The sequence below is a fragment of the Pinus tabuliformis genome, chromosome X (genome assembly GCF_031772625.1).
Source record: "Pinus tabuliformis cultivar Carrire ecotype Pingquan chromosome X, CPIR1, whole genome shotgun sequence".
Classification (NCBI taxonomy): domain Eukaryota; kingdom Viridiplantae; phylum Streptophyta; class Pinopsida; order Pinales; family Pinaceae; genus Pinus; species Pinus tabuliformis.
This window is the reverse complement of record NC_142308.1, coordinates 31,458,589-31,530,677: the sequence shown is the minus strand read 5'-3', so window position 1 is coordinate 31,530,677 and position 72,089 is coordinate 31,458,589. Positions and strand designations below refer to the sequence as shown.

At 36.7% G+C, this 72,089-nt stretch overlaps 2 protein-coding genes across 2 annotated transcripts; both read right to left on the bottom strand.

Moving 5' to 3' along the window:
• Positions 1-25,516: 25,516 nt before the first annotated feature.
• Positions 25,517-26,618, bottom strand: LOC149138172 (uncharacterized). The gene is made up of 4 exons (XM_089450272.1): positions 26,527-26,618; positions 26,196-26,337; positions 26,022-26,082; positions 25,517-25,746 (listed from the first exon to the last, which is right to left on the bottom strand). The coding sequence occupies exons 1-4, from the start codon at positions 26,616-26,618 to the stop codon at positions 25,517-25,519; spliced, it is 525 nt and encodes a 174-aa protein (XP_089306398.1).
• Positions 26,619-44,725: 18,107 nt separating this feature from the next.
• LOC149138171 (endo-1,4-beta-xylanase 5-like) lies at positions 44,726-52,934 on the bottom strand. The gene is made up of 9 exons (XM_089450271.1): positions 52,809-52,934; positions 52,630-52,727; positions 52,190-52,239; positions 51,825-52,047; positions 48,775-48,962; positions 48,553-48,651; positions 47,508-47,654; positions 46,644-47,279; positions 44,726-45,076 (listed from the first exon to the last, which is right to left on the bottom strand). The coding sequence occupies exons 2-9, from the start codon at positions 52,715-52,717 to the stop codon at positions 44,726-44,728; spliced, it is 1,782 nt and encodes a 593-aa protein (XP_089306397.1). The 5' UTR covers positions 52,718-52,727; positions 52,809-52,934.
• Between the last annotated feature and the right edge of the window lie 19,155 nt (positions 52,935-72,089).

Below are 72,089 nucleotides of genomic sequence, written 5' to 3'. Positions count from 1 at the left end.
AATGTTGGAATATGGTTGATCATGGTTGATTTTTATATTAAGCCAATCTTTTTCACAATGTGACATTGAACCATGGTTGACAATTGTCAACAATGATTGATTTTCATATTGAGAAAAGCATATTATAAACCCAAGGTATATAAACCCTAAGATAAATATTATAAATCCTAAAATAAACATGGTTGACCATGAATAATTTTCATATTGACACAATCTTTGTCATAATGCAATGTTGGGAAATGGTTGACCAAGATTGATTTTCATATTGAGAAAGCCTTTGGCACAATGTGACATTGGACAATGGTTGACCATGGTTGATTTTCATATTGAGACAATCTTTGTCACAATGCGATGTTGGACCATGGTTGACCATGGATGACCATGGTTGTCACAATGTGATGTCCTACCAAGAGACAATATTTGTCACAATGTGACCATAAACCCCTATAATAAACATGGTTGACCATGGTTGAGTTTCATATTGAGACAATCTTTCACACAATGCGACATTGGACCATGGTTGACCATGGATGAGCATGATTGTTAGAATGTGATGTTTGACGAAGGGATTGATAAACCCAAGGGATATGAACACTTCGACTGATAAACCCAAGGGATTGATAGTATAAACCCAAGGGATTAATTCTAAAACCCCAAGGTATTATAAACCAAATGGAATAATATTAAACCCAAGGGATTAATATTATAAACCCTATGTAGATAAACCCTAAAATAAATATTATAAAACCAAGGGATTAATATTAAAAATCCAAGGGATTATAAACCCAAGGGATTGATATTAAAAGTCCAAGGGATTATAAATCCAAGGGAATAATATTAAACCCAAGGGATAAACATTATAAACCCAAGGTATATAAACCCTAAGATAAATATCATAAACCCTAAAATAAACATGGTTAACCATGGTTGACCACAAATGATTTTCATATTGACACAATATTTGTCACAATACGATGTTGCAATGTGGTTGAGCATGATTGATTTTCATATTGACACAATCTTTGTCACAATGCAATGTTGCACTATGGTTGACCATGATTGATTTTCATATTGAGACAAGCTTTGGCACAATGCGACATTGGACAATGTTTGGCCATGGTTGACCATGGTTGATTTTCATGTTGAAACAATCCTTGTCATAATGCGACGTTGGACCAAGAGAATAAACCCAAGGGAATAATAAACCCAAGAGATTAATATTAAAAACCTAAGATATTATAAACCCAAGGGAGTAATATTAAACCCAAGGGAATATTATAAATCATATTATAAACATGGTTGATCATTGTTTACCATGGTTGATCTTCATATTGAGACAATGTTTCTCACAATGCAACGTTGGACCATGGTCGACCATGGATGACCATGGTTGTCACAATGTGACATTTGACCAAGGGATTGATAAACCCAACGGATATGAACGCTTCAATTGATAAACCCACGGGATTGATAGGATAAACCCAAGGGATTAATTCTAAACCCCAAGGTATTATAAACCCAAGGGAATAATATTAAACCCAAGGGATTAATATTATAAACCCAAGGCATATAAAACATAAGATAAATATCATAAACCCAAGGGATTAATATTAAAAACCCAAGGGATTATAAACCCAAGGGAATAATAATAAACCCAAAGGATAAATATTATAAACCCAAGGTATATAAACCCCAAGATAAATATTATAAACCCTAAAATAAACATGGTTAACCACATATGATTTTCATATTGGCACAAGCTTTGTCACAATGTAACGTTGGACTATGGTTGACCATGATTGATTTTCATATTGAGACAACCTTTGGCGCAATGTGATGTTGGATTATGGTTGATCATGGTTGATTTTCATATTGAGACAATCTTTGTTACAATGCAACATTGGGCCATGGTTGACCATGGATGACCATGGTTTTCATAATGTGACTTTGGACCAAGATACAATCTTTGTCACAATGTGGCCATAAACCCTATAATAAACATGGTTGACCATAGTTTATTTTCATATTGAGACACTCTTTCTCACAATGCGACGTTGGACCATGGTTGACCATGTATGAGCACGGTTATCACAATGTGACATTGGACCAAGGGATTGATAAACCTGAGGGATATGAACACTTCGATTGATAAAACCAAGGGATTGATAGTATAAACCCTAAGAGATTAATTCTAAAACCCCAAGGTATTATAAACCCAAGGGAATAATATTAAACCCAAGGGATTAATATTATAAACCCTAAGATAAATATTATAAACCAAAGGATTAATATTAAAAACCCAAGGGATTATAAACCTAAGGGAATAATATTAACCCCAATGGATAAATATTATAATCCCAAGGTATATAAACCTTGAGATAAATATTATAAACCCTAAAAATATTATAAATTCTAACACATGGTTGACCATGATTGGTTCACCATGTTTGATTTTGATATTATGACAATCTTTGTAAAAATGTGACATTCGACCATGGTTGACCATGGGTGACTTTCATATTGAGATAATCTTTGTCACAATGCGATGTTAGACCTATGCTTGACCCTGGTTGATTCATATTGAGACAATCTTGGTCATAATTTGATATTGGTCCATGGTTGACCATGGTTGACAACTGTTGGGCATGGTTGATTTTCATATTGAGACAATATTTGTCATCATGCGACGTTAGAAGATGGTTGACCATGATTATAAACCCAACATAATTATTGTAAACCCTGAGATTAATATTATAAACATTATGAATAATATTATATCCTAGGAATATGAACCCTTAGATTAATAAACTCAAGGTATTGATATTATAAACCTAAGGGAAAAATAAACCCAAGGAATTAATACTAAAACCCCAAGAGATTATAAACCAAAGAGAATAATATTAAACCCAAGGTATTAATATTATAAACCCAGGGTATATAAACTCTAAAATAAATATTATAAACTCAAAAATAAACATGATTTACCATGATTAGTCAGAATGCGACATTGGACCGTGGTTGATTTTCATATTGAGACAATCTTTGTTAGAATGCAAAGTTGGACCATGGTTGACCATGATTGATATTACAAACTCAAAAAAACAATAAACCCAAGAAATTAATTAATATAAAAAAACAAATATTAATATTTATATTGATATTATTTATAATAATAATAATAATATTCTTATTCATAGTATACCATATTAATATTATTAATTAATATTATTAACGTAATAATAATAAAAATAGTATTGATTAATTAATATTAATATCCAATAATAATACTATATTAATTTAAACATTTTTGAACAAATATTTATTGTTATTAAATATTTTAAATAAATATTTAAATTAATATATCAATGTATTAATTAATATTTTAATAAATTAAAATATTTTGATTTAAATATTATATATAACATTTTTTAATAATTTTTATAATTCATTATGATACTTATAAAATAATTTAATTAACTAATATAGTTAACAGAAGTTAATATTTTATAAATATGTAAAGAAAACAAACATGTAAAAATATAGATCAAATTAATTAACTAAATACATATGTAAAAAGAAATAAATTAATCAAATTATAAGCTAGGGAAATTATAAAATACAATTAAAATAAAAGTTTAATAATTAAATAATTTCATTATGATTTAAACATTGTTCTAAAAATTATAGTGTAATTCCCTAGTTGTAACAACAATTTGAGTTGGAGTTGCAGTAACCGAATGAACTGGAGTTCCAACAACAAAGATGAGAAACATGGTTATGAGTTGCAACAATAAGAGTTGCAAGATTAGAGTTTGGAGTTGTAGCAAGTGTAACCAAAATATCTCCTATACAAACATTACAATTTCCACGACAATCTAGAGTGCCCCGCATACAGCCACATTAGATCTCAGTTTCACAATCTTTGTTACAATATTAACCTTCTTAGCCTTTTACAATGTCAAAATTATAGTGAGCTGGGGAGGCTTCTCTCCAAGCTTTTTGAGCATAGGAATAAAATCTTAAATCAAAATAAATAATTTGTTTCTTTAGGTCCGATAGACCAATGTTTGGTCTCAGCGGACATTAACCATCATCGTCATCATCATCAAATTCGTATCAAATATTAAAAAAATACAATGAAAAATACTTTGTATAAATACCTTATTTAAATAATATATTCATATCAAATATTAAGAAAATACAATGAAAAATACTTTAGTTCTAAGTACCTTATATAAATAATATAATTGACCAAAGAATTATAGAAGTGAAGATAAATTAATTAAAAAAAAAAAATGTAAAATGATGCTAACCCTAAACCCATTAATAAGAAAAAATGTTTCATACTTCCCATTAAATTTTAAACTTTGCAAAGAAATAATTTTTTATTTTTTATTAAACTTTTTCAATTAATCGAGGCACCTCTATAAAATAGAAACGACCTCCCATTTGTAGCATAATTGCAAATTAGTGATTTTTCATTGAGTATTATGAGTTAATACATTAATTAAAACCTTACCACACAAACACTATAAAAAAAATCCTTTTAAAAGTAAAATAAAAACTTTTATTATTTTTCTTTGTCAACTAATATTTTTATGAAATTTTAAAGGCTGATCACCGGTCATTTATTAAAAAAAATTCACTGCTCTGGGTCTGATTTCATCCCATTTAGAATCAGGGCTATTCAAGGCCTCTTAATTGAAAGGCAAAAAATGGAAATTATGGCTAGGATCCCTGAGAGATGGGTCATATCAGATCATATCATTAGCATCCCTGCGACCAGGTCGAACTATAGATTCAGTCAAACATATCGGACAACATGAGTTAATCATTAATGATTACGACGAGGTCGAACTATAGATTCAGTCAAACATATTGGACAACACGAGTTAATTATTAGTGATTTCAAACCTATAGGGTAGTTCCATTTTCACACTGCGCAACTATTCCTATAACTCTCCCTGTCTCCAGTGAATTCTGCGGCCAACAGCTTCCAGAAACTCAGATAATATATAGTTTTAGCTGGGTCGATAAATTTATTTGGGCTCATCGATCCAGAGTGGTTTCCATCTTTTCGAAAGAAAAAAAAATTGCATTTTATGGTTGAAATTTTTACATACCTAACATTTTCCTCTGTCGCTGAATTGCAAACTGCTTGTTTTACAAACTGGAAAGCACACCTGCCTATCAAATTGGACCTGGGTGAACACTTTTATCAAATTGAATCTATTAAACTCTAATAAAATTAGGCCCTAAGAAAATTTAAGGAAAAAAAAACAGTGAGTGATGAACCTCGGCGAAGCTGTATGTGAAATCGAACCTGTGCAGAAAACCTGCCTGTCAAATGGAAGTTGCACGAAACCATCATGTACAAATGTGTTCGAATTTCGTTTGATAATTGTGTTCATTTGATAATGGAGAGGGGCACATATTGGGCCCTGAATTTATATCCTTGTGGATATAGATTCTGCCTACTTGGCCGGATAGGGCATCACTTCTTTCACTCCAACGGATTGGCAGAATCCATCCATCCATACGCTCAACAATGACATTTTCTTTGGATCTATTAAAATTCTATCGGTATCCTTCTCGACGCCTTTTGTAATGTGATGTCATTCAACCAGATCTCAACCTTTCCAAAATACAATTTTCCTAAGCAATGGTTGGTTCACAAAGCTTCCTCCATCAAAAGAAGGAACGTAACGTTATCTTTGTCAAAAACTCTGAAGACTCTATGAAAGAGCTTATCTATTGCATTACTAAACACTGAAATTTATACAAAACTCAGTATAGGGATTCACCTACTGTCATTTATTATCTATCTAAATATGCCAACTATCGCCAACTCCCCGCCGACTATCGTCATCATACGATCAGGCGTGATTATTATTCTAACACTTCCCTTTAATCATGACCTATACTTTAACTTGCCTGCTGGTCTAAGTCTCAGCTAGTCTTACAACAAAACATTTCATTTTTGCCTTCTTGCTAAAGGGCCCATGCTTGTTCATTTGTTAATGTTGTTTCATCTTCACCTTTATTGCTTTCCTTATGAGCTCCTTCAACTGCGCTTTGCTTACGTACTTAACATCAGCAACCTTTTCCGAATTGGGATGCAAAGCATATCCTGAACAGTGAAAACAAGATAATTCAATCCATGCTCTCCCCACTTTCCATGAGGAGCCACCAAAACGCAGTCATCTTCGAACATGAGTGGCCTCATAACAACATCCATGGTCGTATCCTCCACTATCGTAGCGATCTTAGAAGTAGATCCAATCAAATTTCTAACAACTGGGTTCTGGGAGAAGCAAGTTTTACTCTGAGTAATAGCAGGAACATGTGGAATAGACTCGAGCTCTTGATATTCATGATAATCAATAAAATCATTTTGTTTATCAAATAATTCTTGTGACTCAAAAATACTACTGGAATAAAAAATATTACCCGGCCCAAAATACTTCCAAATGGACTATCTAAAAAAGCATTATAAAAAAGATCACTATCAAACATTATTCACTCACTTCTCAGCTTCCTAATACACGTCCATGGGTTGCAATCTTCCTCAACCAATACACAAACTAAGTTCTTCACATACAGATCGACAACATCTCTCACAGACTTCACTTCACATGAACACACTACTCAAACCCAAAACAAAGACGCATTTCAAAAGATTGACACTCTGCTACCAATGTACCAGTCACAAGTTGTAACTCCATGCTCAACCGATCAGTTCCCACAGTCAGCACGATCTCCATAGTCGGCTGTCAACTTGGCTGGATTCATGCATGTTTCAGAAACTCTCACTTCCTTGCACTTGCTCTAATGCACAACACCTTGCTCTCTCAGTGACTCCTCCATTGAGTTTTAAACAATCACGTGGCAAGAGAATAAAAACTTGTCCCAATTAGTGCCTAATTGTTTTGCACAAGCTTCAATGCACAGGGCAATGAAGAGACTTAAACACTCCTTGACAAGATAAACCACTCCTCTAAGCCACAAATGTTAGTCTTCTTGACCAGCGGTCAACTCCTTTCCACATGCAAATAACTCCACTTGCATAGAATCGAGCTACACATGCTATTGTTTCACGCTTGACGCTCACCTTCAAGAAACCTCGTCCACCATTGGACGTTCACAAAAAACAGCTCCTCTGGTCAATCACTGACAACCTTTGAAGGCCTGATTAGTAGATGCCACAACCATCCCCATTGAACCAGATCGGATTGCTTGATTCAACTACAAGCAACCTTCAATCTCAGATTGCAAGTTATCAATCAAATCTCACCTCTGCACTTTAGATGGATTGGTGTTTGAACAATTGGCTTCTCCTCATTGGTCAACTATGAATCATAGATTTAAATTATAATTTTCCCATGCAAATCTCACCTCAAATAAATTACCTTACACTGATGCGTTGTCGTCATCGTTTCTTGTCTACTTGACACATGCACCTCACAGAATCAACCAATTTCCTCACGAGAAATGGTGACCCTCTCCTCCACATGGTCCACTATTAAATAGATTAGAGCTCCTCTTCCAATCATCGATTAAACACACTGCTCAGATTGCATCGCGTCCTCTTGGATAGGGCTAAAACACATGTACTGTTATATACCTAGGGGGGATAATATGGGGTACCAAGGGAGGTACCCAAGGTAATAATGTAATAATGGGATGGGCCATAGTAATAAATAAGGTGGTTAACCCATATCATGTAAGGGACCACAAGTAGTTAATAATAATGTAATGGGCCCATGGTATTAGTTGATGGTATGAGGAAACCATGGTAATGACCCATGGTATTGTATGTATGAGGCCTATATAGAGGCTAGAGACTCCATGTCAAGATAGTCAAGGATTATTGTATGAACATGCATATGGCTTGTGGAGTGTTCTCCTTCCTTAAGGAGTGAATGTATGGTGTTGCCCTACCTTAAGGGTTTGATCAATAAAGAATCATTTCTATCTATTTCTATATTGTTCTGGGTATATTTGTATTCTCTTATATTTTCATATCAGATCTATAATATTTCTGGGTCAGAGCTACAACAAGCGGTATCAGAGCTATAACAAGTTATATACCTAGGAGGGATAATATGGGGTACCAAGGGAGGTACCCAAGGTAATAATGTAATAATGGGATGGGCCATAATAATAAATAAGGTGGTTAACCCATATCATGTAAGGGACCACAAGTAGTTAATAATAATGTAATGGGCCCATGGTATTAGTTGATGGTATGAGGGAACCATGGTAATGGCCCATGGTATTGTTTGTATGAGGCCTATATAGAGGCTAGAGACTCCACATGGGAGATAGTGAAGGATTATTGTATGAACAAGCATATGGCTTGTGGAGTGTTCTCCTTCCTTAAGGAGTGAATGTATGGTGTTGCCCTACCTTAAGGGTTTGATATTAATAAAGAATCATTTCTATCTATTTCGATCTTGTTATTATTGGGTATAGTTGTTATTTCTCATATATTATGGGTTAGATTTATAACAAGTGGTATCAGAGCACTTTCTTGGGCACAAGGGGAGATTTTTTTTTTAATTTTTTGCAGGATTTCGAGGGCGGCGAGTTTGAAGATCAGATCTGTATGTTTTGGTGCAATTTCTACAAAATCTAATTGTATATCTGTATTCTTTGTGAAAAAATAGCCAATTTTAAAAAACAAATCAGTTGAATCGGAGTCCGGATGAAGGAGATATTGTTGATCTAAAAATCAGTGGTGTTGTAGACAATTTTTCAGGGCAGCGAATTTGTGGCTCAGATCTGGATGTCCTCGTGAAAGATCTGCAAAATCTAATTGTAGATCTGTATTCTTTGTGAAAAAATAGCCTATTTCAAAAAAAAAATCGGTTGAATCGGACTCCGGATAGAGATATCGCTGATTTAAAAATTAGTGGGGTTGCAGACAATTTTCAAGGCAGCGAGTTTTCAGCGCAGATCTGGACATCCTGGTGCAAGATCCGCAAAATATACTTGTAGATATGGATTCTATGTGAAAAAATAGCCGATTTCAAAAAAAAATCAGTTGAATCGGAGTCCGGATGAGGGAGATATCGCTGAATTAAAATCAGCTCTTTTTTTAGAAATTTTGGGTGACGGTGGGAGAGTAGCAGCGCAGATCTGGAATTCTAGTGCCTGGATCAGGATTTCTATCACATGGGCAGATGCAGAATGATTGTTCCATTTATGAAAACAGGTCATAATAAGGATTCTGAGCAATATTGACAAAACTTTGACAATTTCAAATTTTCGCCAAGTCAACGAATTTTTTCTCAAAACCCTCTTCATGACGACTCTATATTTTATAGGAAAAGATGATGGTCCTACTATTTAAGAATTCATACAAAGATACAAGTCCACATATGGGACATATTGGAAGCTTCCAATGCTGTTTAATATGAGAGATAAGGCTCAAAAATGGAATTCATCACTTGACTACTAGCAGTTGATCACACTTTCAGATGCAGAATTTGAAAAAAGCTTTTTGGACAAATGGTCTCGGGCTAGAAAAAAGGAGAATGAGACACATAAGGGGTTAATTGCTACGGGTGTCTCCTTACTGCAGGTTAATGGATTGATTCAGAAAGAGAAGATCATTGTTTCTATCAATCCTAGTGGTAAACATAATTTTATCAATGTTAATTTGGCAAAAAAATTGCAAGTCCCAGCAAAACATATTGAAAATACACAGGTTGATGATAAGGATGTTCAAATTTATAAGGATTTGAAACTTTCTATGGATAAGTATGTGTTTCATGGTGATTTTTATGCTTCAGATATGGATAACATGGATGTTGTTTTGGGATACCCTTGGATGGAATTGGTGGGTACTATAAATATTAATGTGCAGAAGAAATTTCTGAAGCTCTGGTATAAAAAGAAGAAAATTACATTACAGGATATTTCCATTAATAAGCAGGTAGAGTCCAAGGAGGTTGAAGCAGAAGATGTTACAGGGACTGACATATCAGATGATGAGCAGTTGATGGTCAACAATCAAACACAAACAGAGGCTGAAGCCGAAAAGGTAACAGGTGCTGACACATCTGATGAGGTCTCAGTGGTTGAAGTCATATTGGAAAAGAAGACGCCACAACACGCACCACAGCAGGGTGAATTAAAGAAAAAGACACCGTGGGTTAAAACTTCAACATATCATCACCCACATCACCCCGCAAGAAAACAACCAACAAGATGGCAACCAACTAGCCACAAGGACAACAACCCCCGTATGATGGATTGCAAGGAGCCTAGATCCACCTACTACACATCAACACAGAAGAGCTGCCACGGTCAACTTCCATCTCAAGCGAGCGAGGCACCAGCGAGATCGAGGGTTCACCTTTCTCTTGGATGGCTAGATGCACGTGCATGGTACCAATGGACTACTCTTTTGAGTAGATCTTATTATTTGTGTTCTTCCCATGTTTCGGGGACGAAACATGCTTAGGGGGGTGGAATGTTATATACCTAGGGGGGATAATATGGGGTATCAAGGGAGGTACCCAAGGTAATAATGTAATAATGGGATGGGCCATAGTAATAAATAAGGTGGTTAACTCATATCATGTAAGGGACCACAAGTAGTTAATAATAATGTAATGGGCCCATGGTATTAGTTGATGGTATGAGGGAACCATGGTAATGACCCATGGTATTGTATGTATGAGGCCTATATAGAGGCTTGAGACTCCACATGGGAGATAGTGAAGGATTATTGTATGAACAAGCATATGGCTTGTGGAGTGTTCTCCTTCCTTAAGAAGTGAATGTATGGTGTTGCCCTACCTTAAGGGTTTGATATTAATAAAGAATCATTTCTATCTATTTTGATCGTGTTATTATTGGGTATATTTGTTATTTCTCATATATTCTGGGTTAGATCTATAACATGTACTTATCCACACAACTATTCAGACTCCTCTGAATAGTGCAGCAGGCTCTGCTTCTCATTGTGGGCTCGTGCCCCCTCAATGACTGATACAACCTTCTCCACACAGATCCTAAAGAATTTGGCTTTCTTTCCAAGCCACAATTGGTGTGACACCATCACAGGCAGAGGCAGGTCGTCTCTCAAGTCGACTCTTCAGCCATCGTCAATCCCATGAGACCTTCATTTTAAAGAGTGACACAACACAAAACACTTCAAGCTCTACAAGCCTCCCTTCTCCTCTACGTATAGTAGGTTCAACAATGCCTCTAGACAACACTCACACCACACAATCTCAGCGTTGATACCAGTTGATGGAAATGGGAAGACTCACTGAAGTGAGCTTGAACATTTCATTCAACACATGACAATTTATACACTAGACAACTGTAGATTCTATAGTAATCTGCCATTATTTCTTCAACTACTCCTGTCGACTCCGCTGCTTGCCACCAATTGCCATCTACCGTCATTATAAGAATAGGGCTTGTTGGCATCTTGATTAATATTCTAACAAACCTCCCTTTAATGATGATGACCTAAATTTTAAAGTTCCTACTAGTCTCAGTCTCAGCTAAGGCTTACAATAGTACATAAAAAAAAATTGATAAGGGGGCTTTCATATTTTGCTATTGATTTCACACAACACAACTCTCTTTAGTGGACATGGTGTTGCATACATTCCTATTTTCTAACACTCCACTAGATATTCTCTACTATCTATGCCACACTGGCATCACGGTGTTCATCAGCGGACACCAAGTTGCTATAATATACTTAGAGGGGATAGTATAGGGTACAGAGGGAGGTACCCAAGGGAATAATGTAATAATGAGATGAGTCATAGTTATAAGGTAAGCCTGTGGTATTAGATATATGGTATTGAGAGAACCATGGTAATGACCCATGGTATTGTATGTATGAATCATATATAGAGGCTAGAGACTCCCCATTGAGAAATGTGAAGGATTATTGTATTAACAAGCATATAACTTGTGGAGTGTTCATCTTCCTTAAGGAGTTATTGTATGGTGTTTCCCTACCTCAAGCGTTTGATCAATAAATAAGCATTTTCATGTTATATTATTGAGTTGATATTGTTATTTTTGGGTATATTTGTTATTCTCATATATTTGCAAGTCAGATCTATTACAAGTGGTATCGGAGCACTTTCTTGGGCAAATGGAGAGATATTTTTTCATTATTTTTTTTGCAGGATTTTTTTTGGCAGCGAGTTTGCAGATTAGATTTGAAACTTCTGGTGTAAAATTTAAAGAAATAAATTGCAGATATGGATTCTTTACGAAAAAATACTCAATTTCAAAAAAAATCGGTCGAATTGGAGTCCGGAGGAGGAAGATATCGTTGATTTACAAATCAGCTGTGTTGCAGAATTTTTTTGACGAAAATTCGAGGACGGCGGATCTATAGTTAATTTTTGTCATTTTTGTGGTGAACTTTGAGAAATTAATTGCAGATATGAGATCCTTTTGAAAAATTAGCCAATTTCAAAAAAACAATCGGTCGAATTGAAGTCCGGATGAGAGAGATATCGCTGATTTAAAATCATTTTTTTTTTCATAATTTTTTGTGATGGCGAGACTGTTCCAGTGCAAATATGAAATTCCAGTGCCTATATCGGGATTTCTATCACATGGGAAGATGCAGAATGGTTGTTCTATTTCCGAAAATAGGTCATAATAAGGATTCTGAGCAATATTGACCGAACTGTGGCCATTTTAAATTTTCGCCAAGTAAGTGATTTTTTCAAAACCCTCTTCATGGCTTCTAGCAAGGATCTTATTTTTACTGGAAAATATGATCGCCACAATATTGAAGAATTCATAAGCCGTGAAAAGTCCATATATGGGAAAAATTGGAAAGGTTTCGTATGGTTTGGTTTGCAAGATGAGGCTGCCATATGGTGGAGATCACTTGACAGCAAGAAGTTGTACAAACTTTCAGATGAAGAATTTGAAAAATTCCTTTTAGACAAATGGTCTCATGCTGGAAAACAAGATAATGAGAAACATATGGGGTTATTTTCTACTGGTATCTCCTTATTACAGGTTCATGAAAATATTCAGAAGGAGAAGAGCATTGTGTCTATAAATCCTAGTTGCAAGCAAAATCTTATAAATGTTAATTTGGCAAAAAAATTGCAAGTTCCAGCAAAACACATGGAAAACACCTAGGTTGATAATGAGGATGTTCAAGTTTATAAAGATTTGAAGATTTCTATGGATAAGTATGTATTTCATTTTGACTTTTATGCTTCAGATATGGCTAATGTGGATGTTGTTTTGGGATACCCTTGGATGAAATTTGTTGGTACTATCAATATTAATGTGCAGAAGAAATTCCTGAAGCTTTGGTATAAAAAGAAGAAAATTACTTTACAGGATATTTCCATCAATAAACAAGTAGATTCCAAGGAGGCTGAAGCAGAAAATGTTATAGGTACTAATACATCAGATGAGGAATTCATGGTTGAAGTAATATTGGAAGATAAATAACAACAACAGGCACCACAATATGTACCAGATACCAATCAGGCTCCATTAGGTGGGGAATTAAAGAAAGATACACTGTTGGTTAAAACTTCAGCATATCACCACCCACATCAACCCACAAGAAAACAACCAACGTGATGGCAACAAATTATCCATAAGGACAACAACCCCCGCATGACAGATAGAGAGGACCGATGATCTACCCACAACACATGAATACCGAAGAGCAGCCAGGGTCAACTTCCATCTCAAGTGAGCGAGGCACCAGCTAGATCGAGTGTTCACCTTTCTCTTGGATGGCTAGATGCACTTGCATGGTACCTGTTAGCACTCCAGGAAACTCTCCTATGGTTGCAGCTCAGAGATGCCTAGTAACATATAATCTTCAATATTGTTCTCTGAACTATTGGAATGAAAGATGGTTTGGATCAAGCCAGATTAACCATTTCAACTCTGTTTTTACTCAAGACATGCATGAACACCCTCAACTTTACAAGGCTTTAGACCACTAATGCTCAATAGTTTGTAGATTTAATGAATGGATGGAGAATACCTACTATACCAGCAGATGCATATATAAACACATATGAATGGCCAACTACAGGAAGTAAAAGAGGCTTGCAAATCTAATTTATCAACGCATAGATAAGATGACAGTTGTCTGGCATTAGACACAGAAGAAACATGAACAACCTGTTCAAGTGCAAGCTTGGAATAGAAGAGAAAATGGAAATTGAATATATAACAGTAAAATAAGCTTATATTGCTAGAATGAAGATGAGAAGCTTGAGTAGCAAAGTCTCAATAGTCTCCAGAAGTTGAACCCCTATTACATCTTGTTTTCAGCTATTTATAGCTTGTTTACAATGGTCTTGAGCCTTTTGAGGCTTCAGGTGTCTTAATCTATCCCTCTATCTTGTTTAACTGATTGATTCCCTCAATAGGCAGGCATGGCTCGATGGTTTTCCTCTTCTGACAAAGGAATAACTGCATTCAGATATTTTGGGTAGTTGCTGCGCTATCTGGGAGCTCTACCGTGCTAGAGATACCCCACAATCATTCTGTTTGTTTGTTGAGCTATGCTGTCGATGCCCATGATTGCTTCTCGGCCTCTGTCTCCCGGAATTTATTTCTCGACCTTTGTTTATGTGATAGAATGGGTCTTCGGGCCTCTGTTATCTTCTAAATGCAAACAGGGACTGCTTTCTGTTATAACAGAGAAATGATGCAACTGTGAGAAATCCTGCCAAACCTTCAACGTTTCAGACTTCAAAAGTCCTTAAACATGGCATATATATCTATCAGGTCTGCCCTTTGGGTCGTTGTCGCCTATCGCAGATGGCATGGTCCCTTTGTTCCCTTTGTTCCTTGAAATACTTGAAAAAACACGAGAAATACATGAAAAGGCCTCCCTCTGGACTTCAAATATTATAGATTGCATTCCCAAACCCTTTCGGGTCCGGGCCTTCATCGCTATCAGCGCTGCTGAGTTCCCCTTTGTATTTCATTATATAACGAAATACATTGAAAATGCATTGAAAATGGGCTTTGGCGAACGTGAAAGGTTATACATTTTTCTTCTGAAACCCATCGGGTCCGGGTCTTATCGCATCGCGCACATATACATGTAAGGGTTGTGCCCCTTGGTTTTCTCGATTGCGATCCGTCGATGCGATGTGGGCCATCGATCTGCGCGTGTAATCGACGGTCCACGTTGAATTGCTGATCGCGATCGCTCATTGCATATTGTCTGCGTCGATAACCTCTGACTCACCTCCCCAACTGCGATCTACCGATGCGATATTCGTCGATGCGATGTGGGCTGTCGATCTAATCGCGCAATTGAAAGTTCTCGTTTAATCGCTGATCATTGCTGCCCTCGCCCCTTGGTTTCCGCCGATGCGATGTGCCGACCTGATCATCGATGATCCCTGATCGGCGATGTCTTGCACCTATAGCCGCTACTTGACTGTGCCAATTGTGATTTGCCGCTTAGATCTGGGCCGTTGATCGGCTAGATCTAATGGCTACTGTGATTTGGACTATTTTTCATGGTTTTGGAGTGTTTTTGCCTCCCGCTAGTGTATTTCCGCCCTTCCAAGGGCTCTTGGCATGCGATGGTTTTGACTTTGAATGGTCCTTAAGAGGCTTTTGAAGATTTTAAGAGCATATATGGGTCCATTGGCATGCTTTTAAGCAAATTTGGAGACTTTGGGGCATATTTGGATCCATTTTTTGGGCCATTTGCCAACAAGGCTAACACTGGCTCCTTGTGGGGATGAAAGCCTCCCTGTGAGGTTCCAAGAACTGCAGAGCAATGCCTTTCCTATAAAACAAAATTAAATTCTTCCCCCAGTGTTCCATTGGGCATGGAGTCTTTTTAGCATAACATAAAAACTGAAAGAAAAAAAAAACATATGTACAAAATAAGGTTTTTGAGCCTTAAATGAAATAGAGTTTCAGGAACTGCCCGTTTACTGAGCTACCAAAAGGGTCTTCTCCTTCCAGATTGTGTAGGATGAATGTATTGTTGTGCTAAACTTGAATGATGACAAAAGGACCAGTCCATAAGGAGTCAAACTTGCCATGATTACCTCTCTTTTCCTTCAATGCATCCCATTTGAGCACCCAATCACCAACTTGGAAATTGTCCACTTTTGCCTTCCTGTCAAAGGTTCCTTTGATTTTCTTCTGATAGACCTGTGACTTCTTAACCAGGTGCTCTCTGATCTGCTGTAATTTGACTAGGTTATTCATTCTTCTTACTAAGTCATTCTCTTCATCTTGTTCTTCTTGCAAGAAATTAGCCACAGGGAGGATCCGCTAGATAGGGAAAACAACATCAGCGCCATAAACCAGTTTAAATGGAGAGTTCGCTATGGAATTTTTGATGGAAACTTTGTCAGCCCATAGTGCAAACTTCAACTTGGAATCCCAGCTCTTTTTGTTGTCTTCTAATAGTTTTTTGATTATCCTTACCAAACTGTTGTTAGATGATTTTGCCAGGCCATTGCCTTGAGGATAATATGAGGTAGAATGCACCACTTTAATGCCCATGGATTCAGCCATGTCCATCAATTCTTTTGCCTTAAAAGCTACTGCATTATCAGTGACTAGTTTGGTTGGGCAACCAAATCTAGTGAAAATATTCTCATTCAAGAACTTTATGACAGCTTGATGATTGGCATTCTTAGTGGTTATAGCCTCAATCCACTTGGTGAAATAATATGTGGCTACTAATATCCGTTTGTGTTGGCCACTGGAATGTAGGTTAATCTCACCTATAAAGTCCAAGCCCCACTGCTGGAAGGGACCACTGAAATGTATTGGCTTTAAACGCAGAGATTTTAGCTGCTGTCTTCCTGCAAATCTCTGGCATTTGTCACAAGCTTTTAAAAAAGAAAACACATCAGAGAACAGTGTAGGCCAATAATACCCAGCCCTCAAGATCTTGTGAGCCGTGGTTTTCCAATAATGATGCCCACCACAGATGCTAGAATGAAACTGGTGTATGACCTCTACAGATTGTTCTTTATCTAGACACCTCAAGAGGATTCCTGATGGGTCTTTCCAGTAAAGCAGATTTTTGTCAATGTAGAATTTGGCTGATCTGAGTCTAGTGGTACGAGCTTGACTTGAACTAAGCCTTGGAGGAACTTCCAACTTCTGCAAGAAATGAACTATGCTGGCATACCATTCGCATGTGGCTAGATTTTCAGCCACAGACTGATTCTGCTTTTGCTCTTCTGATGCTCCCCTTGTTTGCTCATCATCTGAAGTTAAACCCATGAAATTTATGTCTAACAAGCTACAATTTTCCTTGGCCATGAGCTTAGCCAAGCCCCGGCCTTTGACAAGCTTAGTGGGCTTCACCTCTATGTCAAATTCTATGAATTTTGCAATCCATTTTGCCCTCTTTCCATCAATATCTGGCTAAGTCAAGACATCTTTCACTGAGGTTGAGAGCACATATGAAATTACTTTGGAATTTAGAATATAAATCCTCAATGCTTTCAAGGATTTTATGAGAGCATAAGCTTGCTTCTCAATAAGGTCATACCTTAGTTCAACATCCCTTAGAGTTTTGCTGAAAAAGGCCATGGGGTGCTCTATGCCTTCATCATTTTTATGCAAAAAGACTGTTTCTAGTGTATCATAAGAGGCAAAAGAGAATATACAAAACCCCTTAGTGTAATCTGGGCTGATTAGAGTGGGAGCCTCCATGATAGCTTGCTTGATGGCTTCAAAAGAGCTTCTTGAAGTGGTTGTCCATTTTATCTCCGATCCTTTCTTTAGCATGGAATTGATGTGCTTTAATAACTCTGCAAAGTTTGGAATGAACCTCCTTACAAAGTTGATCTTACCTAGGAAGGATTAGATGTCCCTTTTCGACCTTGGGATGGATAATGTCTGAATGGCTTGAACCTTGGCTAGATCAATCTTCACACCTTCAGCAGAAACAATATGTCCCAGAAGTTTGCCTTCTTCTAGAGCAAACTGTGACTTCTTTGGGTTGACTGAAATTCCAAACCGTCTGCACTTCAGAAAGACTTTCTTCAAATGTTGTAAATGATCTTTGTGGCTACTGGAGAAGACTGTTATGTCATCAAGATAAATAAGGACAAACTTGTCCTTCTCTCCCATGAAGGCTATGTCCATGGCCCTTTGAAAGGTAGCCCCAACATTCATCAGTCCGAAAGGCATCTTGGAGTACATGAAAGTGCCCCAAGGAGTAGTGAAGGCGGTCTTTTCCTGATCTTTAGGATGTACAGAAATCTGATTGTAGCCTGAAAATCCATCTAGGAAAGACATGACTCTAGCCCTTGAAACTCTTTGTAGCAAGTGTTCCATCTTGGGCAGGGGATAATTATCTTTTTCAGAGCACTTTTTCAGATTTCTGAAGTCGACGCAAAGCCTGATTTCTCCATTTTTCTTCCTTACCACCACCAGGTTGGCTATCCACTTTGAATATCTTAGGGGAATTATGATTTTGGCATCCAACAACTTCTTGATTTCTTTCTCAATCAAAGGCAGTAAGAGAGGGCTGACAGGTCTTAATTTCTACTTAAAAGGGGTGGTGTTCTTTTCCAGTGGGATCCTATGCTGAATAATGTCTGGGTCATAGGTTTTAAGATTGCTATATTTCCAGGAAAAAATATCAGTGAATTGCTTCTTGAGGGAGCAATACTCGGAATTCTGGGCAGGAGACAAATGAATTGACAGATTGATGAATTTCGGATGGGTTGGGCTCCCTATATTATGTTTACAAATGGTGGACTCATTCTCTATTTTGGTCGGCTTGTAGGGCACGTCATTATCATCGAAAAGATTCTCTAGAGGCACCAATCCCTTTGGTATGTGATTACTGGGCAACCGGACAATGCTTTCTTGGACGATTTCACTTTTTAGCTTGGACTGGACGACTTCTTCCACGTTTTGATTTTCTTGGTCGATGTACATTTCAGCAAATTCCTCAACAACTTGTAAAAACCTGTTAATTTCCTCATCATCTTCAAAAACTCTCCAATACTTTACATTACCTGGCAGGGACGGTCTGTATTTTACCTGAACTTCATATGTCAATTTAGGAGGCAAAGGGGGAACAAACGTGCTAGCAGAGACAACAAGGGAGTCAGCAAGTTGGTTCTTCATTCTTGGAATATAAGAAATGTTGAAAACTTTGAAAGAATCTTTAAGCCTCTATACCTCATCCCTGTATTCTTTCAGCCTTGGATGCTTTGCTTGGAATGTTTTATTTACCTGCTGAATGATGAGGTCTACATCCCCAAACACTTGCAGGCCTTTGATACCCATTTCCTTAGCAGCGCTTAAGCCCAGAATCAAAGCTTCATACTCTGCTATGTTGTTTGTGAACTAAAAGGCTAATTTGAATGACAAATGAATGTATTCCTGTGTTGGGGACACGAGGACTACACCTGCCCCTGCAGTTTCTTTGGAGCAAGCCCCATCAAAGAACATACCCCAAATCTGCGGGTTTCCATCCTGCGTGATCTGGAAAACTGGCTTTTTAAGTTGTGTGGAGGCCAACTGAGACTCTTCAATATGAAGAATACATGCTCCAAAATCAGTATCAACAGCGTAGATGGGATGATTAGTGGGATTCTTCTCATTGCTGATGATGTAAGCCAACTGTGCCTCTTTGTATAATCTATTTCTCTCACCTCTGAAAACTGGGACAGTAGCATAGGTCAGATCATTTTGTAATGATCCACCTAGTCTCTTGATCCAACCTCTGGAAACTAACATGCCAAATTTGGGAGGTACATCTGCTACCACACTATCCATCATCATGATTTTCATAGGCAGCTGAGATAAAGTGATGGCTAGGTCCTTGATTAATCCTAGACATTTCATTTTTCTAGAGTCAAAAGAAAACAAATCATGATAAGGCTTAGTGATGTCGAGACCCAACTCGTCCATGATAGCTTTTAGCATTAAGTTATGGCTAGCTCCGGTGTCCAAAAGGTAGTTGTGGAGGATTTTATCATGAATGTTCAGAGAGACATAGAATGATGGGGAGTTGTCCTCACCATTTTCAATCATTGGGCTGAGGATGATCGCTGGCTTGTCATCTTGTACATTTATACAGTCGATGGAGGCTTGGATGGCTTTAGGCTCAAGGGCTTCGAGAATGGATATTTTGAAGGACTCACTTTTCACTAGTTCAATCAGAGGCATAGGTATTCTTAGCTTTTGAATTTCTGATTGAAAACTGAAAGGAGAAGGGGACTTTTCAAGGCCTCTTACCTCATCAGCTGGAGCTTTGAGGATGATAGGGTCAACTGCCGGTTGTTTTTGCTTATTAGCTTGTTGTACTGCAGGGTCAGCAGCTCTTTGAACTGGAGCTTCCTTAGCACTATTTATCTTTGACCGCAGATTATATATGCACTGATCTTCAGCTTGTGGAACAGCTTCCCCACCCCATTCTTGGTTAGTCTGGTCATTGCATAATGACTTTTCATAGGCGACTACGGTCAAAAAGGAAGCATTGCCTTTGTAGTCAAGGTAATGGATCTCATCATCTTCTTCAAATTGCTCTTCCTCCATGACTACATTCCGGAAAGGGGTCTTGACCCTCTGGTCTTCATTGGCATCTTTGCTTCTTTGCAATATCTGCAACTATTCATTAGCTCTTCTATATGGATTTGGATTTCTAGGAGCAAAGGTATTGGGAACTCTCCCTTTCCCAGGGCGCTGATCAACCTTTAATTTAGAAATTTCAGAGGCTAATGACTTGATCATTTTCGTCATTTTATCTATCTTAGGATCAGAGGAGGATGAAGACTTTCCCCTTTGTCTTCTTCTATCAGCATTTCCCTTGATTTTTTCTGCAGCTATGATGTTTGATTCTACTTCCAAGGCTGCATCCTGCATGTCAGCCAAAGTAGCACACTGCCTCTCTCTCAATAGTAGGCAGAAGTCAGAATCAAAAGCATTAGCATAGGTGAGTTTAGCAGAGGTAGTAGTGGGCTTCACTTCAGCTAGTATCTTGCTGTACATGCGGTTAAATCTCTTATTAAAATTGGACAGCAGTTCACTATTTTCTCTCTTTAAGTTCCCAAACTCAGTGTGGTAATAGAGGAGATCCTTCTTATCCCCCCAATGTTTTAGGAATGTATCATCTAAAGCTTCGATATCCACTATAGATCTTGGGGCTTGTTCTCTGAACCATTTTCTAGCCTCCCCATCCAGGCTTTGGACAAAGACTCTCATCCACACATCACCTTCACCAATATCCAGATTATCAGCATAGCTATAAAATGACTCAAGTTGTTCTTCAGCAGTGACACCTTCAGTCCCAGTGAACTTAGGCATATACTTCTGATACTCTCCAGTGGGCATAGCATTCAAAGGAGTGGGCAGTATTAGAGGTCCATACCTAGCGGCTATGATTCTTTCCATTTTGGTGGGTGCTTGCGGACCTGCCATAACTGTGGTGACTAAAAGAGTACTAGAAGTCTGAATCACAGAAGGTGGAGGAATGATTGACGAGACCAAAGGAGTATGGTGAATAGGAGGTGAGGTTCCCTTTGGGCTAACAACAAAAGGAGAAACTAAAGAATAAGGAGCTTTATGAATTTCTGAGAGCTTTTCTTCACTGCTAGTATTAGAATCTGTACTCTCAACATGTATTTGTTCTATTGCAAGATCTTCTTGAAGAGATATAGAATATTGTTTAGGTTTACCTGAACCCGATGCTCCTTTCTGCAATACTTTCTTCTCCTTGATGGTCTTTTCCGGGTCAGGTACTGGGTCAGCTTGTGATTTCTGAGGATTTCTCCGAGTATGCCTCACAAACTGAGCTAGAATTATGAAGTGGAGTTGCCAAGAGGTTCGGCCTCCGGTAGAGTCGCCAGATAGATGATTACAACCAAAAATGTGCCCAGACTTTGTCTATCATCAAAGTTGGGTTTGTGTCATTTCCCAGGGAAGCTGAGCTTCAGTTTCCTCTCCCCAGCAACGGCACCAATTAATGTTAGCACTCAAGGAAGCTCTCCTATGGTTGCAGCTCGGAGATGCCTGGTAACATATAATCTTCAATATTGTTCTCTGAACTATTGGAATTAAAGATGGTTTGGATCAAGCTAGATTAACCATTTCAACTCTATTTGTACTCAAGACATGCATGAACACCCTCAGCTTTACAAGGCTTTACACCACTAATGCTCAATAGTTTGTAGATTTAATGAATGGATGGAGAATACCTACTATACCAGTAGACGCATATATAAACACATATGAATGGCCAACTACAGGAAGTAAAGAAGCTTGCAAATCTAATTTATCAATGCAAAGATAAGATGATAGTTGTCTGGCATTAGACACAGAAGAAACATGAACAACCTATTCAAGTGCAAGCTTGGAACAGAAGAGAAAATGGAAATTGAACATATAACAATAAAAGAAGCTTATATTGCTAGAATGAAGATGAGAAGCTTGATTAGCAAAGTCTCAATAGTCTCCAGAAGTTGAACCCCTATTACATCTTGTTTTCAACTATTTATATCTTGTTTACAATGGTCCTAAGCCTTAGAGGCTTCAGGTGTCTTAATCTATCCCTTTGTCTTGTTTAACTAATTGATTCCCTCAATAGGCAGGCATGGCCCAGTGGTTTTCCTCTTCTGACAAAGGAATAACCGCATTTAGATATTTTGGGTAGTTCCTGCGCCGTTTGGGAGCTCTACCATGCCATATATGCCCCACAATCATTCTGTGTGTTTGTTGAGTTGTGTTGTTGATGCCCATGATTGCTTCTCAGCCTCTGTCTCCAGGAATTTATTTCCCGGCCTTTGTTTATGTGATAGAATGGGTCTTCGGGCCACTGTTATCTTCTAAGTGCAAACGGGGACTGCTTTCTGTTATAATGGAGAAATGATGCAACTGTGAGAAATCCTGCAAAACCTTCAACGTTTCAGACTTCAAAAGTCCTTAAACATGGCATATATATCTATCGTGTCTGCCCTTTGGGTCGTTGTCGCCTATCGCAGATGGCATGGTGCCTTTGTTCCCTTTGATCCTTGAAATACTTGAAAAAACACGGGAAATACATGAAAAAGGCCTCCCTACGGACTTCAAATATTATAGATTTCATTCTCAAACCCTTTTGGGTCCAGGCTTCATCGCTATTGGCGCTACCGAGTTCCACTTTGTATTTCATTATATAAGGAAATACATTGAAAATGCATTGAAAATGGGCTTTGGCGGACATGAAATATTATATATTTTGCTTCTGAAACCCATCGGGTCCAGGTCGTATCGCATCGCACACATATACATGTAAAGGTTGTGCCCCTTGGTTTTCCCGATTACGATCCGCCGATGCGATGTGGGTCGTCAATCTGCATGCGCAATCGACGGTCCACGTTGAATCGCCGATCGCGATCGCTAATTGCATACTGTCTGCGCTGATAACCTCTGACTCGCCTCCCCGACTATGATCTGCCGATGCAATGTGGGCCGTCGATTTGATCGCGCGATCGACTGTCCTCGTTTAATCGCCGATCACTGTTGCCCTCACCCCTTGGTTTCCGCCGATTGCGATCCGCCGATGCGATGTGCCAACCTGATCATCGGTGATCGCTGATCGGCGATGTCTTGCACCTATTGCCGCTACCTGCCTGTGCCAATTGTGATTTGCTGCTTAGATCTGGGTCGTTGATCGGCCAGATCTAACGGCTGCTGTGATTTGGACTATTTTTCATGGTTTTTCATGGTTTTGGAGTGTTTTCGCCTCCCGATAGTGTATTTCCACCCTTCCAAGGGCTCTTGGCATGCGATGGTTTTGACTTTGAATGGTCCTTAAGAGGCTTTTGAAGACTTCAAGAGCGTATATGGGTCCATTGGCATGCTTTTAAGCAAATTTGGAGACTTTGGGGCATATTTGGATCCATTTTTTGGGCCATTTGCCAACAAGGCTAACAGTACCAATGGACTACTCTTTTGAGTACATCCTATTATTTGTGTTCTTCTTATGTTTCGAAGACAAAACATGTTTAAGGGGGGTGGAATGTAATATACCTAGGGGATAGTATGGGGTACAAAGGGAGGTACCCAAGGGAATCATGTAATAATGGGATAGACCATAGTTATAAGGTAAACCCATGGTATTAGATATATGGTATTGAGAGAACCATGCTAATGACCCATGGTATTGTATGTATGAATCATATATAGAGACTAGAGACTCCCCATTGAGAGATATCAAGGATTATTGTATTGACAAGCATATGGCTTGTCGAGTGTTCTTCTTCCTTAAGGATTGATTGTATGGTGTTGTCCTACCTTAAGGGTTTGATCAATAAAGAAGAATATTCATGTTATATTATTGGGTTGATCTTGTTATTTTTGGGTATATTTGTTATTATCATATATTTGCAAGTCAGGTCCATTACATTTGTAGACACTCCTATATGCGAACACTCCACTGGATACTCTCTGTGCCACACAGTGGTCACGCTCGACATCAACGGACACCTGGCTGCAGACACTCCTATCTGCAAACATTCCATTGGATACTCTCTATGCCACACAGGCGTCATGATCAACACAACCTTATTCAACAGACACTTGGTTGCTGACACTCCTATCTGCCAACACTCCACTGGATCTATGCCACACATGTGTCATGGTCGACATAATCTTCATCAATGGACACTCGGTTGGAGACACTCTCATATGCCAACAATCCACTGGGTCACTCTCTGTGCCACATAGGCATCACGGGCAGCAAAACCCTCTTCAGTGGACACTCCACTGGAAACAACGCTCTCCAATAGTGTCAACGACAGGGCATACTCCACTTGCCCTTCACAACCACCGAGCCCTCCTCTAGCTCTTCACACCACAGAGCTCACCACTATGCACACCTTCGAGCTTACAGCTCTGGCTTCAAGCTCACATGCTCCTAGGATCAGTAAGTGGCTCCAGCTCCACACTCGCATAGAGATTCACTAGCCATACACACTGGCCGCACACAGATTCCCTGCTGTCTTCTTCGAGCAAAGGTAGCCATGTTTTCTCCCAAATCACAGCCATTCAAGATCTAGATCACATTGGCGCGGAGAGCACGGGGCTCTCTCATCTTATAATAATGGGGGGCCTTTGTCTTGTTTCTAGAACCAATAGGTCTTCCCCTCGGTCTCCTTGGGTCAATTTCATCTCATATTCCAGATCCTCATGGTCTGTGGATCTCCTTCTTTTGCAGCGGTCCAACACTATAAATCTAAACTTCAGCTCCATCTTCCAAGCTCCACAATGCCAAGCAACTTGGGCTTTACACAATTTTGCAGCAACTCACATGGCCTGAGAAATCAATGATCAAAATCCATTCTCTCTATGCTTCACACATACTTGGCTTGCTTATTGGCTCCATATTGGCACATAGATTCACTAGCCCAGGTCTCCACAACCACAATAGCATGCTCATCACAACAACCAATAGTGATAACAATACAACCCTTCACCAATGTGTGTGCCTCGCAACAACATCTAAAGCCACGATTGTCTCCTCTCTTCATGCTACTCCATGACCTTACGACTTTCCTTCACTGGATGTTACACCAAAAAATCTGGCTTTCTCACTGGGTTGGCTGCAAATCCTAGCCACGACAAAAAATGAACGCTCAAAAGGCGATTGATCATGATGTGTGAAAGCATCCCGCCTGCACTTAGATGCGCAGCCACCTTCGGTAAAGTCTAACTCGGCCCTCCTGCGGACCACTCCTCTCATTGTTTGTTGCTCTTCTGCTGATAGGGGGGAAACTACAAATGCAATTGTAGTTATCATACACAATTTTCTAGTTGCAATTTTTGTCACAAATATGAGTGCTTCTAATTAATTTGCACTGGTAAATGTTTAATATCACATTTACGAGCAATGACACCTTCCTGCTTGTTTAGGAGGCTCGACTAATACACAACAGTTGTTATCTCTTCATTCATCACCAAGGCCTTACCACATATCTCCATGCTTAGGGCTGCCTTGGCTTCTTTACAAATGCCAAGCCCTCTTCATTCCCATTTAACTAATTGGTGACCTTCACGTCTCTTAGCTCCACATATGGTGCTCAACGACACCACCACAAAGCGACGAGCTATCTACTCCTCGAATTCACACAGACGAACTACACAATCCAAATCATCTGCGAAATTTTGAGATTTATAGAGAAACATGGGCAGAGTCTCTAATATTGCATAATAAGCACACAAACCTCATGACTCCTCAATGCTTCTTCCACTGTATCTTTGCAGCACACCTGCCCACAATTCTCGCTCTTTGTCAAATGGAAGCCACAGCCGAAACCGTCGGCTCTCATACCAGCCAGAAACTTGAAACTGACTACATGAGCTTGTCTATTGAATTACCAAACACATAAATTATACAAAAACCAGCCCGAGAATCTACAAGGATTCCACAGACTACCATTTACTTCATATTTAAATCCGTTTACTCTCCATCGCCTCCCCGCCAACTATCGCCATCATACGATCAGGTGTGAATATTATTCTAACAATTTTCCACTATTTTCTATAGCTTCTCACCTTGGCCAGTGAAAACTCCTCGCAGACATGGAAAGAGATGAGGGCAATCGAGGAGGGGCCTGGATATTGTGATGTTGGTGTGGTCCTTTCATTGCCCGAGGACTCCCAAACAAAGGTGGTGGATAATGAAACATGGAGACCGTCCTTTTGTAACGCACAATCCGGCAAGTGAAACCACATTAAGGACTCGTCACTCCAGGTTCCCTCATGACAGAGCCATAGATTGAGAACTAAGACGAAAGATATTCTTGGCATATTCACCCTAGAGATAATCTCAACCCTCAAATAATATTTAAAAAGAAAGAGTCAACCCCCTTACCTCCACCTAAAGTTGAAATAAGAAACCTTTAACTAAATATTGTAAATTTATAAATTGTTATCCAATCGAAATTTGAATCTTATGAGACTCAAAAGGCATTGCAAAAGTTTTGGGAAAATTGGCATATAGGCATTCGGAAATTTTTTGGGAAAATCGTATGAGACTGAAATTTTGAGGGAAAATTGAAAAAAGGACTCAGAAGACATTGCATGATTTTAATTTTCCAAGAATTTTTGCAACAACAAATCAAAGGAGGCATGGGATGTGCTACAACAAGCATATCAAGAAAGAAATAACCTCAAAGTTGTAAAATTGCAATCTCTCATAAGAGAATTTGAAATTCTTTACATGAAAAATTATGAGTCTATGCAATATTTTTTCACTTTAGTTATGGGAATAGCGAATCAAATTAGATCATATGGAGAAGAATTAAGAGATCAAAATAATTTTGAAGTTTTTCTAAGAAGTCTTCCTACAAAATTTGATCCCATTGTTTTTATTATTGAAGAGTCTAAATATTTAACTCAATTTCCTATGAATGAGCTTATGGGATCTCTTCTATATCATGAAAAAATTATGAGTAGATACCTTGAAAAATATTTTGAGTAGGATTTTCAAGCAAAAGGCAATTTTTGGAGATAAACATCATGAATTTGAGAAATTTCCCATGAGAAAAATCTGACCACTCATGGAAGAGGAAAAGGACAAGTGTATGGTGGAGGTAGAGATTTAAGAATAAGTTTTCCTACAAACAACAAAGTAATAGGTAACAAAAGTAATGATTGAGTTAAAATATCTAGAAAATTCTAACTTCAATGTTTTTATCGTAAAATATTTGGCCATTATGAAAGTAATTGCTCGAAAAAACAACAAGCCAACTTTTCTAAAGTAAAAGAAGATGTGGGAACTTTATTTTTAGCTTGTGATTCAGCAAATAAGGTTTCCAAGAAGGTATGGCTTTTGGATAGTGGCTGTAGAAATCACGTGACAGGAAACAAAGATAACTTTGTAAAGATAGATGAATCTACTAAATTTGAATATTTTATAGGAGATCATGAGCTAGTGTAAGTTAAAGGTAAAGAAGTAATTGCAGAAAGACAACAAGGAAAAATAAAACATATTAATGGTGTTTTATGTGTTCTTGGTTTAACACATAATTTTTTGAGTGTGGGGCAAGTTATTTAAAAGGGATATTCTTTTGTTTTAAAAAATGGTGAATGCATAATCTATTATAATGAAAATCATAATCAAATTATAGCCAAAAATAAGATCCTACAATATAGAATTTCTCCATAATCAAAATATAGAAAAAAATAATCCTCTTGGATAGGGCTAAAACACATGCACTTCTCCATACAACTATTTAGACTCCTCTGAATAGTACAGTGGGCTCTGCTTCTCGTTGTGGGCTCATGCGACTGACACAACCTTCTCCACACAGATCTTAAAGAATTCGGCTTTCTTTCCAAGCTATAACTGGTGTGACACCATTACACGCACACCATTACGGAGAGAGCCATGTCGTCTCTCAAGTCAAATCTTCAGCCATCGTCAATCCAATGAGACATTCATTTTAAAGAGTGACATAACACAAAACACTTCAAGCTCTGCAAGCTTCCCTTCTTCTCTACATACAGTAGGTTCAAAAATGCCTTTAGACAATGCTCACACCACACAATCTCAGCTCTGATACCAATTGATGGAAGTGGGAAGACTCACCAAAGTGAGCTTGAACATTTCATTCAACACATGACAATTTATACACCAGACAACCATAGATTCTACAGTAATCTGCCATTATTTCTTCAACTGCTCCTGCTGACTTTGCCGCTTGCCACCAACTTCCATCTACCACCGTTATAAGAACAGGGTTTGTTAGTGTCTTGATTAATATTCTAACAAACCTCTATTTAATCATGATGACCTAAATTTTAAAGTGCATGTTGGTCTCAGTCTTAGTTAAGGCTTACAATAATACATAATAAAAAAATTGATAAGGGGGATTTCATATTTTGCTGTTGATTTCACACAACACAACAATCTTCAGTGGACACAGTGTTGCATACATTCCAATTTGTTGACACTCCACTAGATATTCTCTGCAATCTATGCCACACTGGCATCACGGTCTTAATCAGTGACACTTGGTTGCTATAGTATACCTAGGGGGGATAGTATGGGGTACAAAGGGAGGTACCCAAGGGAATAATGTAATAATGGGATGGGTCATTGTTATAAAGTAAGCCCATGGTATTAGATATATGGTATTGAGAGAACCATGGTAATGACCCATGGTATTGTATGTATGAATCATATATAGAGGCTAGAGACTCCCCATTGGGAAATGTCAAGGATTATTGTATTGACAAGCATATGGCTTGTGGCGTGTTCTCCTTCCTTAAGGAGTGATTGTATGGTGTTGCCCTACCTCAAGGGTTTGAGCAATAAAGAAGCATTTTCATGCTATATTCTTGGGTTGATCTTGTTATTTCTGGGTATATTTGTTATTCTCATATATTTGCAAGTTAGATCTATTACAAGGTGTATTAGAGCACTTTCTTGGGCAAGCAGAGAGATATTTTTTATTTTTATTTTTATTTTTGCAGGAATTTTTTGGGGCAGCCAGTTTGCAGATCAGATCTGAAACTTCTGGTGTAAAATTTGAAAAAAACAATTGCAGATATGGATTATTTGCGAAAAAATACCCAATTTCAAAAAAACAATCGGCTGAATTGGAGTCCGGATGAGGAAAATATCATTGATTTACAAATCAGCTGTGTTGTAGAAAATTTTTGATGAAAATTTGTGGACGGTAGAACTCCAATTAATTTTTGTTATTTTTGTAGTGAAATTTCAGAAACTAATTGCAAATATGAGATCCTCTTGAAAAATTACCCAATTTCCAAAAACCAAATCGGTCGAATCGGAGTCTGGATGAGGGAGATATCGCTGATTTAAAATCAGCTCTTTTTTCAGAAAATTTTGTGATGGCGGGACTGTTGCAGCGCAAATATTAAATTCCAGTGCCTAGATCGGGATTTCTATCACATGGGAAGATGCAGAATGGTCATTCCATTTTCGAAAACAGGTCATAATAAGGATTCTAAGCAATATTTACCGAACTGTGGCCCTTTTAAATTTTCACCAAGTAAGTGATTTTTTCAAAACCCTCTTCATGGCTTCTAGAAAGGATGTTGTTTTTACTGGAAAAGATGATGGCCCCGCTATTGAAGAATTCATAAGCTGTGAAAAGTCCATCTATGGGAAATATTGGAAAGGTATTGTATGGTTTGGTTTGTAAGGTGAGGCTGCCATATGGTGGAGATCACTTGATATCAAGAAGTTGTACAAACTTTCAGATGAAGAATTTGAAAATTTCCTTTTAGACAAATGGTCTCATGCTAGAAAACAAGTTAATGAGAAACATATGGGGTTATTTTCTACTGGTATCTCCTTATTACAGGTTCTGGATATATTCAGAAAGAGAAGATCATTGTGTCTATAAATCCCAGTTGCAAGCAAAATCTTATAAATGTTAATTTGACAAAAAACTGCAAGTTCCAACAAAACACATGGAAAACACCCAGGTTGATAATAAGGATGTTCAAGTTTATAAAGATTTGAAGATTTCTATAGATAAATATGTATTGCATTTTGATTTTTATGCTTCAGATATGGCTAATCTGGATGTTGTTTTGGGATACCCTTGGATGGAATCTGTTGGTACTATCAATATTAATGTGCAGAAGAAATTCCTGAAGCTTTGGTATAAAAGGAAGAAAATTACTTTACAGGATATTTCCATCAATAAACAAGTAGAGTCCAAGGAGGTTGAAGCCAAAAATGTTACAGGTACTGATACATCAAATGAGGAATTTGTGGTTGAAGTAATATTGGAAGATAAGCAACAACAATAGGTGCCACAATATGTACCAGATACCAATCAGGCTCCATTAGGTGGGGAATTAAAGAAACATATACTGTTGGTTAAAACTTTAGCGTATCACCACCCACATCACCCCGCAAGAAAACAACCAACACGATGGCAACAAATTAACCATAAGGACAACAACCCCCGCATGACAGATAGAGAGGAGCGACGATCCACCCACAACATATCAACACCGAAGAGCCGCCAAGGTCAACTTCCATCTCAAGCGAGCAAGGCACCAACTAAATCGAGTGTTCACCTTTCTCTTGGATGGCTAGATGCACGTGCATGGTACCCGTGGACTACTCTTTTGAGTAGATCTTATTATTTCCATTCTTCTTATGTTTCAGAGACGAAACACGTTTAAGGGGGGTGGAATGTAATATACCTAGGGGGGATAGTATGGGGTACAGAGGGAGGTACCCAAGGGAATAATGTAATAATGGGATGGGCCCTAGTTATAAAGTAAGCCCATGGTATTAGTTATATGGTATTGAGAGAACAATGCTAATGACCCATGGCATTTTATGTATGAATCATATATAGAGACTAGAGACTCTCCATTGAGAGATGTCAAGGATTATTGTATTGACAAGCATATGGCTTGTGGAGTGTTCTCCTTCCTTAAGGAGTGATTGTATGTTGTTGCCCTACCTCAATGGTTTGATCAATAAAGAAGAATATTCATGTTATATTATTGGGTTGATCTTGTTATTTTTGGGTATATTTGTTATTATCATATATTTGCAAGTCAGATCTATTACAGTTGCAGACACTCCTATATGTGAACACTCCACTGGATACTCTCTGTGCCACACAGGTGCCACACTAGACATCAAAGGACACTCGGTTGCAGACATTCCTATCTGCAAACATGGATACTCTCTGCGCCACACAGGCATCACGATCAACACAACCTTATTCAACGAACACTCGGTTGCTGACACTCCTATCTGCCAACACTCCACTGGATCTACGCCACACATGTGTCACGGTCAACACGATCTTCATCAATGAACACTTGGTTGGAGACACTCTCATATGCCAACACTCCACTGGATCACTCTCTGCGCCACACAGGCGTCACGAGCAGCACAACCCTCTTCAGTGGACACTCCACTGGAAACAACGCTCTCCAACAACGTCAACAACAGGGCATACTCCACTTTCCCTTCACAACCACCGAGCCCTCCTTTGGATCTTAACACACAGAGCTCACCGCTATGCACACCATCGAGCTTACAGCTTTGGCTCCGAGCTCACATGCTCCTAGGCTCAGTCAGTGGCTCTGGCTCCACACTAGCACAAAGATTCACTAGCCATACACACTGGCTACACAAAGATTCCCTGTTGTCTTCTTCAGGCAAAGGTAGCAACATTTTCTCCCAAATCATAGCTATTCGAGATCTAAATCATATTGGCGCGGAGAGCATGAGGCTCTCTCAGCTTATAATAATGTGGGGGCTTTGTCTTGTTTCTAGAACCAACAGGTCTTCCCCTTGGTCTCCTTAAGCCATTTTCATCTCCTATTCTAGATCTTCATGGTCTCTGGATCTCCTTTTTTGCAGCGATCCAACACTCTAAATCTAAACTTCAGCTCCATCTTCAAAGCTCCACGATGCCAAGCAACTTGGGCTTTACACAATTTTGCAGCAACTCACACGGCCTGAGAAATCAATGATCAAAATCCATTCTCTCTACGCTTCACACGTCCTCGGCTTGCTTACTGGCACCATACTGGCACATAGATTCACTAGCCCAGGTCTCCACGGCCACAATAACATGCTCATCACCAATGCGTGTGCCTCACAACAACTTCTAAAGCCATGATTGTCTCCTCTCTTCACGCTACTCCACAACCTTATGACTTTCCTACACTAGATGTTACACCAAAAAATCTTGCTTTCTCACTGGGTTGGCTGCAAATCCTAGCCACGACACAAAATGAACGCTCAAAAGGCAATTAATCATGTTGCGTGAAAGCATCCCGCCTGTACTTAGATGCGCATCCACCTTCGGTAAAGTCTAACTCGACCCTCCTATGGACCACTCCTCTCACTGTTTGTTGCTCTGCTATCGATAGGGAGAAAACTACAAATACAACTGTAGTTATCATACACAATTTTCTAGTTGCAATTTTTGTCAAAAATATGAGTGCTTCCGATTAATTTGTATTGGTAAATGTTCAATATCACATTTACGAGTGATGACATCTTCCTGCTTGTTCAGTAGGCTCGTCTAATACACAACATTTGTTGGCTCTTCATTCATCACCGAGGCTTTACCACATATCTCCATGCTTAGGGCTGCCTTGGCTTCTTTACAAATGCCAAGCCCTCTTCGTCCCCATTTAACTGATCGGTGACCTTCACGTCCCTCAGCTCCACATACGGTGCTCAACGAAACCACCACAAAGTTACAAGCTATTTACTCCTCGAATTGACACAGACAAACTACGCAATCCAAATCATCTGTGAAATTCTAAGATTTATAGAGAAACACGGGTAGAGTATCTAATATTGCATAAAAAACACACAACCCTCACAACTCCTCAAAGCTTCTTCCACTATATCTTTGTAGCACGCCTGCCCACAACTCTCGCTCTTCGTCAAATGGCAGCCACAACCAAAATCGTCGGCTCTCATACCAGCCAGAAACTTGAAACTGACTACATGAGCTTGTCTATTGAATTACCAAGCACATAAATTTATACAAAAACCAGCCGGAGAATCTAAAGGGATTCCACAAACTACCATTTACTTCGTATTTAAATCCGTTGACTATCGCTGACTCTCTGCCACCTCCCCGCCGACTATCGCCATCATACAATCATGTGCGATTATTATTCTAACAATCTTCCACTACTTTCTATAGTTTCTCACCTTGGTCAGTGAAAACTCCTTGCAAACATGGAAATAGATGAGGGAAATCGAGGAGGGACCTAGATATTGTGATGTTGGTTTGGTCCTTTCCCTGCCCGAGGAATCCCAAACGACGATGGTGGATAATGAAACGTGGAGACCGTCCTTTTGTAACACACAATACAGCAAGTGAAATCACATTAAGGACTCGTCGCTCCAGGTTCCCTCACGACATAGCCATAGATTGGGAACTAAGACGAAAGATATTCTAGGCATATTCACCCTAGAGATAATCTCAACCCTCAAATAATATTTTAAAAAAAAGAGTCAACCCCCCTACCTCCACCTATAGTTGAAATAAGAAAGCTTTAACTAAATATTGCAAATTTATAAATTGCGATCCAATCAAAATTTAAATCTTATGAGACTCAAAAGGCATTGCAAAATTTTTGGGAACACTGCAAAATTTTTGGAAAATTGGCATACATGCATTAGGAATTTTTTTGGGAAAATCTTATGAGACTGAAATTTTGAGGGAAAACTGAAAAAGGGACTCATAAGACATTGCATGATTTTATTTTTCCAAGAATTTTTGCCAAATCAAAGGAGGCATGGGATGTGCTACAACAAGCATATCAAGAAAGAAATAACCTCAAAGTTGTAAAATTGCAATCTCTCATAAGAGAATTTGAAATTCTTTACATGAAAAATTATGAGTCTATGCAATATTTTTTCACTTGAGTGATGGGAATAGCGAATCAAATTAGAACATATGTTAGAAGAATTAAGAGATCAAAATAATTTTGAAGTTTTTTAAAGAAGTCTTCCTACAAAATTTGATCCCATTAATTGTTTTTATTATTGAAGAGTCTAAAGATTTAACTCAATTTCCTATGAATGAGCTTATGGGATCTCTTCTATATCATGAAAAATGATTTGTAGATACCTTGAAAATATTTTGAGTAGGCTTTTCAAGCAAAAGGCAATTTATGGAGATAAACATCATGAATTTGAGAAATTTCCCATGAGAAAATTCTGACCACTCATGGAAGAGGAAAAGGAGAAGTGTATGGAGGAGGTAGAGATTGAAGAATAAGTTTTCCTACAAACAACAACGTAATAGGTAACAAAAGTAGTGATTGAGTTAAAAGATTTGGAAAATTCTAAGTTCAATGTTTTTATTGTAAAATATTTGGCCATTATGAAAGTAATTGCTCGAAAAAACAAGAAGCCAACTTTTCTAAAGAAAAATAAGACGTGGGAATTTTATTTTTATCTTGTGATTCAACTAATAAGGTTTCCAAGAAGTTGTGGCTTTTGGATAGTAGTTGTAGAAATCATGTGACAAGAAACAAAGATAACTTTGTAAATATAGATGAATCTACTAAATTTGAAATTTTTCTAGGAGATCATGAGCTAGTGTAAGTTAAAGGTAAAGAAGTAATTGCAGAAACACAAAACAATGAAAAATAAAACATATTAATGATGCTTTATGTGTTCTTGGTTTAACACATAATTTTTTGAGTGTGGGGCAACTTATTGAAAAGGGATGCTCTTTTGTTTTAAAAAACGGTGAATGCATAATCTATTATAATGAAAATCATAATTAGATTATAGCCAAAAATAAGATCCTACAAAATAGAATTTTTGCTCTCAATCTTTCAAGTGAAGAAAATAGAGCATCAAAAGTTGGCTATGATAATAATATTTCGCAATGGAATATGAGACATGAACATCATAATATAAGAGATTTAAAATTATTACATAACAAGCAAGTGGTTAAATGTTTGTCTCTTGATTATGCTGATCAAGTAAGTATGTGATGGATATTTTCTTGATAAAAAGCAAAAACACTTATTTCTCATACGAAAATCTCAGAGAGTGAAAAAAAAAAACCAATGGAGCTAGTACATGCAGGTATATGTGGTCATATGAAAATTTTGCCTCTCAACAAAAATAAATATTTTATTTGATCTAGGTGGTTACAAAAACACCTAGAGATCAAAGAGGGCTCAAGAAAAGCTCAAAACTAAAATTCCCTAGATTTTCATGCAACTAAGATTATATCTAAAATCTTGTCATAAGATTACCAATGGTGCAAACGACACCTCAATCTAACATCGTATGTGAAAGTTATGGTCAGTCAAAGTTTTGGGCAACTTGGCCTATTAGCTAAAGTTAGCAGAGCACCAACTAAATTTGGAGTCCATCTAAATTTTGCAGAGAAGGTAAATTTGACGGCCACTAACGAGAAAAAAATTTGACACTTTGCAGCGACAATTTTCAGCGGCCGGAATTGGCAAAATTGTCACCTACTTAATTTTGCTGTTGACCCCTAAAAATCTGACTAGGAATTTTGAAAAATGTGTTAAAATTTAATATATATATATATATATATATATATATATATATATATATATATATATATATATATATATATATATATATGTGGATATAACAGGTAGGGGTTGCAGATGACCCAAACCCTTCCCGACTGTTATGCAACGGTAACACTCTATGTAGAGCGCGTGGGCCGATCCGCCACCAGTGACCCCATAAAGACTCATCTCATTTCAACATAAAACCAAAAAAACACACAACCGATTTCAATGTGGGGTAGAATGACCACGGGACCTCTACCTCCCAACCACCTACCAACTACGGGCCAATCAAGTTGCCAACCCATCGAGCCTTGAAAATAACGTTGACGCTTATTTACTTAAACACAATTGATTCATTCGCCAACCAATGAAGGAGAGAGGAGTGCGCACAGAACCCAGAGTTGCAGTGGAACACTGAGTGGGCATGAAAACCAAGGAGAGAAACCCTAATGAAGGGAATATGTGCAGAATCTAAAAGATTCCTTTAGAGCCAATTTTTCACAATGTCGAAAATATGCAAAGTTTATACTCAAATGAATCAGAATTTCGCCAAGAGTCTAATGGTGCAAACAATTTTCTAATATGAGCACTGGATTTTCTAGAGGCATACTATTGAGGGTGGAACCATGAATGTGGAACCTTGACGCATGTCTCTGCATGCAAGCTGAAAGATTCCCCGGGGCGCCTAAATTGTCAGTTTCAGAACCAGGATGACTTTATACTCATTTTTCTCAGTTTTTTGCCAGGAATACGACGATGTGATCAGATTCTTCATCTCAGTAGCCAAATTCTAGTGAATCCACGAGAAGGAATCTTTGAGATTTCCGGGGTTTTGAATTTTGACCAAAGCAGAAAGGGGTCAAGTTTGTAGTCATTTTTCACGATTTTTTGCCAGGAATTCAATGGTGTAGTCCTTTTCTTCAACATAGGTGTGAATTTTGAGGCCATCTCTGGAATTGGAGGTATAAGGTGTCTTTTGTACATGCATGTAATTTGATTTCGCTGAAGATTAATAAAAGAGACCTCCCCACATTGAGCAAGGTCTGGAGACGTAGCCCACACTGGGTGAACTCTATTACCAACTTGTTTGTGTCCTTTCTTTTCATGATGTCGTTTATTTCTGATTTTTTTATGTGTATGCATCTTATGGTTACATACCCTTTTAAATGCAATTCTGTATGCATCTTTGAAGTGAAAAGATGCAGATCATTATTATTTTTGTTAATGGTTTTAGCTAAAAAACATGGGTATATTTCATTAAAGAAAAAATGAATGCATTTTTAATCTTTCAACAATAATTTAAATATGTTGTTGAGAAGTAAAGTGGTTATGTCATGAAGATATTATGCATAGAAAGAGTGGGAGAATTCACTTCTAATGGGTTTGATTTATTATTACAAAATGAATAATATCGAAAGGCAATTAATAATGAGTTATGATCCCCAACAAAATAGTGTGGTTGAGCGAAAGAATAGGACAATCGTTGATATGTCTAGGAGCATGTTGAAAGGGAAAAGTCTTCCAAATGCCTTTTGTCCTGAAGCTTATGTTGTTGTATCTATTTATTTTCTTAATAGATGTGAACGACCAGTGTGAAAAATATGGGTCCATATCAAATACAAAGTGGAAGAAAATCTAATGCTGCTCATTTGAATGTCTTTGGTTGTATTGCTTATGCTCATTTTCTTACTGAAAAAGGGTGAAAAGTGGATGATAAAAGTGTATATTTTCTTGTAGATTCAATAGCTCATGTAGTTTTCTAAAACACAAGACAAGAATCTACTCTACTTTCAACAACAGAAACCAATAGATCGATGAAAACAATAATCAACAAGAGGAAGAATATCAATCACACATAACACAATATTTCTCTGGGGAAAGAAACTTCTCAAAACCCTGACTATCTATATTGCATTAATCAGAAATCCAAGATGAAAATACAATGTTTGTTCTCACTAGAAAAATCCATGCACAAGTATAATCAACTCTCTGCTTCACAAACCCACTCTATCCAATAGTTAGCCAATTCTGTTGCCTGCCAAGCCCCTATTTCCTTGCGCAATTCCTAAGAGGATCAACCCATATTTAATTGGGAAATCCTTCTTCCAAAACTGCGCAATCCAAACTTAGGTCCATAACTGATTGCATGCATGATTTGTACAACTCAGAAAATCATACAACTGATAGTACATTGTCCCTGCACTCTAGTCTCAACTGGATGTTTCTATGAACTCGCATGCATGAGTTTCTATTGAGTGAATCTCCAGTTAGTTGGAGTAGCACTGAGGATGCACCAACTCACTACTAAACCTCTACTAGTTCCTCCAACAGTTAGAACTTAACTGACCATAACTCAATCAAACTAAGTTATCTAATTACAACTCAAATAAACTCATCTTGTACCCATAAAATATAGGAATCACACATACATGACTACAAAAAGAATTCCAACTTGAAATTCCTAAGTTAATAAATTGATTTAAACTTAATTAACTATTTACAAGTTGCTATGAGAATACAATTCGATTTTAATTCACAATTTAATTCAAGGACAAATTATGGAATTTTTTGTTGCCATTTCTCAACAAAAATTGTGAAATGAATTTTTATCGGCTATTATGAGGAGAAAAAGGTTTATAGATTGTATAATCAACAAACTGGAAAACTATTGGTTCATCATGGTGCGTTTTTGGATAAAAAATAAAAATGGAAGTGGAATCAATGTATGCAACAAGAACATCTAAGAGTTATTGTATAAGAACATGAATCTTCTGTTTCTACAAATCTACTAGTACTCCAAATGCTTCTTGATGCATGAGAATTGGAGATTCCAAGCCATTAAGTCCTTGATGTAAAAGGGATTTAAGAAGGGGTCTTGACTTTTGAGAATAATTTGTATTCTTCTATGTAAATAAATTATATTTTCCAAGTTGATATATTTTATGAGTTTAGAACTAGATGATTCATAGGTTTAGAATTATGGGTGTGTGTTATATTCTTTCCACGACTAGTCGCACACGTGGGGGAGCGATAACCCCCCTTGTTCGTTGTGTTAGGCGCAGCCCCCCCTGTCAGGGGGTTTCAGGGGAGCGATAGCCCCCTTGCATGGGATCTGTGGCAGTGCCCCGGTAATTTTTTTTTTGGACCCTATATTAGGTGAACGGACCTACCTATGGTTTGCACATGGTTTTGTGCATAATGGTTTTTTGCCCATGGTATTTTGTAGATCCGGTCAAGGGAACTAATTATGTTCTAATCCAGGGTTAATGGATTAGAGTTTATGAATGCTTCGACATGTATATATATATATATATATATATATATATATATATATATATATATATATATATATATATATATATATATATATATATATATATATATATATATATATATATATATATATATATATATATATATATATATATATATATATATTATAATGTTGAAAAGAATATAATGAAAAATCAATCTGGTAGTCCCAGTTTTGGGATCCACAGGAAATCTCTGTGTATTTGTTTTATATCCTTGTCATTGTTTATTTTCTGTTTTAAAAATTTTTCTGCAGGTAATTTCTATATAGGGTTAAAACCTACATAGAAAAGGTATGGATAGGTAAGACTTTTTCCATAAGGAAAAAACAAATCTACCTTGAAAAGCATGAGAGATAAGTGAATAAATCATGAGATATTTGAGGAATAAATCATGAGAGATTTAGGGAATAAATAATTGAGTGATTGGTTTGTAAACTATGGTACGTATTCCACTAGATAGTTTGTCAGAATAAATCTAATAATATTATATTAAAAATCTGAAATTCTACACTATTACAATTTTATTAGATTTTTGTATCTATAGATTTACTGTTAATAGTGCATGCATGTGAATGAAAATTATACAGAAAATAAAGAATGAAAAAATAAAAGATCACACACACATAAGGCACAATACATAGTCTGGGAAACTCTTTAGGGAGAAGACCTATCTAGAAGGTGAGGCCTCTCCACTCTCTTTCTCTGTCTAGAAATATGGATGTAAGTGAAAAGAAGTATGGCTTGTGGCACATGGGCTGCTATAATGCACAAATACTCTATGTATGCTCTACCTCCTATCCATCTTAGATATTTTTTCTTAGACACGAAACAAATGCACCCAAAAGAATGGAATACCTCTTCCTCCTAGTGATCGGGTTATAACACATCTCGATAGCCTACTAGTGGTTAAGTTTGGCTACCTCAACTCTTAACCAGAGTTACCATATAGAACCTTCTAGAGTCTTTTGCATCATAATCAAGTGGATAGTCGCTTTTCCATGAATAATGGGGGTTGATGTGGCATCCTCTCGAATTATGGGTGTGAAAACAAGAATGGCAACTTTTGAGTGGCACAACTTTCGCGTACAAACTTTGATTAACTTACGTCTTGTGCTATTGGAAATATATTTGTGTGTAGAATAGAATAAAAATGTGGACTTTTGTGACAAATTTTTACCCCCAAAATACGTCGTTTGGTGTCTCAAAATGCTCCCGGAAGGTTTCAAACCCTGTTTTGCCAAACTGGGTCCCGTAGGTAAAACAATCCCGTGAGTTGATTCCTCCATTTTTTCCACTCTGAATGCATTGAGATGGATAAAAAACAATATAATGATCAAATCTGAATCAAACCTCCCCTTTTTTGGAGGCTTTTGGTCCCCAAAAGCTTCTACTAAATGAGGTGAGGAAATTTTTCCAATAGTAGAAAGCAAAAAATTCAGTTTCCAGTAGCAGTCATCAAAAAACACTCTTGAATTGTGTGATGATTATTCAAGTTAGTTCAGAATAACTATTTTTATGTTCTATTTTGTAATATCCAAATCATTTTTGGATAATATTCCATTTTGTAATAAATTTTATTTTAGATCTAGATATTCTTGAATTACACTCTATAAGTATTTTGTAGTTCAGATAAGGAAGGGTTGAACCCTTGTGATGATCCAGTGACACCATTGTAATACTCTGAAATATTTTTGAAGATAATCAAAGGATTTTGGCTTCATTCTTAACAACTTTTGTGTCCATCTGATTTTTTTCTGTTTATTCATTTATGTTTTCCATAATTAAATTTTGCATATGTTCAAGGTAACATAGGAGTTGGGGTAAGGCTAGATTGAGTATGAATCTCCATGACATCCCACTACAAAATTATAATAATTAAAGAGATTAATTAACTAAACAGTCTGTTTAAGTTAATTCATCTATATCTTTTAATGGTTGCCTTATGTCATCTCTTGAACATATATTGTTTGGTTGTAGAATTTTTCTCCACACATCAACTGTATTTGATTAATTAAATATTCAATATGGATGTTTGATTATGATATATTTTCTTAATTTCTGCTTTCAAACTCAACTTAAAGATTTATCCTGTTATGAATGAAAATCAACCTTTTGAGTTTCTCAGAAATATTTAGATTTTACAAGTGTTAAAGGTTCAATACATTGGTCATCCAATTCAATTAAACCCTTACTTAGATGTTTTGGCACAATTTCCCAACCTAGAACTATGTTCAAAGATACAACATCCCCTATTTCACATAAAGAACCTCTAGATCAACAGTTGTAGGTAAAGATGTGGGAGTCAAACATTTACAAGTATTATATCCATTGCTGTTAAAATATCTTGTCCCACCCTACCCTCTTCACCCAATTGCCAAAAAAAAATCTCTAAATAATGTTTATCATAAGGGTAGTAAAAGAGGGTTGAAACACTTATGTGTGGGAAACACAAGTAAACCCATCGAGGCACTGAACAGGCTTGCTGGTAGCAGGAGTATGCTTATGTGGTACTAAGACACTTCGTTGGGGCTATAGACACTCGCTGGAAGCGAAGCGATGTCAGGTAAAAGAGGTCATTTATATCAATGGATGTATCATTTCTTTAAACTTCCTATCTGTACCTCTTTTGTCACTCGCATGGGGTAAATTTAATATTAAACAATTCCCAAAATCTTGGATTCATGGTTTTAGACCTTGTTTACTTCAAGTACTTATCTTTTTAAAACTTATATTGCTTGATCTATTAATGTGGGACCCATGGGAAGCATTTTAATGTTTGAAGGCTTGATATGATTCACCATTTCAACCTTTTGGTAAATTTGAGCTCATTACCTTTTAACTAGAGATAACTTCTTCTTCTTTTTATGTAGCCATTGTTGTGGCAAAATACCAACCCCCCATTTTTACTTTATTTTCTTCATAATAATTATGGGGACCCTCTATGTAAATTTTGGTCGTTACACTTCCTGTATGCTTTTATTTTTTTTTATTTTTGTGGTTTTACATTTTTCTCTATTTTTCGCTTCAATTGCTTCATCGAGTGTGGTTTCTCGAAAGCTTCCCAACGACTCTAATTTTGCTAAATTTGAACTTATAGTTTGAAAATAATGCTTACCCAAAATTTGAGTGATTTTTACTGCCTAAACCCAAATATGTACGAAATGTATATTACTTTATTTTTTGTAAATTTATTTAATATCAAATATACAAATAAAATTATTTAATTAACTTATTTGATTAATTTTAGTTAATTAATTTTATTCGATATCTATTACTCAAAATTGTCTCAAATAAAAATATTATAAAATTTCGGAATAAAAAAATAACAAAATAAAAATTCTATCAATTAACCCTACCTTATCTCATCTTGAATATAATTTTAAAAAAAAGGATTCTTATGAATTTATACCCTACCTTATCTCATCTTGAATATAATTTAAAAAAAAATGGCTTCTTATAAATTTATACCCTACTTTATCCCATCTTGAATATAATTTGAAAGAAAAGGCTTCTTATAAATTTATACGTTCATATTTACATCAAATTAAATGAAAAGGTAGACCAGATGTAAAGGGAGCTTAATCTTTATAGGAGAGCACATTCTTAAAAAAAAAAAGGAAATAATCTAGCAGAAACCCTTACATTTACATTAAAGTTTCAAAAGTTTTGTTGATGCTGAAAATTTACAGTGTGAGCGTGTGAATATAGGTTTATCTTATCTCATCTTGAATATAATTTTAAAAAAAAAGAAGCTTCTTATAAATTTATACGTTCATATTTACAACAAATTAAATGAAAGATAGACCAGATGTAAAGGGGCTTAATCTTTATAGGAAAGCACATTCTTAAAAAGGGAAATAATCTAGCAGAAAACATTACATTAAAGTTTCAAAAGTTTTGTTGATTCTGAAAATTTACATTGTGAGCGTGTGAATTATAAGTTTTTAAAGTTATTGAGTTATGTTCTTAGGCTATGTATTTTGAAATAGCTAACATTAAAAGATTATGTTATATGTTATATGGTGATTGTGATTTTTGGAAATAAATAATTATTTATTTTTTAATTAAAAATTATAAATATGTATATATAAAATTATTATTTATATATATTATGATTTCACTTTTTGCCAAGTCACATTTCCACAAATCCTAAATTGTAAAATGTTTATGGAATGAATTTGGCTATAATCCAATGAATATCAATTTAGTTCAATGAATGCCATATATGCATATCTTACAAAATTAAGATTGTGAATAAAATATAATTTAATGAATATGAATTTAGTTTAATGAATGCTATATGTATGTGTAAGAAAATTAGGTATTGTATATGACATGGGGTTTTATTCAATGAACTTATGACATATTACCTTCGTTTATGGTATACTAAACATACCTTTAATTTGACTATATATTAGAAAATACCTCTAAAAGGCACATTATTTAACTCCCTACCGATAATAACTTAATGCACTTTCCCAATTTAAAAACCCCTACTTTCATTAGATATCATTGTACGTATCTATTTTTCCGTTAACATATTTTATACCCATTATATTTTTCATTAATTTTGAGCTTCACTTTTTATGCTTGTCAATATAAAAACCCTTTGCCTCATAATATATGCTCAATATATTATGTCATTTTTAGTTTACGATATGAACCTACTTCATATGGTATTGCTGCCTAAATAATGTGCCATGGCATATGGAAATATAATTTATAAGTATCGAATTTAAATTTCATTTAACATTTTATGAGTTAAAATGATTATAAAGCCCCGAATTTGAGTTAAAAACAGAGGCATCAAATTTTAGATGAACAGTTCTCTGCATTATTATAAGCCAGCACTATATTATTATTATTATTTTTTTTTTCCTCGAAGAAGTTAGCACCGATAAAAAAAGTGGTAGTCCTTCAAAATCTCTCGTGCATGGTTGATATTGTCTCATGAGGAGGGATCATAAAATATTCATAATAAATATATTTTGAAAATATATTTATAGCAGTTATTAAAAAACTATAGGAAATGGTTGAGTTGCAATAGCATAATTGGATGAGAAAGAATTTTGTTAATAATGTTGTTTGTGTTCAAATTTTATCAGGCTGCTAAGTAAATGGGTTGGGAAGAAACCTGTAACTTCAAAAAAAACAAACAAACCAGAAACCATAGGAAATGGTTGAGTTGCAATAGCATAATTGGATGAGAAAGAATTTTGTTAATAATGTTGTTTGTGTTCAAATTTTATCAGGCTGCTAAGTAAATGGGTTGGGAAGAAACCTGTGACTTCAAAAAAAAAACAAACCAGAAACCATAGCGAACAAGATAGTCAGATTTTAGCTCAGGAGAAATTAGGAAAAGACTGATCTGAACTTGAGATTCACTAAAATAGTTAGACAAGAAGATCAATGTGTTGTGGTTGGTCTGCAGCAGCTACATCCTTGGAGACCTTGAAAGAAGTGGTAGTACTAGGAATGCTGGGATGCGTTACAGTGACCGTATACTCCCCAAAATATCCTGAGAAATTGAAGGTCCCGCTCTCATCAGTGAACCCACTGATATCCATGGTACTCCATTCTGCCATCAATTTGTCCACCACATCTCCTGTGGGAAGGTTGGTGAAATTATTGTCTGTGAGACACATCCTGTAACATCCGTAGGGATGCAATGCCGACCACATAACGATACCATCCACAGCTGGGTGAGAAAATGCTTCGCGCAATACCTGTTCCAAGTACTCTCCCTGTTACATTAAACTTTATGATCAGTTCAGGGTGGTTTTGAGTTTTAATCCATATAAATTATAGAAATTAGAAATCTCACCTGTATTGGAATAATTTCTATTTGGGATATTAGAAACAAAGAAAGTTAGCAACTAGGTTTATTTGGTTGAAATTGGTCAATTAAGGGATTGTAAATTTGGGAATATTTGGGAATCTGATCATTAAGAGATAAGGAGATAAGTTAATGGTTTGATTTCTCTATAATTTCTTGAAATTTGCAATCCAAATAAAAATGCCAAATTACAACTATTAAGTCAAACAATTGACTTTGCTATAGTTACTGTCCATCCAAGTCAAGGAATATGTGGGCATCTGACCATTATGAAATAATGTGATAAGTCAATTTTTTAATCCCCTCTTGACAATTTCCGGAAATTTGCAATCCATATAAAAATGCCAGATGGGAAACAAACAATTATTAAGTCAAACCATTGACCTAGCTACTGTCTATCCAAGTCAGGGAATATCTGGGAATCTGACCATTAGGAGTTAAAGAAATAAGTCAATTGTTTGATCACTCTCTTGACAATTTCAGGAAATTTGCAATTCAAATAAAAATGCCAGATAGGAACCAAACAACTATTAAGTCAGACACTTGACCTAGCTACTGTCCATCCAAATAAATGTCAGACTGGAAACAAACAACTATTAAGTCAAACAATTGACCTAGCTACTGTCTATCCAAGTCAGGGAATATCTGGGAATCTGACCATTAGGAGATAAAGAGATAAGTCAATTGTTTGATCACTCTTTTGACAATTTCAGGAAATTTGCAATCCAAATAACAATGCCAGATAGGAACCAAACAACTATTAAGTCAGACAATTGACCTAGCTACTGTCCATCCAAATAAATGCTACATAGAACCAAACAACTATTAAGTCACACAATTGACCTAGCTACTATCTATCCAAGTCAGGTAATATCTAAGAATCTGACCATTAGGAGATAAGGAGATAAGTCAATTGTTTGATCACTCTCTTGACAATTTCAGGAAATTTGCAATCCAAATAACAATGCGAGATAGGAACCAAACAACTATTAAGTCAGACAATTGACCTAGCTACTGTCCATCCAAATAAATGCCAGATGGAACCAAACAACTATTAAGTCACACAATTGACCTAGCTACTATCCAAGTCGGGGAATATCTGGGAATGATAAGTCAATTGTTTGAGCACTCTGTTGACAATTTCAGGAAATTTGCAATCCAAATAAAAATGCCAGATCCGAACCAAACAACTATTAAGTCAGACAATTGACCTAGCTACTATCCATCCAATCATTTGCAATAGAAATAAGAATACCAAGCTACTATCCATCCAATCATTTGCAATAGAAATAAGAATACCAGATCCAAACCAAATAACTATTAAATCCAACAATTGACCTAGCTACTGTCCATCTATCCAAATCATTGACATTCATGGACTCTGCAATCAGGATCAGCAAACCGACAGAAACAACAGGACATTGACATTCATGGACTCTGCAATCAGGATCAGCAAACCGACAGAAACAACTTACCTGTTTGGTTTGGTTTCCTGTATTTGTAATATCGACTTCTGTAAGCCAGATTGGTAAACCCTTAGAGCCCAATTTGTCCAATACGGAGCGCATGAATGGTATATTGGGCTTTGAAAAATGGGATTCCAACCCTATTCCTTCCATGAGCAATGGCTGGTTTATGTCACTGAGTTTCTTCAGATATGCATCAGGTATGGTCTTCAAGTCGTTGCAGGCCTCGATTGTATTGTAGTCGTTCATGAACATGGGGGTGGATGGATCCAATTGCTGAGCGAGTTGGAAGAAATTAGTGGAGGCATTGGGTCCTAACATGTCTTCAAAGAATGAAAAATGAAGCATCTCGTTGCTTACATCCCAACTGAGAAATTGACCCTGGTATCTTCCCACCAGTGAACGAATCCGAGTGTCCACCGCCTCTTGGAGTTGCTGGGCATCGAGGCTTTTTACCCATTGTGGAGTATACATCGGATCTTCCCAGAATATGTTATGACCACGGATGGATATGTTGTTTGTTTTGCAGAAGCTCACCATATTATCAGCGTCTGTATAATTCTCTCTTCCTTGCTGGGACTCTGTGCTGTACCACTTCAGCTCGTTCTCGAACGTTGCTACGTTGAAACGTTCCACGAACCATTTCTACCATTGAAAAAATCCCCAGCAAAGTTAGACCGTGAGGAAGGTTAGATTTTTGTTCAGATGAGTAATACAGGAGTATTTTAAAATCAAGAATATATTAAATAATTACTCTGTTACCCTCGGTTTTATTCAGAGATATTTTCCAAATCTACAATTGAGAAAAAAAAAAATACTGTCCCAAAAAACCAAATCCATTATAATTTACTAAATTAGAGGTAAGAAATCCACCTGATAAGCATCATTGCCCAATATGGTCTTGGCTATGGCGGATCCTATGGGGAAGTCTCTCCTGGTTTGATTGATGAATAGCTTGGCTTCTTTCAGGCTCTGCCCCGTACTGTTGATAGGATGAATGATAAAATTTCCCTTGCGATTCTGTTTATTTTGCAGGACCATAGATTGTAAAATTGCAATTGGTTTGTTAGTTGCATATAGATTGGTTTGCTATGAAAATTAAGTAGCATCATATCAAATTTCTGAACTCAGAAGTATAAAAAGTGAGGACTAATATTCTAGGTAATCTCTAGAGTGTTGATACCTCTAGATTCTGGATTCTATAGTGAGTTTTTATAAGAATAATTTGATATTTGCATTCAGAGTAAATTGGATTTGATGCATAATTATATTACTTATTAATAAATATAGTTGATATAGTTTATTTGGGTTATTGAAAATGATGTGTAAAGATAATTTGATTGTAGATTTTAAAAATATTTAAGAATCTGATTGGATTTGAAACAAATAGTAGAGAAATGCTTTTCCGATTAATGATATCATTAGGATTGAAATGCTTTTTGGATTAATCATATCATTAGGATTTGGTGGAAGTTTTGAACCAACTAATGTGGTTCAACCCCGGGACAAGGTGGGAAAAAACCATACAATCTTCATGAATAAATAGCAGGGATGCATCATTGCTCAAAGTTCACTGTTAAAGAGCAATGGTGCATCCCTGCTATTTATTCATGAAGATTGTATGGTGATGAACCATATTAGTTGGTTTGAAACACTGACCAAATCCTAATAATGTGATTAATCCAAAAGACATTTTTCTAATCTATTTTGACTAAAGTAAATTGATACAATTTCTAAAAATATTTAAAAATCTGATCCGAATAAAGTGAATGGTTTGAATTCATTTAATTCATCAGAATTTGCATTCTAACTCACTCATATGTATCAGATTCTACAATATTTTCAAACTTACCATACAAGATAATAATAATTCATGCCTTCTCATTAGCCCAGTTGGACTAGCCTATTAAATAGTTACCTTTTCAATACTGGTTTCCTGTTGCCATTGCCACTGGTCTACACTGAATGGCTGAAATGATACGCTATCCAGCCAGATTTCAACTCTCGTATCTGGGCTCTGCCAGAGATAAATACTTCTCCATTATCATGACAGTTAATGCCAGAAAATTGGAATAGGGCATGTATAAAATTCATCCATCCAGGAAATGCTGTAGTAAAATCCCTTGTTTAGATAATTTACCTCAAAGTATAATGTGGCCGATTCTGGAGAGATATCTAGATTAAGGCCTCCTTTGAGCAGAGACCAGCAACCAGTGCGTGCAACTACAGTCCCGGCGCAGTTATACCTCGTGACCCCTCCACTCCTTGTAGCTACGGTGGCTTTAACAACTGCACTCGAAGTATTTTCTCCTCCGATCTGCAGCCACGCTGATCAAATATCCAACATTGCTAGTTAATTCGCTCATCCAGCAAGCATACACTCATGCAGAGTGCAAGGGAAAAGTAATTATTATTATTACACTCATGCAGAGTGCAGGGGAAAAGTAATTATTATTATCATTATTATCTTTTATGTTTATTTTAAAATGTGAAAGTAATTATTATTATCAGTTTAATTTTAAGGTCATTCTAAAATTTAAAGTAAAAAATTTTCTAGTTTTAAACTCGTAATTTTCTTTTAAAAAATACATATTTTTAACTATTAAATTCATTCAAATTATATATAAAACTACAATATTAACAAGTAAAGTCCCATTCAATATGTAACATTACTTTTTAATTAAAAATATAAAACTGTTAATTAAAAATGATATCTATATATATAGAGCTGTTAATTAAAATTAATTATATATATATATATATATATATAAAAGTTAGATATTAGTGTGTGGAATAATTTACAATGCATGTATACATTGAAATTTTTTTTTTTAATAATAATAAAAAATAATATTTGTTATGCTTTTTCTAATTATCTAAATTAATGCATCCAAAAATTTATTAATATATAGATAATTAATATTATTATTATAATTATTATATAATTTCTAAAAGAAATTATCTTCTCTCATTCTCAAGGTCATATTAACAAGTGAGTTCCCATTCAATATGTAACATTACTTTTTAATTAAAAAAATGAAACTGTTAATTAAAAATGATATCTATATATAGCGTTGTTAATTAAAATAAAAATTATATATATATATATATATATATATATATATATATATATTACTGTGTGGAATAATTTACAATGCATGCATACATAGAACTTTTCTTTTCTTAAAAATAATAATAATAATAATAAATAATATTTGTTATGATTGAGTAAAGTTGATAATAATGTTTTTTCTAATTATCTAAATTAATGCATCGAAAATTTATTAATATATAAATATTTAAAATTATTATTATTATTTAATTTTTAAGGGAAATTATCTTCTTTTATTCTCAAGGTCATAGTGAGAGTGAATAAAAAAATCTTTATAAACACGTAGAACTGCTATAAATAATCCCAATTGACATTATTATTATTTTTATTAATATATATAATAAGTAAATTTTAAAATAAAATTTGATAAATATAATAAATTTTAAAAAAATCATGAAAAAAAAACTATTTTTTCAAAATATATATATATATTCCAAAAATTATTATTATTTAAAAATAAAAATAAAAATTAAATTTATATAATTTTATATTAAAATATTAAATCTAAATTATACAAATGAATGAATAGTAAAGGTATAAATTTTTAATTCAATATAAAGTTTAAATAATTTAATAAAAAATATAAATCTAAACTATAAATATAAAATTTTAAAATTTTATATTGATTAATAGATTAATTTATCAGAATTATTTTAAACAAAATTTTCCGATACAATTGGATAATCAATATCAACAAAAGGAAAATTATAATAATTATAGTTAATTATATATATATGAATTTTACAATCATGGAGATATAGCATTAAAAAAAGGTTGGAGCTACATCATTAAGAAAAAGGTAAATGAAAGATATAATGTTTATTATGGATTTGGAAATAATTGTGAATAAGTGAATTTTTAAATTAGAGTAAGAAAAACTTTTTCATTAATTTAATAGTTTTATATAAATATGAGATTTGGACATACAATGTTTTTAAAATTTTAAGAATATTTAAAACATATAACCTCAAAATTAAAAGAAATTCATTTTATACTATCTTTTTTATATAAGCAAATCTATCTCCATAAAAACATAGTTATGTCTAAATATTTTATTTATAGAAATTAGTTAAAGAAAATGGAAAAATAAGAGCTTTTTAAAGCACTTTAAATTCAAATCAAAACTAACTTCAACTTAAGTGAGAATGCTCAGGGATATTTAGTGTTAACTAAACCATTGGATTATAAAAGAAAAGACTATTTTACAAAATAAAAATAATATTAAATCAAAATTTAAAGATAAAATGTGATATAATAAAAACTAAAATTGCTTCTTAAAATTGTTTTTAACTTTAGTCGCATGGGTGGCATAAGGATCCTAGCCTTGGCTCAACTATTAGGGGACAAATGAGGAGATCATCTTAGGAAGCAAGGATAGTGTCAAATATACTATCACCTCCAAATTTAAGGATAAGCTACGGTTTGATGATGAGCTGGAGGGTAAAAGGAAGCTAAGATATTATAAGGAGATGATCAACCCCACCCTTCAGAACCAGAATTATCTCTCTTTTGACCAACTCGAAGAAAAAGATGAACATATCTAAGATTAAAACTAATTCTCATGAGCTTCTAAGTGAAAATGGGTCGTGGTCTACCCCCAAGGTCTACTCCTAAGACTCCGTGGGACTACAGAATTTGTCAGCTTTGCTATACTAACATGGTGGAGGAAGAAAAACATTTTTTTGAATTGTAAGGCTGTTATTCACATCAGTGCTCATTTCCATAATATCTATCACACTTCCAATCTTCTTAACTTGTTAAGTCAACCCAACTATAGTGACCAAACTAAAATACTAAAGAATTACAATTAAATTCTTATTCTTCTTAAAATTTCATAGACAACATTACTTTTAGTGAATGTTATCATCATCATAACTTTTATATATATATAATTTTATAAAATATATTTTATATATAATTTTTATATGCTTATGTTTATCTTTATATAATATAATTAAAACTAATTAATATATTATCATCATTATATAATTTTGAAAAAATCATAAAGTTAGTCCAATACTTCAGCCATTGGCTGATTGTACCATGTAAGCCAATGTCCGGGCTTGAAATGATGTTACCTGAAAGCGAATACATCAGTCCTTGTGTTACATTGAGATGCTGGGAGGGTGAATCATAGCTGTTTTGTCTTCCACGGGCCACCAAATACTCGTTCCCATCCTCGTCCGATCGAATTTCCAGCATACTGCCTCCAAAAGGGCTCCAGCCATCCAGTCCACTGTTGAATTCCGGATTCGCAACAATCCCTCCGCCGTATGAAGATGGCGGTGGCTGTTTCTGGCACTGAAAAATATACAGCCACACCCAACATATATCAAACTATAATACCAATACCCCTCACCACATGCATAAATTTAAATATGATCGAATATCTTGTTGTTCTAAGAGTTTCTGTTCTTCATTCATTATAAACTGCTGCTCTCACCTCTGTTGTAGCGAAAGAATTGTACAGGGTTCCAGTACTGTTGTCTGAAACTATAAGAAAAACAACAGCCAAAAAAATTTGATGTTATGAGTAAATTTTTATTGTTTTTTGTTTGAATAATAAATATTAAGTTTTATGGAATTGTCGTGTTATAAAGTATTATGTAAATTATAAGATTCAAGATTTTAAGTGTATTAAACTCATTAAAATAATGGTGTTGAAAAACATATGTAAACCATTTTGTTATGAAATATTATGTAAATCTTAAGATTCAAAATTCAAAAACAAAACCAGATTAAAAAAACATCATGTAAACCATAAAATTCAAAGCTAAATACCTTAAGTACACTTAAATCCCGCCTAAAAATTACAAAACCATTAATATATATATATATATATATATATATATATATATATATATATATATATATATTCCATACCGTCGGCAGAAGCTGATCTCAGCTGTCCCAAGAACACCAGAACTATATTGAAACACACCAGCAGAGCATTTAGATAGTGGGTATCCATAGCAATATACCTGAGACAAAGCTGGCAATTCAATAAACGAATATTATACATGTAGAGTGATAGGTATATATGAATTGATAACACTACTCACCTTCTGCAAGAAAAACAGAACAAGCTTGGCTACAGTTCTATAGCCTTCACTGGAATTTTAGTTTGGTTGGCATTGATCACAACCCACATAGCTTTATATATACATCTGCACACGGATAAAGGGAACATAATTAAAAAAACTAAGTGGCAGTGAGTGTAGCCCAGGGTTTGCAAAAACCAGAAAAAGGCATTGAGCACATTCCAGATGACTTTACATACATAAAATGAGTGGCAGTACGTGTAATCCAGGGTTTGTAAAAAACTAGAAAAAAACAAGCACTGGTTTGTAGCGGAGCAGCACTAAGCAATAATATTACGAGGGGTCCAATAATAATACGAGGCGCCACTGGAGAGATGGATGAATGCAAGCATGCGTCCGGAATGGAGGAGAATATTGTTTTGATCATCATCATGCTTGTCTGCCTCACATTAAAATGCTATTCTATATTTCTGCCACTTTCTCGTCCACTCTTACATGTTTGTTTTGTGTGTTGGGAATACGTGATGTAGCTTCCCATTTGCAGGAATTGGGTATCAGTTAGAAGAGGAGGCCCCTCTACCTTGTTCTTGCCCAATGGATGTATTTTGAGAATTTTGTAGCTTAATTATTTATTTAAGTTGGAAGTTTACTAATATAATGACAAATCTTAACCATAAATTTATATATTTTTACAACTAATTCAGTTAAATACATGATATAGCTTTCCATTTCTACTAAAATTTAATGAGGAAAAGTTCTTTATATCTTATATTTTATATTTTTAAATTGTTTGAATTAATTATTTATTTAAATAGATTTTTTCTCTTTTTGTCAAGGTGAGAAAACTTATCATAACTCAGTTGCCAAACCAGCAGTGAGGACAACCATCTCTGCTAATGCAGGCTGACTCATTACCCTTATTCAAGGAAAAACCATGCAAACCACGCCACGTGGAAGTAAGGGGGTAGGCTTTCACTGTTGCCAGATGTTGTTAACTTGTTTCTGCAGGCTGACTCATTACCCTTACTCAAGGAAAAACCACACAAACCAAACCACCTAGAAGGGGGTAGGCTTTCACTGTTACCAGATGTTGTTAACATGTTTCTTTACCTGCAAGAAAAACTAACTCTTAGCCGAACAAAAACAATTTTAAGACATACTTAAAACCCAAACCATCTCTATCTTATTTTTTTATTTAATTTTATTCTTTATATATTTTTAAATAATTTAAATTAATTATCTTCAAAATAATGTTATTGGTTTAAAAATTTACTTATATCTACACAATTTTAATGTAATTGCAAGCCTTCATACATTTTTACATCTGATTTTGTCGATATAAAACTAACAATCTCAACCAATAGGCCATATCCCTGAAGAATATAAGACAATAATTGTGTTATGGAATCTCAACAAATAAACAATAAACATGAAGAATAGAAAACAATAAATGTGTCATGGGATAATGACAAGTCCACATTTACATTCATTTGATATCATGACTGGGAGAATACTTAATATTATCAACATTCATATGATATCATTCTTCCTTTGACCAACCTTCACACTTTATTTTTTTAAATTATTTTTCTTCAGTGAGTTCTTCATACTGAATTTGAATAAACTTCGTTAATATATGGTTCATGATTTTATATTCATAAGGATGTAGAGTTTCATTAATAATATGGCAATGCTCTCTCAGATAGAAAGTAGAAAATTAAACTTTGCGCTCTCTTTCTGTTCGAAAAAACTATCATTCATTGGTTCAATGTCATTTCCTTGAGGAATTCTGAAAGGAAGAAAATTACAAGAAACCAATGTAAATTGAAGGAGATTTAATAAAACTGTGTAAATTAGTTTAGAAATAATCATAAATTTTAAATTGTATTTAGTGAAAAGTATTTTTTTTTAAATTTGATAGTATTCTATATTTATTATGTTTAATATCATTTTGATCGAATAAAGAAATTAATTTTAATATTATTTTGATGGAATAAAAAATTGAATCAATGATTTCATATCAAGAAATATATTAATAAAATATTCTACAATTTCTTCAAAATTATCTTAATTTTAAATTTTAAAAATATTTTAAAATTTAACGGACGAGGAATTGACTTCACTCTTATATGTTAGAGTTGGAAATTCCAAAATGAAACACATTTCTTCACAAAGTTCCATCCCACTTTCATTTAGCATAGCAAAGTCATTGAGAATTTGTACGTAAATATGTGTCATCTTGAGAGGAAATAATTTCTCCTATATTTCTAAGTTGCACACATACCATAGCTATATGGATTAAGGCAAATGCTCATTATTCTTTAAAAACTATTTTCTACATGTTTCAAGAAATACTCTATTGCCTTCCAAAATTTATAGCTTGGAAAGTATGATGATCACGAAATAAAATAGTCTTCAGTAACACAAACACTCTTCGTTACTTCGGAGGCATGAAAGCTAGCTCCCTGTGTACTAAAGTTCAAAGTTACATAAGAATTTTTCTAAAAAAATTAGACAAATTGGAAAAGGATTGGCTCAGGAAGCTTTCAATCATGGACCAGCCTTCCTGACTTTCAAAGATGTCGGTTGTTTAAATTTTCCTTTTACCGGATGCCCCCATTCTAACTTCAAAATCATTTAAATTTGAGGCTTATATTGGTGAAGAAATGCATCAATGGTTGATATTTTTAGTCGGTTTCCACATTCTTATTTCACATTTTTTGGTTTGTTGTTGGATCTGCTTGAACAATATCGTCCATTCTACCTAACTATTTCCAATAAAACAAATATGTTATATTATATAATTAAGTTAAAATGTTAGTAAATATATTTTGTAATATATTCTAGATGTTTGGAATTTTTTTTTGTAATAAAAAGAAATTTTAATTTTTATAATTTAAAATAAGTTTTTAAATATATATGGATTTAAAATTTTGAAAATTCTAAAAATGTCTATTAAATATAGAATAAATTATATTAAAAATATACCAAATAATTTTTTGACCAATAAAAAAAAATTATTTCTATATAACTTATGATTAATTTTTTTAAAATATGGATAGGATTCTGAATATTAAATTAAATGTATCATAAATTTGATACGACTAATATGCGTTATCATATTATAAGATGCATATTGTGATGACCCCAAGAGACTGTAAATATTTAGTTTTTACTACGGTAAAAGACTGAATTTAGAAATGACATTGCAAAATTATCTCATTGATTGTTAAAGGAAGATTTCAGAGTATTTCTTTTATTTTATTTTTATGCACTTAAATGTTTAAAAGGAAAAGAATACTCATGATATTGTTCGCAACTCTTGGGAGGGAGTTGGCAAGAAAAGTCAGTTATTGGAACTGACTTTAACCACCCTCTCTAACTGAAAATTCCCAAAGGAAAAGGGGAAAAATGACAAAAGGTCTGTGCTGTAGAGACAGACAGACAGAGAGAGAAAAGAGAGAGGAAAAAGAAAAGTGAGCTGAAGACTAAGTCTGGTAAGGACCAGATAGTCGAGCACACTGTGCACCCTTGCTGAGGATAGGGATCCGGCAAGAGGAAGCTAGGGGGGAGGCTCTAGTCTCAAAAGACGTGTCTCGTGGTTGGGCGGCTAAAAGATTATGCTTAAAAGATTATGCAAGAGCTTGCAGATGACTTATTGAGAACTTAAGGACTGGCAGCAATCAGGTAAGTGAGACTGACCCTTATTTCTCTGTAAGTGTCACAAGTCATTTAAGTTAGACTGTAGATACCTATGAGATAAATAAATAGGTTCTTGGAAAGAATACTACCATTGCCATATTGGTGACATCGCAGTTGTATAGAACAAGCTGCATAGTACAGGTCATTATATATATATACTTTGGAACTCTGTGTTCTAAAATGACAGACAGAGACCGAGCCACAAGGCCAGCGACTCGTTCCAGAGCCTAGTGGGACGCGGACAGACCAAGCAAGTTCCGCCGTTCAGATGGAAGCGCAAGACAAGTCAAGCAAACAGCAAGGTTGAAGGCAGTTCTGCCTACTCAAGGCAAAAGAAACGAAATAGAACCGGGTCAGAGCCGAGAGAAGACGGGTTGTTCTCGAAGCCACAGAGAAACCCCAATAATAAAATAATAATAACTATTCAATTAAACTCGGTAACCTTGCATTCACAACTAAAATATACATTTATATACAGCGCACAGAAAGATAAAAGGATATATAATCTTGCGGTGCTGAACACCCTTTATGCGCCTTATCTCATGAAAACGAGATATATGGGCAGCTGGGTATCTCGGCACAGGCGTTCCTATAGGGAAACGCTGTTACCCGAGACCCCTCTTAAACGAACATGCATGAACCCTCTTAGGGAAGTGCCGGGTCATGAGAACCCTTAATAAAATTAAAATGCGATGAACCAGCAGCGTTCATAGAATGAGAAGCGGCTGTATACATGTTAAAATTTAGAAAACAAACCAAGCGATACCGAGCACTGCCATTAAATTGGTATACAGAACACCGGTTATGAAATCCCGTTGTAGCTCTTGGTACGAGCGGCATGTTAGACATGTTCCTTGCACAACGCAAACATATGATCGGCTAACCGAGTCGTCTGCACTGTCCATGGACCGTCATATAAGCCAGATAAACAGACAATGAGATATACAAATCGAAATACCAAATAAACATATGCATAAAAACCCTCATGAGATAATATACTGCGGCAAAAATCAACAAAGGTTGCATGGTCGGAGTTCGAGGCATCCGGGTGGATAGGATTCTCCCCGACCTCAAAAAAAAAATACAAGGAAACCAGTATTTCCACCAACAGAGACAGTAGCATATACTTAACACTGGAATTCATTATAAATACTAAAAGATTACACTGTTAATTGTAGCTGCACACAAGTCGCATGACAGAACGGAGAAAGCCGCAAGGCTGTATTAAACATTAAACAAGAAATTACATAGGGTCGATGCCCAAACAGTATCCAATGGTGCCGTGGCCGAAACGCCCTCCGGCGTATATCTATATTAACAGTTCAAATACCAAATCACAGTTATACGAATGCAACATTGCATGCATATAGAAACTTTCCAGACTCAACGCTGGTAGCGTTAGGGTTGATAAACCCATAACCGGCCCAAAGCAGTCATAAAAGCGAGACAGAGGAAGCCTTTCGTAGCCACCTGCGATCAAAACGGTGAGGTTAAAGGTGGGCTACGGATAGGCGTAAAGAAAACCCTCTGTCAGCAGTCTCAGCAAAACAAAGAACAAATATCCTCACTCAACCGCGCAACTATGGTAGAGCCGCAAGCACCGGATTTCCATGGGCGGACCTCCTCATCCGCCGCAAACCAGAGATGGATACCACTACATGCAACCATCGAATAATCGTTAGTCGGTTTGAAAAGCAAGGAAAACCCGAATAAATCAACATGCAGTAAGGTAATGAACAGAGGAAATAACCAGTGGAAACGCTGAAGCTTACCTCACACTTGCAGCGGAGCTGGATGAAGCAGCATCTCGGCTCCTTCATGCTATCGGCGCATAAGGTTACAGCAGCCCGAATGAGACGGAATGGCGCGGCAGCGGAATAACAATAACCCGGCAAGTAGAAAATAGAACCTTATACATTCACCATCGGGCGGGACATTTGGATGCGTTTCCGCCGTTAGATCTCCCACGGAGAATCTCAGCCTTTGATCGAGCTGTGAGGTTGGCAGAGAATTTATGGCAGCCATCTGCCCTCCACGTGATCGGACCGGCGGAGGGAACGCCGCGTACACTCGTCACATGGCAACGCCGTCGGCAGTCTCGGGTGGCGCACTCGGACAGTACCAAGGAAACAGCCGAAGCAACCCAAATAATTAACCATAATATGCATCGTTTGCCAAAGTGCTATACATATATATAATAATTCAACATAACATGAGTCAACGGTTAACAGCATCATAGTTGCCATGATAAAGATATATGTGCGGCCTTATTATTACAGCATTATAGTTGCCGTGGTGAAGATATATGTGCGCCTTATTATTATTCGTTATTGTGATGTCTCAGCATGCGTAGAATAGTCCACGGTTAGCATACCATATGCATAATATAAGTCTGCGGTAAATCTATGTTGGTAAATGATAAGCATACGATGTTTAATTATTTGCAAAACATAATATAACTGTGCATAGAGATGGTGAGTTATTTACCAAGGACTTGTGTTGTTTATAAAAAAAAAAAAAAAAAAAATTGCTGAGGGTACGGGTATGTGACAAATTGGTATCAGAGCAGAGGTTCCCATACTGTGACCTCTGGGAACGAGCCTAACCTGCTAAATGGGAGGTGATCATAGTGTTGTATTTTTTGTAGCTAAACTGTGTAAGTAACTTACAGTGCTAATATTTCCTTAATTTTATACCAGGAAAGAAGAAAGAAGAATCACAGAAGACATTAGAGATTAACAGTAAAAATGCAGAAAGCTGGCAGCACTCCGCACAGGCCCACAGCAGAACAGGGACCTGCAACCAACCCCAGAGACAACCCAGAGCTGTGGGTACAGCTTGGGGAGGAAACGCGGAGCACGAACCTGGCTATATTGGAGACAGTCCAGGACTTGAAAAATGAGATGGCCCGGTTGCGGGAGGATAATGCACGATTAACGATGGAGCAGGAGAGAATTTTGAGGAGTCTGTCAGGGAGGCAGAACCCTCCGTTAGTCAATCCTAGTGCGGAACAGCAGAGAGTGACGGAGGAACAGCACGATCAAGTGGAACCTGAAAGTTCGGCAGAAGGTGAGGATCAATCTGGCAATGCATCCGAGCTGCAGACCTCAAAACGTCAAAGGGTAGAACTGCAAGGAGAATTTCGGAAAATCAAACCCCCACACTTCGATGGAGAACAAGAGGAGGCGGCTGAAGCATGGTTAATTAATATGAACAAATATTTCCAGCTATATGAGTACGACCATAATTTGAAGGCACGATTGGCTATCTTCCAGCTGCAAGGGAAGGCAACCCTGTGGTGGGAGGAAGTCAAAATTGTTAAAGGGGTAAGTGAACGAACCATAACGTGGGAAAAGTTTCAGAAGTATTTTAAAGAGAGATACTTGACGGAGCGCTTTTATGATGAAAAGGCGAAGGAGTTCCATGATCTGCGATTAGGACAGCAGACCATGGATGAGTTTATTAATCGTTTTACTTCCCTGCTTCGTTATGTGCCTTACCTGAAGGAAGAAAAGGCCAAAGTGCAAAGATTTGTTAGCAGTTTACCCATGTATATGAGGGAAAGGATTGAATTTGACAATCCTAGAACAATGGATGAAGCTATTCGCAAGGCCAGAATCTGTTATCAGCAGAACAAACAGAAAGGAGACATTTCCAACAGGAAATGGAGTGAGAAAAAGAATAGTAAAACTGCTGGAAACAGTAAAGGAGGTCGAGGAAGCGGAGTTAAAGGAAGCAGTAAAGGGCAGAACAATAGAGCAGCACCCAGAGGTTCGTTCAGAACTAAGACAATCGGCGAAACCAGAATGGGTGAGCAATCTGCCAAGCTGGACAATGAAGGAATAACCAGACCTCCAGTGCAGTGCTGGGGTTGTGGCGGACCGCATTACATCAAGAACTGCCCGCAACGGAAGGGAACTGATCAGATATCCCAGATTCATGAGGCGTCAACTGTCGGCGATGTGGGACGAAGTGTGCCAAGGATAAATGCAGCCCTGGACGATCGCCAGGCGGAATACCAGCCCACCATGGTCGAATTTGAAGGTAAAATCTCAGACCTTTCAATCACTGTTCTAATAGATCCAGGAGCTACTTTAAGTTATATTAGCCCAAAGATAGTTGAACAGTGTAAATTACAACCTGAAAAATTCAGGAACCCTTGGCTGGTACAACTAGCTACGGGGGCTAAAAGGCGAGTAATGGCAAAGATTAATAACTGTCCCCTAACAATAGCAGGACAGCCAGTGGTAGCAGATCTGAATATGCTTCCACTTGGCTCATATGATGTCCTAATCGGAATGGACTGGCTGGAAAAGCATTGGGCAATAGTGAACTGCAAGACGAAAATCATTCGATACAAGGATGATTTTGGAAAAGAACAAGAGATGCAAGGGATTAAGCGACCAGTTCAGGTCCGACCAATCACCGCATCCCAGCTAGCAAAGTGCATCAGAAAACGGTGCCAGATATATGCCATTCAGGTGGGATATGCAGAAACCAAGGATAAAACGGCCACACTGGACAATATTCCGGTGATAAAATAATTCGCAGATGTGTTCCCGGAAGAGATCCCGGGGTTACCTCCTAAAAGAGATATTGACTTCACCATTGAATTGCTACCGGGGGCTGCCCCAGTTTCGCGGGCACCTTATAGAATGAGTGTACCTGAGTTAACCGAATTGAAAATGCAATTACAGGAATTGCTAGACAAAAATTACATCCGTCCTAGTGTGTCTCCATGGGGAGCTCCGGTGCTATTCGTCCGGAAGAAAGACGGAACCCTCCGTATGTGTATTGATTACCGACAGCTAAACAAACTCACAATCAAAAACAAGTACCCCTTACCCCGGATCGATGAGCTTTTTGATCAAGTCAAAGGGGCAACGGTATTTTCTAAGATTGATTTGCGATCTGGTTACCATCAGATCAGAATTAAAGAGGAGGATATCGCAAAAACAGCTTTCAGAACCCGGTATGGACACTACGAATTTGTAGTGTTACCTTTCGGGTTGACTAATGCACCCGCCACCTTCATGTGCTTAATGAACAGTGTGTTCCATCAATTTCTAGACAAATTTGTGCTGATATTTATTGATGATATTTTGGTTTATTCTCGTTCAAAGGAGGAGCACGAGGAACACCTCCGATTGGTACTGCAAACTCTTAGAGAGCATCAGTTGTATGCTAAACTCAGCAAGTGCGACTTCTACAAAGAAGAGATTCAGTATTTAGGCCATGTAATTACAAAGAAAGGGATTGCAGTGGACCCTGAGAAAATAAAGACCATAATGGATTGGCCTGTACCTAAGGATGTGGCGGATATCAGGTCCTTCATGGGACTGGCCGGTTACTATAGAAGATTTGTGGAAGGCTTCTCGAGGGTAGCATATCCTATCACTTCCTTGCAGAAGAAAGGAAGGACATTCAAATGGACCCCAGAATGTCAGCAAAGCTTTGAGCGACTCAAGCATTTGCTCACCTCTGCTCCCATCTTGAGTATAGCTGATCCTGACAAGGATTATGTAGTATGTACCGATGCTAGTCGAGAGGGCGTGGGCGGCGTGTTAATGCAAGAAGGAAAAGTGATCGCCTATGAGTCGAGGAAGTTGAAGGAGCATGAGCAGAAATATTCTGCCTACGACTTAGAATTGGCAGCCGTCATACATGCACTTAAAATGTGGCGGCATTATTTGCTAGGAAGGAAATTTCTGTTGTTAACAGATCATCATAGTTTAACAAACTATTTCAGCCAGCCCACCCTGAATGCAAGGCAAGCCCGTTGGGCAGATTTCTTAAGTGGATTTGATTTCGACATCAAACATCTGAAAGGCAAAGAAAATCGCGTGGCTGATGCACTAAGTCGAAAGGTGCAATGTTTATACGAAGTTACGCTCAGTAAATGGGAGAATTCCTTGCACGAAAAGATAAGAGCGGCAGCAGACCACGATGCAGAATATCAGCAAATGAAACAGCAAATACCACTTTCCGGCAAGGAAAGTCAGCAGGGGTATGAATTAAGTGAGGATGGAATGCTGCTCTATAAAAAGAGGTTGTTTGTACCTAACGACAACAATCTTAAAAATCTGATTTTGGATGAATTTCATACCAGCCACTACGCAGGTCATCCTGGATACCAGAAGATGCTTACTGCGCTTCGAAGGGAATACTATTGGCCTGGTATGAAAAAGCACGTGGCTGAGTATTTAGCGCGGTGTTTGGAATGTCAGCAGATTAAGGCAGAACACCTACATCCAGCAGGGTTATTGCAGCCCTTGCCCATTCCGGAATGGAAATGGGAGATCATATCCATGGATTTCATAACTGGACTGCCTAGAACAAGGAGGAATAATGACTCTATTATGGTTGTAGTAGACAAGCTAAGTAAGGCAGCACACTTTATACCCGTGCAGTCTACCTACAAAGCAGTACAGATTGCACACATTTTTATGCAAAACGTGTTCAAACTGCATGGGCTTCCAAAGACGATAATATCAGACCGAGATGTAAAATTTACATCTGCCTTTTGGAAAGCATTGTTTACAGAACTGGGTACGCAGCTGAATTTCAGTACAGCTTACCATCCCCAGACTGACGGACAGACAGAACGAGTAAATCAGATTGTTGAGGACATGTTAAGAGCATGTGTCATGCAAAAACCAACGCAATGGGAGGATTATTTACACTTGGTAGAGTTCGCGTACAACAACGGATACCACACCTCGATCCAGATGTCTCCATTTGAAGTTTTGTACGGACGGAAATGTCGTACGCCCTCAAGCTGGAGTGGGCCGGAAGATAAATTAAGGTTGGGGCCAGAAATGCTCAAGGAAATGGAGGACATGGTAAAAAGAGTGCGGTCTAATTTAAAGGCTGCCCAGGATCGGCAAAAGAATTTTGCAGATCGGAAGCGAAGGTTCAAAGAGTATCAGGTGGGCGACCATGTTTATGTAAGAATACAAGCTCGGAAAAGTACCTTGCAATGGAGTGGTTGCGCTAAACTCGCACCCCGCTATTTTGGACCTTTTCAGGTCTTAGCAAGGGTTGGGCCGGTAGCCTACCAGCTTGCTTTGCCAAGCCATATTAGAATTCATAATGTATTCCATGTTTCCGTGCTTAAAAAATACATTTACGACCCTAAGCATGTGATCAAATGGCAAGACATACGGGTAAGGACTGAATTCAGTTGAACTATTGATACATATTTTTGAAAATAGAAATTAACTGATATTATTGATGATTGCAGGTCGAACCGGAAGGAGAGGTCCTGGTCGAACCGCTGAGCATTCTCGACCGGAGAGAAGTGCAGTTGCGGAAGCGAGTTATTACCCAAGTTAAAGTGCAGTGGCAGCACTATGGGCCTGAGGAGGCCACCTGGGAAGATGAAGAGCTTCTTAAGAAGGCTTATCCGGGACTGTTTGTGAACAGCAGACATCGGGACGATGTCCAATCTCAGGAGGGGGAGATGTGATGACCCCAAGAGAATGTAAATATTTAGTTTTTACTACGGTAAAAGACTGAATTTAGAAATGACATTGCAAGATTATCTCATTGATTGTTAAAGGAAGATTTCAGAGTATTTCTTTTATTTTTTTTTATGCACTTAAATGTTTAAAAGGAAAAGAATACTCATGATATTGTTGGCAACTCTTGGGAGGGAGTTGGCAAGAAAAGTCAGTTATTGGAACTGACTTTAACCACCCTCTCTAACTGAAAATTCCCAAAGGAAAAGGGGAAAAATGACAAAAGGTCTGTGTTGTAGAGACAGGCAGACAGAGAGAGAAAAGAGAGAGGAAAAAGAAAAGTGAGCTGAAGACTAAGTCTGGTAAGGACCAGATAGTCGAGCACACTGTGCACCCTTGCTGAGGATAGGGATCCGGCAAGAGGAAGCTAGGGGGGAGGCTCTGGTCTCGAAAGACGAGTCTCGTGGTTGGGCGGCTAAAAGATTATGCTTAAAAGATTATGAAAGAGCTTGCAGATGACTTATTGAGAACTTAAGGACTGGCGGCAATCAGGTAAGTGAGACTGACCCTTATTTCTCTGTAAGTGTCACAAGTCATTTAAGTTAGACTGTAGATACCTATGAGATAAATAAATAGGTTCTTGGAAAGAATACTACCATTGCCATATTGGTGACATCGCAGTTGTATAGAACAAGCTGCATAGTACAGGTCATTATATATATATATACTTTGGAACTCTGTGTTCTGAAATGACAGACAGAGACCAAGCCACAAGGCCAGCGACTCGTTCCAGAGCCTGGTGGGACGCGGACAGACCAAGCAAGTTCCGCCGTTCAGATGGAAGCGCAAGACAAGTCAAGCAAACAGCAAGGTTGAAGGCAGTTCTGCCTACTCAAGGCAAAAGAAACGGAATAGAACCGGGTCAGAGCCGAGAGAAGACGGGTTGTTCTCGAAGCCACAGAGAAACCCCAATAATAAAATAATAATAACTATTCAATTAAACTCGGTAACCTTGCATTCACAACTAAAATATACATTTATATACAGCGCACAGAAAGATAAAAGGATATATAATCTTGCGGTGCTGAACACCCTTTATGCGCCTTATCTCATGAAAACGAGATATATGGGCAGCTAGGTATCTCGGCACAGGCGTTCCTATAGGGAAATGCTATTACCTGAGACCCCTCTTAAACGAACATGCATGAACCCTCTTAGGGAAGTGTCGGGTCATGAGAACCCTTAATAAAATTAAAATGCGATGAACCAGCAACGTTCATAGAATGAGAAGCGGCTGTATACATGTTAAAATTTAGAAAACAAACCAAGCGATACCGAGCACTGCCATTAAATTGGTATACAGAACACCGGTTATGAAACCCCGCTGTAGCTCTTGGTACGAGCGGCATGTTAGACCTGTTCCTTGCACAGCGCAGACATATGACCGGCTAACCGAGCCGTCTGCACTGTCCATGGACCGTCATATAAGCCAGATAAACAGACAATGAGATATACAAATCGAAATACCAAATAAACATATGCATAAAAACCCTCATGAGATAATATACTGCGGCAAAAATCAACAAAGGTTGCATGGTCGGAGTTCGAGGCATCCGGGTGGATAGGATTCTCCCCGACCTCAAAAAAAAATACAAGGAAACCAGTATTTCCACCAACAGAGACAGTAGCATATACTTAACACTAGAATTCATTATAAATACTAAAAGATTACACTGTTAATTGTAGTTGCACACAAGTCGCATGACAGAACGGAGAAAGCCGCAAGGCTGTATTAAACATTAAACAAGAAATTACACAGGGTCGATGCCCAAACAGTATCCAATGGTGTCGTGGCCGAAACGCCCTCCGGCGTATATCTATATTAACAGTTCAAATACCAAATCACAGTTATACGAATGCAGCATTGCATGCATATAGAAACTTTCCAGACTCAACGCTGGTAGCGTTAGGGTTGATAAACCCATAACCGGCCCAAAGCAGTCATAAAAGCGAGACAGAGGAAGCCTTCCGTAGCCACCTGCGATCAAAATGGTGAGGTTAAAGGTGGGCTACGGATAGGCGTAAAGAAAACCCTCTGTCAGCAGTCTCAGCAAAACAAAGAACAAATATCCTCACTCAACCACGCACCTGTGGTAGAGCCGCAAGCACCGGATTTCCATGGGCGGACCTCCTCATCCACCGCGAACCAGAGATGGATACCACTGCATGCAACCATCGAATAATCGTTAGTCGGTTTGAAAAGCAAGGAAAACCCGAATAAATCAACATGCAGTAAGGTAATGAACAGAGGAAATAACCAGTGGAAACGCTGAAGCTTACCTCGCACTTGCAGCGGGGCTGGATGAAGCAGCGTCTCGGCTCCTTCATGCTATCGGCGTGTAAGGTTACAACAGCCCGAATGAGACGGAATGGCGCAGCAGCGGAATAACAATAAACCGGCAAGTAGAAAATAGAACCTTATACATTCACCATCGGGCGGGACATTTGGATGCATTTCCGCCGTTAGATCTCCCACGGAGAATCTCAGCCTTTGATCGAGCTGTGAGGTTGGCAGAGAATTTATGGCAGCCATCTGCCCTCGACGTGATCGGACCCGTGGAGGGAACGCCGCGTACACTCGTCACATGGCAACGCCGTCGGCAGTCTTTGGTGGCGCACTCGGACAGTACCAAGGAAACAGCCGAAGCAACCCAAATAATTAACCATAATATGCATCGTTGCCAAAGTGCTATACATATATATAATAATTCAACATAACATGAGTCAACGGTTAACAGCATCATAGTTGCCATGATAAAGATATATGTGCGGCCTTATTATTACAACATTATAGTTGCCGTGGTGAAGATATATGTGCGCCTTATTATTATTCGTTATTGTGATGTCTCAGCATGCGGAGAATAGTCCACGGTTAGCATACCATATGCATAATATAAGTATGCGGTAAATCTATGTTAGTAAATAATAAGCATACGATGTTTAATTATTTGCCAAACATAATATAACTGTGCATAGAGATGGTGAGTTATTTACCAAGAACTTGTGTTGTTTATAAAATAAAATAAAAAAATTCGCTGAGGGTAGTATGTGACACATATATTTCAAATTACATGCAAAAGCAAATTTCCGAATCAATGTAACTTTCAGCATGCTATAAGACTTTATAAGCTTAAACAATTAACTATAGAAATCAATATTATTTTTCTTCGATAAAAATGGAGAGAGGTAACCCATTCCTAAAGGAATTTGTATTTCCATTTTCATAGGCATTAATATCTTTACACGGTAATTTTGAAATGAACTTTGTAAAGGTTAAATATTATTTTGGATTTAATTGATGCAAATTTAACGATTTTTTTTTCTTTTCTTTTTCTTTTTAAGAGTTACCATCTATTTATTGTATGGGCTACTAATTAGATATTGAGTTAAGGAACATTACTGGAATGGATTTATATTAATGATTATTGTATTTTTTTATACGAGTATTAAATTATAAATTTATTAGATGGCATGGCCAATAATCAATGCTAACTTTTTTGTGTGGATTGTATAGTCAATAATTAATGTTAATTTTTTTGTGTGGATGACATGCCTAATAATCAATATTAATTTTTTGTGGGATGTAGTTAAGTTCAAAATTTTATAAAGTCTCATTAAGAGAATAAATAATATGTTCCTAGAGTTTGTTATCTTCTTAAAATAGCACAATGCTAGTGTTAGATTTAGCAGTTGCAAGATACAAGAAAATATCTCTACTATATTCTTGAGGACTCAATAAAGAGGTTGAGGCAAAGGCTTTGTAAAATGATATTTACAATGGATCATCCCATAAAATTGAAACTCCTTTATTTAGTGAGTTCATACAATTGTTAGTAATCATAGACTAATTAGCCATGAATCTATATAGGAAATCAACTTTATCTTATTGACTTTTAAGTTGTGAAATGTTAGATTTGAAACTCCTTTATTTAGTAAGTGCATAAAATTTTTAGTAATCATAACCTAATTAGCCATGAATCTATATAGAAAATCATATTTGTCTTATTGACTTTTAAGTTGTGAAATGTTAGATTCGAAACACAATTGAAGTATCACCTCAACTTTTAGATAATCTTCCTTGATCCCTTTATTAGATACTATGAAATCTAATGATCACTCCAAAACAACACAGAAGATGCACTAACGAGAGAGAGTTAGTCGATAAATTGAATATATTCAGGTGGTTGTCAATCGTATGATTGAATGAGTGGTTGGGATTGAATGAATGACTGGGTGAAATTGGGAAGCTGAATAGACAATGATATATGATTCAATAAAATAATTAAATTGGTAAACAAAGTTGACCAAATTTTGTGGAAATAATTGGAATAACATGCTTGTTTGAGAATGATTTAAAATTTGACATAGTGGCATTCAGGGTTAGCTGGCCATCATTCTCAGCGTTCACTGCGGCGAAAATCATGGTGATTCGACACCCGTATCCCTGTCAGGAGTAATGTTGAAGCCTTAGAAATTAATGATTCAATTTGAAAGAATTTATTTAAATTGCTCTGTACTTTGAATAAATCATTACCATGGGTTTGGGACGTAGAATCCTTGTTTGTTTTAAATGTTATCAATGGTGTAGATTTACTTCGTGACTGTGCACCAATAAAGGATTAAATAATTGTTTAATGAATGTATTTTGTTTAATTAGTGTTTTCACATAAATACGTGGAAAGAATTAAAAAAAAATTATCTTTATTTTATAATAAAAAAATTTAAATGGTAAATAGTCTTATTATGAGTTAATATAATTATAGGTTTAAAAAATTATAATTCATTCATGCTAATTTTTATTATAATTAATAAATTTAATTAAAAGTGTATAAAAAATATCATTAATTTTGAGATAAACTTTAATCTTTGATGTGACTATTATTATAGAATATTTCATAGAAGTTAAATCTCTATTATCCAACTAAGAGTTATTATAATTAAATTAAAATTTTCGAAACTCTGTTTCAAAATAGACATGCCTTGTCTATGGATGTAATTAATTCTTTTTATTTTTTTTTTTATTATAAATTACTGCAACTTATATTCATATTCAAAGGAAGTTTACATCATCTTCCAAAGTTCACATAGAAATCTACAAACCCAATCCAAGAGTACCACAGAAAAATTGCTCATGACCGGAAAAGCTAACCCAAAGAAATAGATTCAGAGCAAAAGCCCAAGGTCCCACAATAACCAAGTGATCTACAAAATAAAATATAACATTGCCATAGAGCTTATAGCCAAATACATTACACAATGGACACATCGACACCATCAGATAGACAAATAGGCAAGGCATAGTCTCCATATTAGCCAAAGCGCATTCAAAACCAAACACATGCCTTGAAAAATGTTTAAGTATAGCAGGGGTCATGCAATCACGGAGAATAAGACGAACATCCCTAAAAATCCCCTCACATCTTTCTGCGAATGAAAATAAGTCCATATGCTGCAACAAAACCAAAACTTACACCAAACGCGTTGTGTCTAGTTTGCCATAGAGAGGAAAAATAATTTAAGTTGCTGGGAGATATAAAAAGTGAATTCTTCTTCTACTGAGAGCAACCATGTGATATAAGAAACAGGGGCCCTCCAGAGACATCCCATATCAAAATTCATATATATATGGCTCCCAACGAAAGAAAAATAGATGGAGCAAACATATAAACATAACATAACATTATATGCCCCACAATAGAGATAATGTGCAGATTGCCTAGAAGAAACCATGTTGTAGAGCATTGTTGTGGCAAAACAACAACCCCCATTTTTACTTTATTATCTTCATAATAATGATGATGATGATGATTAATGTCCACTAAGACCAATGTGGTCTATCAGACCTCAAGAAAAGAGAGTCTAATTGTCATTCTTCAAAATCTTGTTTTTGTGATCAAAGAGCAGGGAATGAAGTCTTCCAAGATCGCTATAGTTGGGTTGGCTTAATAAGTCAAGAAGAATAGAGGTGTGACTGATGATAGGGAATTGAGAGAGGATGTGGGCAAGAGTCGAGTAGTCTAAAAGGAAGCGCTTTTCATCTTCCACCTTCTTGGTATCACAAATCTAACAAATTCTATCGTCCCAGGGAATCTTGGGAGTAGAACACTGCCCGGTCTCACTCCAAAGCTCCTTAGAGTTAGTTGTGATCCTAGTGATGTTCATTTTATTCTTAGTGCTAGTTAACATAGAGAGATAGTTCTTGTTATCGAGGGTGGGGTTGATCACCTCCTTATAGTACCTTAGCTTCCTTTTACCCTCTAGCTCCTTAGCATCCTACATCTTGTCCTTAAAACGGGAGGTAATAATATATTTGATATTTTCCTTGCTTCCCACGATGATATCCTCCTTAATCCCCGAAAGATTGAGGCAAGACTGAGCATCCTGATGCCACTCGCACTTAAGACGTAGGTGGGAGTTTTGACTAAAGTTAGAAGCAATTTTTGGGAGCCTCTTGGGTTCCATATTGTGAAGCTTCTTCTTATACATCAGATATCTAAACATGGCTGCACTTTCAATGGGGGACATGCCAACTTCGATCAAGAGGATAGGATAGGGAGTATTTCCCTTGATCTTGAGGTTATAGGTTATGAATTTCTTTTGGATCATCTCAATCTTTCTCCACGACTCCCTAGATATACTGCACCCCCAAACTTCACATCCGTATAAGATAACAGGGGTGACGAGAGTCTCAAAGAGGAACCTTTTTTTTACTCCAAATGTAAAGATCAACTGACTTACAATTGTTTTCAAGCTCATAATAAGCTTTCCAACCTCCAATAATTCTTTTCTCGATGCTATAATTCCAGTTGAGTTGATGAGAAAAGTCAATACCCAAATGTTTATAAGAAGAAACCTGCTCAAGACAAAGGATATCATAGATGAAACTACCATGGGTGATCTTTTTGGATTTAGTGATCATGACTTTAGTCTTGTCGGTATTAACTGTCATACCCCTCTTGGAGTAGTAGACATGAAGAGTCTTAATCTGCTTATCTAAGTCATCGTGGCTTCTTGCAAGGAGAACAATATCATCGACATAAAGGTTAAGAGTAATGATTATACCAGTGAGCTCGGTGCCTTTGTAGCCTGCAGTTTCCAGACACTCCTCTAGCTTATCGATGTAAATACTGTTAGGGTCCCACCCTAACCCCCTTATTTATGTCATGGGATCACGTCATAGTCAAGAGTCAATAAAGCCCATATTAATATTTGTAAGTGGTTAACCCGCAATTAATGACGAGACCACAGTTAGTTGCAAATGGGCCGTAGTATTAGATAGATGGTATTAATAAAACCCACGATATTGGCCCGTGGTATTGCATGTATGAGTCATATATAAAGGATAGAGACTCCCTGCGAGGAGTATCGTGTCTTATTTTTGTAATCGAGCTCTGCTCTATTGGAGGTTGCCCCCTCGAAGAGGCAAGTGAACATTACTCTCTGAATAATAAAATCATTGCTATTCTGTGTTTTGGGTATCTTTTCTTCGCATATTCTGTATTGGGTATAATTTTGCAGGTTAAGAGCATAACAAGTGGTATCAGAGCACTTTCCAGGGCCGGTGGGATCTCCAATTCTTAGCAAAATTTTTTTTTTGGCTAGAGACGTGTTCCAGCGTCTTTAAACCACGGGATCTATCATTGAGCGCATAAACCTGCGGATTTGGGGAGGCATGCACGCAGGAAATACAAGAGGTGGTCACGTCTGTTGGACTCCCTTGTAACCCCTGTGGGTACCCCTTTGAATAGTAGCGCATTAGACAGAACCGCGCACGGACTGCCTTCCACATACCCTCTAGGTATATCGGAAGCCCCCTAGGCTCCCTTGAAACCTCGCCATAGATAAACTGTCGGCCGTCTTGTGGCTACAGTACACCGAGAACAGCACTCGGAGAGATTACTCGCCCGTACGACAGGGTAGTCGGGTTGTATGGCTAAGGGTACGATCGATCCTCCTTAGTTAGAGCCCTGAAACATTGGGCCGAGTACTACTGCCAGACCCTTATGTATATTGCGATCTGTAGCACCTAACACTCCTCAAGACCATAGTTCCCTTTTCTATCGAGGGATCGCACATCATC

What these genes read in the sequence shown, in the direction of transcription:
- LOC149138172 (XM_089450272.1), bottom strand. Translation starts at nt 26,618, where the DNA reads ATGAAAGGACCACACCAACATCACAATATCCAGGCCCCTCCTCGATTG. An exon ending in AAGCATTGAGGAGTCATGAG is followed by an intron (nt 26,083 to 26,195) that starts GTTTGTGTGCTT and finishes TTCGAGGAGTAG; the next exon opens with ATAGCTCGTCGCTTTGTGGT. An exon ending in TGGAGCTAAGAGACGTGAAG is followed by an intron (nt 25,747 to 26,021) that starts GTCACCAATTAG and finishes TTGCATTTGTAG; the next exon opens with TTTCCCCCCTATCAGCAGAA.
- LOC149138171 (XM_089450271.1), bottom strand. Translation starts at nt 52,717, where the DNA reads ATGGATACCCACTATCTAAATGCTCTGCTGGTGTGTTTCAATATAGTT. An exon ending in AGGAAACCAGTATTGAAAAG is followed by an intron (nt 47,655 to 48,552) that starts GTAACTATTTAA and finishes CAAAATAAACAG; the next exon opens with AATCGCAAGGGAAATTTTAT. An exon ending in CAGGAAACCAAACCAAACAG is followed by an intron (nt 45,077 to 46,643) that starts GTAAGTTGTTTC and finishes TTAATGTAACAG; the next exon opens with GGAGAGTACTTGGAACAGGT.